The sequence below is a fragment of the Pseudophryne corroboree genome, chromosome 2, assembly GCF_028390025.1.
Source record: "Pseudophryne corroboree isolate aPseCor3 chromosome 2, aPseCor3.hap2, whole genome shotgun sequence".
Taxonomy (NCBI): domain Eukaryota; kingdom Metazoa; phylum Chordata; class Amphibia; order Anura; family Myobatrachidae; genus Pseudophryne; species Pseudophryne corroboree.
Genome location: NC_086445.1, coordinates 25669243 through 25741331, shown reverse-complemented (window position 1 = coordinate 25741331; position 72089 = coordinate 25669243).

Below are 72089 nucleotides of genomic sequence, written 5' to 3'. Positions count from 1 at the left end.
GCCCAAGGACAATTCCATCTTGCACCTCTTTTTTCTTTTCTTTTTCTTTGCATCATGTGCTGATTGGGGAGGGTTTTTTGGAAGGGACATCCTGCGTGACACTGCAGTGCCACTCCTAGATGGGCCCGGTGTTTGTGTCGGCCACTAGGGTCGCTAATCTTACTCACACAGTCAGCTACCTCATTGCGCCTCTTTTTTTCTTTGCGTCATGTGCTGTTTGGGGAGGGTTTTTTGGAAGGGACATCCTGCGTGACACTGCAGTGCCACTCCTAGATGGGCCCGGTGTTTGTGTCGGCCACTAGGGTCGCTAATCTTACTCACACAGCTACCTCATTGCGCCTCTTTTTTTCTTTGCGTCATGTGCTGTTTGGGGAGGGTTTTTTGGAAGGGACATCCTGCGTGACACTGCAGTGCCACTCCTAGATGGGCCCGGTGTTTGTGTCGGCCACTAGGGTCGCTAATCTTACTCACACAGCTACCTCATTGCGCCTCTTTTTTTCTTTGCGTCATGTGCTGTTTGGGGAGGGTTTTTTGGAAGGGCCATCCTGCGTGACACTGCAGTGCCACTCCTAGATGGGCCCGGTGTTTGTGTCGGCCACTAGGGTCGCTAATCTTACTCACACAGCTACCTCATTGCCCCTCTTTTTTTCTTTGCGTCATGTGCTGTTTGGGGAGGGTTTTTTGGAAGGGACATCCTGCGTGACACTGCAGTGCCACTCCTAGATGGGCCCGGTGTTTGTGTCGGCCACTAGGGTCGCTTATCTTACTCACACAGCGACCTCGGTGCAAATTTTAGGACTAAAAATAATATTGTGAGGTGTGAGGTATTCAGAATAGACTGAAAATGAGTGTAAATTATGGTTTTTGAGGTTAATAATACTTTGGGATCAAAATGACCCCCAAATTCCATGATTTAAGCTGTTTTTTAGTGTTTTTTGAAAAAAACACCCGAATCCAAAACACACCCGAATCCGACAAAAAAAATTCGGTGAGGTTTTGCCAAAACGCGTTCGAACCCAAAACACGGCCGCGGAACCGAACCCAAAACCAAAACACAAAACCCGAAAAATTTCAGGCGCTCATCTCTACTCCCAGTACCTTACCAGTCACACACACCACTCTCCCAGTACAGTACCAGTCACACACCCCTCTCCCAGCACAGTACCAGTTACACACACCCCTCTCCCAGTACAGTACCAGTCACACACACCCCTCTCCCAGTACAGTACCAGTCACACACACACACCCCTCTCCCAGTACAGTACCAGTCACACACACCCCTCTCCCAGTACAGTACCAGTCACACACACCTCTCCCAGTACAGTACCAGTCACACACACCCCTCTCCCAGTACAGTACCAGTCAAACACACCTCTCTCCCAGTACACACACCCCTCTCCCAGTACAGTACCAGTCACACACACCCCTCTCCCAGTACAGCATCAGTCACACATACACCCTCTCCCAGTACAGTACCAGTCACACACACACCTCTCCCAGTACAGTACCAGTCACACACACCCCTCTCCCAGTACAGTACCAGTCACACCCCCCTCTCCCAGTACAGTACCAGTCACACACACCCCTCTCCCAGTACAGTACCAGTCACACACTCCTCTCACAGTAGCAGTACCAGTCACACACACCCCTCTCCCAGTACAGTACCAGTCACACACACCCCTCTCCCAGTACAGTACCAGTCACACACACCCCTCTCCCAGTACAGTACCAGTCACACACCCCTCTCCCAGTACAGTACCAGTCACACCCCCCTCTCCCAGTACAGTACCAGTCACACACACCCCTCTCCCAGTACAGTACCAGTCACACACACCCCTCTCCCAGTACAGTACCAGTCACACTCACCCCTCTCCCAGTACAGTACCAGTCACACACCCCTCTCCCAGTACAGTACCAGTCACACACTCCTCTCCCAGTACAGTACCAGTCACACACCCCTCTCCCAGTACAGTACCAGTCACACACACACCTCTCCCAGTACAGTACCAGTCACACACACCCTCTCCCAGTACAGTACCAGTCACACACACCCTCTCCCAGCACAGTACCAGTCACACACACCCCTCTCCCAGTACAGTGCCAGTCACACACACCCCTCTCCCAGTACAGTACCAGTCACACACACCCCTCTCCCAGTACAGTACCAGTCACACTCACCCCTCTCCCAGTACAGTACCAGTCACACACCCCTCTCCCAGTACAGTACCAGTCACACACACCCCTCTCCCAGTACAGTACCAGTCACACACCCCTCTCCCAGTACAGTACCAGTCACACACCCCTCTCCCAGTATAGTACCAGTCACACACACCCCTCTCCCAGTACAGTACCAGTCACACACACCCCTCTCCCAGTACAGTACCAGTCACACACACCCCTCTCCCAGTACAGTACCAGTCACACACACCCCTCTCCCAGTACAGTACCAGTCACACACCCCTCTCCCAGTACAGTACCAGTCACACACACCCCTCTCCCAGTACAGTACCAGTCACACACCCCTCTCCCAGTACAGTACCAGTCACACACACCCTCTCCCAGTACAGTGCCAGTCACACACACCCCTCTCCCAGTACAGTACCAGTCACACACACCCCTCTCCCAGTACAGTACCAGTCACACACACCCCTCTCCCAGTACAGTACCAGTCACACACACCCCTCTCCCAGTACAGTACCAGTCACACACACCCCTCTCCCAGTACAGTACCAGTCACACACACCCCTCTCCCAGTACAGTACCAGTCACACACACCCCTCTCCCAGTACAGTACCAGTCACACACACCCCTCTCCCAGTACAGTACCAGTCACACACACCCCTCTCCCAGTACAGTACCAGTCACACACACCCCTCTCCCAGTATAGTACCAGTCACACACCCCTCTCCCAGTACAGTACCAGTCACACACCCCTCTCCCAGTACAGTACCAGTCACACACACCCCTCTCCCAGTACAGTAACAGTCACACACCCCTCTCCCAGTACAGTACCAGTCACACACACCCCTCTCCCAGTACAGTACCAGTCACACACACCCTCTCCCAGTACAGTACCAGTCACACACACCCCTCTCCCAGTACAGTACCAGTCACACACACTCCTCTCCCAGTACAGTACCAGTCACACACACCCCTCTCCCAGTACAGTACCAGTCACACACCCCTCTCCCAGTACAGTACCAGTCACACACACCCCTCTCCCAGTACATTACCAGTCACACACACCCCTCTCCCAGTACATTACCAGTCACACACACTCCTCTCCCAGTACAGTACCAGTCACACACACCCCTCTCCCAGCACAGTACCAGTCACACACACCCCTCTCCCAGTACAGTGCCAGTCACACACACCCCTCTCCCAGTACAGTAACAGTCACACACACCCCTCTCCCAGTACAGTACCAGTCACACACACCCCTCTCCCAGTACAGTACCAGTCACACACACCCCTCTCCCAGTACATTACCAGTCACACACCCCTCTCCCAGTACAGTACCAGTCACACACACCCCTCTCCCAGTACAGTACCAGTCACACACACCCCTCTCCCAGTACATTACCAGTCACACACACTCCTCTCCCAGTACAGTACCAGTCACACACACCCCTCTCCCAGTACAGTACCAGTCACACACCCCTCTCCCAGTACAGTACCAGTCACACACACCCCTCTCCCAGTACAGTACCAGTCACACAGACCCCTCTCCCAGTACAGTACCAGTCACACACACCCTCTCCCATTACAGTACCAGTCACACACCCCTCTCCCAGTACAGTACCATTCACACACACACCCCTCTCCCAGTACAGTACCAGTCACACACACATCCTCTCCCAGTAAAGTACCAGTCGCACACACCCCTCTCCCAGTACAGTACCAGTCACACACACCCCTCTCCCAGTACAGTACCAGTCACACACACATCCTCTCCCAGTAAAGTACCAGTCGCACACACCCTCTCCCAGTACAGTACCAGTCACACACACCCCTCTCCCAGTACAGTGCCAGTCACACACACATCCTCTCCCAGTAAAGTACCAGTCGCACACACCCTCTCCCAGTACAGTACCAGTCACACACACCCCTCTCCCAGTACAGTACCAGCCACACACACCCCTCTCCCAGTACAGTGCCAGTCACACACACCCTCTCCCAGTACTGTACCAGTCACACACACCCTCTCCCAGTACAGTACCAGTCACACACCCTCTCCCAGTACTGTACCAGTCACACACACCCCTCTCCCAGTACAGTACCAGTCACACACACCCCTCTCCCAGTACAGTACCAGTCACACACACCCCTCTCCCAGTACAGTACCAGTCACACACACCCCTCTCCCAGTACAGTACCAGTCACACACACCCTCTCCCAGTACAGTACCAGCCACACACCCCTCTCCCAGTACAGTGCCAGTCACACACACCCCTCTCCCAGTAAAGTACCAGTCGCACACACCCCTCTCCCAGTACAGTACCAGTCACACACACCCTCTCCCAGTAAAGTACCAGTCGCACACACCCCTCTCCCAGTACAGTACCAGTCACACACACCCTCTCCCAGTACAGTACCAGTCACACACACCCCTCTCCCAGTACAGTACCAGTCACACACACCCCTCTCCCAGTAAAGTACCAGTCGCACACACCCCTCTCCCAGTACAGTACCAGTCACACACACCCTCTCCCAGTACAGTACCAGTCACACACACCCTCTCCCAGTACAGTACCAGCCACACACCCCTCTCCCAGTACAGTGCCAGTCACACACACCCCTCTCCCAGTAAAGTACCAGTCGCACACACCCCTCTCCCAGTACAGTACCAGTCACACACACCCTCTCCCAGCACAGTACCAGTCACACACACCCCTCTCCCAGTACAGTACCAGTCACACACACCCTCTCCCAGTACAGTACCAGTCACACACCCCTCTCCCAGTACAGTACCAGTCACACACACCCCTCTCCCAGCACAGTGCCAGTCACACACACCCCTCTCCCAGTACAGTACCAGCCACACACACCCCTCTCCCAGTACAGTACCAGTCACACACACCCCTCTCCCAGTACAGTACCAGTCACACACACATCCTCTCCCAGTAAAGTACCAGTCGCACACACCCCTCTCCCAGTACAGTACCAGTCACACACACCCTCTCCCAGTACAGTGCCAGTCACACACACCCCTCTCCCAGTACAGTACCAGTCACACACACCCTCTCCCAGTACAGTACCAGTCACACACCCCTCTCCCAGTACAGTACCAGTCACACACACCCTCTCCCAGTACAGTACCAGTCACACACCCCTCTCCCAGTACAGTACCAGTCACACACCCCTCTCCCAGTACAGTACCAGTCACACACACCCCTCTCCCAGTACAGTACCAGTCACACACACCCTCTCCCAGTACAGTACCAGTCACACACACCCCTCTCCCAGTACAGTACCAGTCACACACACCCCTCTCCCAGTACAGTAACAGTCACACACACTCCTCTCACAGTACAGTACCAGTCACACACACCCTCTCCCAGTACAGTACCAGTCACACACCCCTCTCCCAGTACAGTACCAGTCACACACACCCCTCTCCCAGTACAGTACCAGTCACACACACCCCTCTCCCAGTACAGTACCAGTCACACTCACCCCTCTCCCAGTACAGTAACAGTCACACACACACCTCTCCCAGTAAAGTACCAGTCACACACACCCCTCTCCCAGTACAGTACCAGTCACACACACCCCTCTCCCAGTACAGTACCAGTCACACACACCCCTCTCCCAGTACAGTACCAGTCACACACACCCCTCTCCCAGTACAGTACCAGTCACACACACCCCTCTCCCAGTACATTACCAGTCACACACCCCTCTCCCAGTACAGTACCAGTCACACACACCCTCTCCCAGTACAGTACCAGTCACACACACCCCTCTCCCAGTACATTACCAGTCACACACACCCCTCTCCCAGTACAGTACCAGTCACACACACCCCTCTCCCAGTACATTACCAGTCACACACACTCCTCTCCCAGTACAGTACCAGTCACACACACCCCTCTCCCAGTACAGTACCAGTCACACACCCCTCTCCCAGTACAGTACCAGTCACACACACCCCTCTCCCAGTACAGTACCAGTCACACACACCTCTCCCAGTACAGTACCAGTCACACACACCCCTCTCCCAGTACAGTACCAGTCACACACACCCCTCTCCCAGTACAGTACCAGTCACACACACCCTCTCCCAGTACAGTACCAGTCACACACCCCTCTCCCAGTACAGTACCAGTCACACACACCCCTCTCCCAGTACAGTACCAGTCACACAGACCCCTCTCCCAGTACAGTACCAGTCACACACACCCTCTCCCATTACAGTACCAGTCACACACCCCTCTCCCAGTACAGTACCATTCACACACACACCCCTCTCCCAGTACAGTACCAGTCACACACACATCCTCTCCCAGTAAAGTACCAGTCGCACACACCCCTCTCCCAGTACAGTACCAGTCACACACACCCCTCTCCCAGTACAGTACCAGTCACACACACATCCTCTCCCAGTAAAGTACCAGTCGCACACACCCTCTCCCAGTACAGTACCAGTCACACACACCCCTCTCCCAGTACAGTGCCAGTCACACACACATCCTCTCCCAGTAAAGTACCAGTCGCACACACCCTCTCCCAGTACAGTACCAGTCACACACACCCCTCTCCCAGTACAGTACCAGCCACACACACCCCTCTCCCAGTACAGTGCCAGTCACACACACCCTCTCCCAGTACTGTACCAGTCACACACACCCTCTCCCAGTACTGTACCAGTCACACACCCTCTCCCAGTACTGTACCAGTCACACACACCCCTCTCCCAGTACAGTACCAGTCACACACACCCCTCTCCCAGTACAGTACCAGTCACACACACCCCTCTCCCAGTACAGTACCAGTCACACACACCCCTCTCCCAGTACAGTACCAGTCACACACACCCTCTCCCAGTACAGTACCAGCCACACACCCCTCTCCCAGTACAGTGCCAGTCACACACACCCCTCTCCCAGTAAAGTACCAGTCGCACACACCCCTCTCCCAGTACAGTACCAGTCACACACACCCTCTCCCAGTACAGTGCCAGTCACACACACCCCTCTCCCAGTACAGTACCAGTCACACACACCCTCTCCCAGTACAGTACCAGTCACACACACCCCTCTCCCAGCACAGTGCCAGTCACACACACCCCTCTCCCAGTACAGTACCAGCCACACACACCCCTCTCCCAGTACAGTACCAGTCACACACACACACCCCTCTCCCAGTACAGTACCAGTCACACACACATCCTCTCCCAGTAAAGTACCAGTCGCACACACCCCTCTCCCAGTACAGTACCAGTCACACACACCCTCTCCCAGTACAGTGCCAGTCACACACACCCCTCTCCCAGTACAGTACCAGTCACACACACCCTCTCCCAGTACAGTACCAGTCACACACCCCTCTCCCAGTACAGTACCAGTCACACACACCCCTCTCCCAGCACAGTACCAGTCACACACACCCCTCTCCCAGTACAGTACCAGTCACACACACCCCTCTCCCAGTACAGTACCAGTCACACACACCCTCTCCCAGTACAGTACCAGCCACAAACACACCCCTCTCCCAGTACAGTGCCAGTCACACACCCCTCTCCCAGTAGCAGTACCAGTCACACACACCCCTCTCCCAGTACAGTACCAGTCACACACACACCCCTCTCCCAGTACAGTGCCAGTCACACACACATCCTCTCCCAGTAAAGTACCAGTCGCACACACCCTCTCCCAGTACAGTACCAGTCACACACACACCCCTCTCCCAGTACAGTACCAATCACACACACCCCTCTCCCAGTACAGTACCAGTCACACACACCCCTCTCCCAGTACAGTGCCAATCACACACACCCCTCTCCCAGTACAGTGCCAGTCACACACCCCTCTCCCAGTACAGTACCAGTCACACACACCCCTCTCCCAGTACAGTGCCAGTCACACACACATCCTCTCCCAGTACAGTACCAGTCACACACACCCCTCTCCCAGTACAGTACCAGTCACACACACCCCTCTCCCAGTACAGTGCCAGTCACACACACCCCCCTCTCCCAGTACAGTACCAGTCACACACACCCCTCTCCCAGTACAGTGCCAGTCACACACACCCCCCTCTCCCAGTACAGTACCAGTCACACACCCCTCTCCCAGTACAGTGCCAGTCACACACACCACTCTCCCAGTACAGCACCAGTCACACACACCCCTCTCCCAGTACAGTAGCAGTCACACACCCCTCTCCCAGTACAGTACCAGTCACACACACCCTCTCCCAGCACAGTACCAGTCACACACACCCCTCTCCCAGTACTGTACCAGTCACACACACCCTCTCCCAGTACTGTACCAGTCACACACACCCTGTCCCAGTACTGTACCAGTCACACACACCCTGTCCCAGTACTGTACCAGTCACACACACCCTCTCCCAGTACTGTACCAGTCACACACACCCTCTCCCAGTACTGTACCAGTCACACACACCCTCTCCCAGTACTGTACCAGTCACACATACCCCTCTCCCAGTACAGCACCAGTCACACACACCCCTCTCCCAGTACAGTACCAGTCACACACACCCCTCTCCCAGTACAGTACCAGTCACACACACCCCTCTCCCAGTACAGTACCAGTCACACACACCCCTCTCCCAGTACAGTACCAGCCACACACACCCCTCTCCCAGTACAGTGCCAGTCACACACACATCCTCTCCCAGTAAAGTACCAGTCGCACACACCCTCTCCCAGTACAGTACCAGCCACACACACCCCTCTCCCAGTACAGTGCCAGTCACACACACCCCTCTCCCAGTACTGTACCAGTCACACACACCCTCTCCCAGTACTGTACCAGTCACACACCCTCTCCCAGTACTGTACCAGTCACACACACCCCTCTCCCAGTACAGTACCAGTCACACACACCCCTCTCCCAGTACAGTACCAGTCACACACACCCCTCTCCCAGTACAGTACCAGTCACACACACCCCTCTCCCAGTACAGTACCAGTCACACACACCCTCTCCCAGTACAGTAGCAGCCACACACACCCCTCTCCCAGTACAGTGCCAGTCACACACACATCCTCTCCCAGTAAAGTACCAGTCGCACACACCCTCTCCCAGTACAGTGCCAGTCACACACACCCCTCTCCCAGTACAGTACCAGTCACACACACCCCTCTCCCAGTACAGTACCAGTCACACACACCCCTCTCCCAGTACAGTACCAGTCACACACACCCCTCTCCCAGTACAGTACCAGTCACACACACCCCTCTCCCAGTACAGTACCAGTCACACACCCTCTCCCAGTACTGTACCAGTCACACACACCCCTCTCCCAGTACAGTGCCAGTCACACACACACACATCCTCTCCCAGTAAAGTACCAGTCACACACACCCCTCTCCCAGTACAGTGCCAGTCACACACACCCCTCTCCCAGTACAGTACCAGTCACACACACCCCTCCCCCAGTACAGTACCAGTCGCACACACCCCTCTCCCAGTACAGTGCCAGTCACACACACATCCTCTCCCAGTAAAGTACCAGTCGCACACATCCTCTCCCAGTACAGTACCAGTCACACACACCCCTCTCCCAGTACAGTACCAGTCACACACACCCCTCTCCCAGTACAGTACCAGTCACACACACATCCTCTCCCAGTAAAGTACCAGTCGCACACACCCCTCTCCCAGTACAGTACCAGTCACACACACCCTCTCCCAGTACAGTGCCAGTCACACACACCCCTCTCCCAGCACAGTACCAGTCACACACCCTCTCCCAGTACAGTACCAGTCACACACACACCTCTCCCAGCACAGTACCAGTCACACACACCCCTCTCCCAGTACAGTACCAGTCACACACACCCCTCTCCCAGTACAGTACCAGTCACACACACACACCCCTCTCCCAGTACAGTACCAGTCACACACACCCCTCTCCCAGTACAGTACCAGTCACACACACCTCTCCCAGTACAGTACCAGTCACACACACCCCTCTCCCAGTACAGTACCAGTCACACACACACCTCTCCCAGTACAGTACCAGTCACACACACCCCTCTCCCAGTACAGTACCAGTCACACACACCCCTCTCCCAGTACAGTACCAGTCACACACCCCTCTCCCAGTACAGTACCAGTCACACACACCCCTCTCCCAGTACAGTACCAGTCACACACACACCCTCTCCCAGTACAGTACCAGTCACACACACCCCTCTCCCAGTACAGTACCAGTCAAACACACCTCTCTCCCAGTACACACACCCCTCTCCCAGTACAGTACCAGTCACACACACACCCTCTCCCAGTACAGTACCAGTCACACACACCCCTCTCCCAGTACAGTACCAGTCACACACACCCCTCTCCCAGTACAGTACCAGTCACACACACACACCCCTCTCCCAGTACAGTACCAGTCACACACACCCCTCTCCCAGTACAGTACCAGTCACACACCCCTCTCCCAGTACAGTACCAGTCACACACACCCCTCTCCCTGTACATCACCAGTCACACAAACCCCTCTCCCAGTACAGTACCAGTCAAACACACCCCTCTCCCAGTACAGTACCAGTCACACACCCCTCTCCCAGTACAGTACCAGTCACACACATCCCTCTCCCTGTACATCACCAGTCACACAAACCCCTCTCCCAGTACAGTACCAGTCAAACACACCTCTCTCCCAGTACACACACCCCTCTCCCAGTACAGTACCAGTCACACACACACCCTCTCCCAGTACAGTACCAGTCACACACACCCTCTCCCAGTACAGTACCAGTCACACACACTCCTCTCCCAGTACAGTACCAGTCACACACACCCTCTCCCAGTACAGTACCAGTCACACACACCCCTCTCCCAGTACAGTACCAGTCACACACCCCTCTCCCAGTACAGTACCAGTCACACACCCCTCTCCCAGTACAGTACCAGTCACACCCCCCTCTCCCCGTAGCAGTACCAGTCACACACACCCCTCTCCCAGTACAGTACCAGTCACACACACACCCCTCTCCCAGTACAGTACCAGTCACACACACCCCTCTCCCAGTACAGTACCAGTCACACACCCCTCTCCCAGTACAGTACCAGTCACACACCCCTCTCCCAGTACAGTACCAGTCACACACACCCCTCTCCCAGTACAGTACCAGTCACACACACCCCTCTCCCAGTACAGTACCAGTCACACACACCCCTCTCCCAGTACAGTACCAGTCACACACACCCCTCTCCCAGTACAGTACCAGTCACACACACACCTCTCCCAGTACAGTACCAGTCACACACCCCTCTCCCAGTACAGTACCAGTCACACACTCCTCTCCCAGTACAGTACCAGTCACACACCCCTCTCCCAGTACAGTACCAGTCACACACACACCCCTCTCCCAGTACAGTACCAGTCACACACACACCTCTCCCAGTACAGTACCAGTCACACACCCCTCTCCCAGTACAGTACCAGTCACACACCCCTCTCCCAGTACAGTACCAGTCACACACCCCTCTCCCAGTACAGTACCAGTCACACACTCCTCTCCCAGTACAGTACCAGTCACACACCCCTCTCCCAGTACAGTACCAGTCACACACACCCCTCTCCCAGTACAGTACCAGTCACACACCCCTCTCCCAGTACAGTACCAGTCACACAAACCCCTCTCCCAGTACAGTACCAGTCAAACACACCCCTCTCCCAAAAAAAAGAGGGAACCACCGCAACTGCGCACTGCTGAGAATGATAGAATATCAAAAAAGTTTTTTAAACAATGTCTATTTGGATGATGAGGTGTCGTTCAATCTTCTCCTTTTTCTTCCTTTTCTATTTTCAATCGATTTCCTCCGATTTCACCAAATGTCCCTCAAAAACAGTGAAAAGAGCAATATTTTGTGGGGTGTCTTAAATTTCAGGGGATTCTAGGTTGTATAACTCATAAAGATGGTTCGTACCGTACTCACGTATAGTACGGAAAATTTCCCACGTATAAAGGTTTCTTTTATGGCCCCAAGATTTCACCCAGCTGGATGGTTTGTTCTGTGTGTTCTTTCAAACTCTCACCAAGTGGTGTCACAGCACGGGAGATACCGGGGGAAAGAATGTCCCAATTACTGAATATGCCACAATTGATTAATTGATTATATGGGTAACCAGTGGGAATAAACTGGCATACCGTACTCACACTCCAAAAATGTTAAATACACTCATAAAGGTATCTTTTACAGGTGATCCAAACTTCAGACAGATAAACAACGGGTATAGGGAAATGGAGGGTAGGCGTACCCTACTTACAGTCTTCAATGATGTTTTCAAGCACGTAGCGGTTTCTTTTTCCAATTTCTTCCCATGAAATAAACCTCTACTCCCAAGTGCCTCCAATCTCGGTATAATGAGATATATATCAGGAGTGGAAGTTTGATAAAAAGTATTTTATTTTAAGTGAACAATAAAATAGTAAAATGAAATAATAGCCATAGGGCACAAAAAACTCCTAACAAAACGACCAGAAGATGTTTATATCACTATCAAACAATGAGATGAAATGGATCCGGATTATCTCACCTCAGTCAATAATGGTCTGGATGGTTTGTAAGTAGTAAATGGCCCTCACACCAACGCGTTTCGACCGGGAGGTCTTTTTCAAGGTGTGTTATAAGGGCAACTGTACCTCTACTTATACCCCAAAACAGGAAATAGTCATAATGAGGGAGTGGTCAGTCACAATAAAATCAATATATTAAAAAAACATATTTCACGGGAGAAAACCTTCAGATTCTATAACTCCTTGGTATATGACAACATTGATGGATATTTTCAGTATTAATAAATTATAATACTTATTATATTCATGCATATCTAGGGCTTTGCGTTCCACCTGTCCGTGGTGGAACGCACCATTTCCGCCGGAAATAGGCAGGGAAACAGGAGAAGGTTCTCATTACATCCTGCTTATTGATGGTCCGCGTTACGTGCTGCCGGAAGTGACGTGCGTTCCACTCATCCGCAGTGGAACGCACTCACTGAAATGATGGTCCGCATCATGTGCCGCCGGAAGTGATGTGCGTTCCACTCGTTCACAGTGGAACGCACTCACTGAGGGATAGTCCGCGTCACATGTGGCTGGAAGTGACGTGTGTTCCCACTACAGGATGGTCCGCGGCTTATGTTGACCGGAAATACTGTGCGTTCCACCCGTATTTGATGGAACGCACTTCCTCCGGATGTGCCAGACTGCAATGAATGATGCGCATAGTAGTGTGCGTTTCAATCGTTCTTAGTGGAACACACAACCAGGAAGTAGCGGGTCCTTTCTATATTCATAGTAATGGTCCAGTTTTAAGATCTGACAAGGGGAAAATTAGTTTGTGAAAAATAAGACAAAAAATGATGAATAATAAAGGATAATATACTGGTAAAAAATTCATGATAAAATCTAGGAATTTTAGTGATACAGGAAAGGTTAGGTGAAGGGAAACCTTCTGTCAAGAGGGCCTCTTATTCCCAAGATCAATTCATGATGTACATACAAACTATGTTGGCTGGTATTAATAAATAAATAATTAATAGTATACTGGTAAAAAATTAATTCATAATAAAATATTACCATATAATCCTATATAAGAATTTTAATGATACAGGAAGGGTTAGGTGAAGAGAGACCCTCTATCAAGAGGGCCTCTTATTCCCAGGGTCAATTGATGGTGTACATACAATCTATATTGGCTGGTATTAGTTCGATGGTACCGGAGGGATTAGGAGAGGGAGATCTAATATAGGGAGGATTTCTTCTTTATTAGATTTCACAGGAACCATTTAATTTCGAAGTCCATATTCATTCCTTTCGGTTGTAGGGTTCCCAAATTAAAAATCGACCGCATCTCCGTCCTTGCTAATCTCTCCTCGATATCCGTACTTCTCCAATTTTTAGGGGCTAACTGTATCCCACAAAATAGGGCAATCTCTGAGGGTTTGCACATATGATCTTTCTTAAAGTGCATAGAGATTCCATGAGTCTCCACCCCTTTCTTAATATTTCTGAGGTGTTCACTCATTCTTTCTTTCAGTTTCCGTGTGGTCCTACCAACGTATTGCTTATTGCAAGTACATTGAACCAAGTACACCACATTTTTACTATCACAGGTGATGAAGTCCTTGATCTCGAAGTTTTTTTTATTCGATGTAGAGGTGTACTGGGTAATGGTAGAGTTTTTACTTTTGCAGTTTTTGCACATTTGGCACATACCGCATCTGTAAAATCCTTTTGAACGGATGGTTCTGAGATTTTTTGGTCCTTCTACTACACTGTTGACAACCTTTTTTCTAATATTGTCTGCTTTCCGGTAGACAAATTGCGGTTTTTCAGTAAGATGTTCTTTTATGATAGGGTCGTGAAGTAGAAGGTTCCAGTTCTTCTTAATAATTTGTTCCACCTCCTTATACTGACTGTTAAATTTGGTTATGAACATAATCTTATTCTCTTCTCTCTTCTTGTTATCCTTTTTTGCTGTTGGTTTCAACATCGTGTTTCTATCAATAGTTATATATTCCTGATATGGCTCCTCTAGTCGTGTCTTATTGTATCCTTTTCCTTCCAACTGTTTCATCAGACTATTTCCTTGTTCTTTATAGTCATCCAATTTAGAGCAGTTTTTCCGTAGTCGATGAAACTGGCTTTTTGGAACTGAGGTGAGCCAGTTAGGATGATGGTTACTGGAAGAAGGGATATAGGAGTTGCAGTCTGTAGGTTTGATATATGTACGTGTGTTCAGTTGATTGTCTTCAATGAATATTAGTAGGTCTAGGAAATGAACAGATTCTTGACTGATATCAAATGTTAACTGAATATTCTTACTGTTGTGGTTGAGATGTTCGCAGAAGGTACTCAGGCTCTCTGAATCCCCCTTCCAGATAAACAGAACGTCATCAATATACCTTTTCCATAGCACCAGGTTCGCCCCATATTCATGGCCACTGAGAACGGAATTTTCCTCCCAGTTTGCCATAAATAAATTGGCGTAACTTGGGGCGAACCTGGTGCCCATGGCTGTACCATGTTGTTGTAGATAGTAAGTCTCGTTAAACCAGAAAAAATTATTCGAGAGAATGAATCCTATACTCTCAATGATGAATGTTTTATAATCCCCTTCCATCTCCTCCTTTTCTAAAAACGATGTGACGGCATCTATACCGTGTTGGTGATCGATTATTGTGTATAAGGAGGTTACATCGGCATCTTGATAGAGGGTCTCTCTTCACCTAACCCTTCCTGTATCATTAAAATTCTTATATAGGATTATATGGTAATATTTTATTATGAATTAATTTTTTACCAGTATACTATTAATTATTTATTTATTAATACCAGCCAACATAGTTTGTATGTACATCATGAATTGATCTTGGGAATAAGAGGCCCTCTTGACAGAAGGTTTCCCTTCACCTAACCTTTCCTGTATCACTAAAATTCCTAGATTTTATCATGAATTTTTTACCAGTATATTATCCTTTATTATTCATCATTTTTTGTCTTATTTTTCACAAACTAATTTTCCCCTTGTCAGATCTTAAAACTGGACCATTACTATGAATATAGAAAGGACCCGCTACTTCCTGGTTGTGTGTTCCACTAAGAACGATTGAAACGCACACTACTATGCGCATCATTCATTGCAGTCTGGCACATCCGGAGGAAGTGCGTTCCATCAAATACGGGTGGAACGCACAGTATTTCCGGTCAACATAAGCCGCGGACCATCCTGTAGTGGGAACACACGTCACTTCCAGCCACATGTGACGCGGACTATCCCTCAGTGAGTGCGTTCCACTGTGAACGAGTGGAACGCACATCACTTCCGGCGGCACATGATGCGGACCATCATTTCAGTGAGTGCGTTCCACTGCGGATGAGTGGAACGCACGTCACTTCCGGCAGCACGTAACGCGGACCATCAATAAGCAGGATGTAATGAGAACCTTCTCCTGTTTCCCTGCCTATTTCCGGCGGAAATGGTGCGTTCCACCACGGACAGGTGGAACGCAAAGCCCTAGATATGCATGAATATAATAAGTATTATAATTTATTAATACTGAAAATATCCATCAATGTTGTCATATACCAAGGAGTTATAGAATCTGAAGGTTTTCTCCCGTGAAATATGTTTTTTTAATATATTGATTTTATTGTGACTGACCACTCCCTCATTATGACTATTTCCTGTTTTGGGGTATAAGTAGAGGTACAGTTGCCCTTATAACACACCTTGAAAAAGACCTCCCGGTCGAAACGCGTTGGTGTGAGGGCCATTTACTACTTACAAACCATCCAGACCATTATTGACTGAGGTGAGATAATCCGGATCCATTTCATCTCATTGTTTGATAGTGATATAAACATCTTCTGGTCGTTTTGTTAGGAGTTTTTTGTGCCCTATGGCTATTATTTCATTTTACTATTTTATTGTTCACTTAAAATAAAATACTTTTTATCAAACTTCCACTCCTGATATATATCTCATTATACCGAGATTGGAGGCACTTGGGAGTAGAGGTTTATTTCATGGGAAGAAATTGGAAAAAGAAACCGCTACGTGCTTGAAAACATCATTGAAGACTGTAAGTAGGGTACGCCTACCCTCCATTTCCCTATACCCGTTGTTTATCTGTCTGAAGTTTGGATCACCTGTAAAAGATACCTTTATGAGTGTATTTAACATTTTTGGAGTGTGAGTACGGTATGCCAGTTTATTCCCACTGGTTACCCATATAATCAATTAATCAATTGTGGCATATTCAGTAATTGGGACATTCTTTCCCCCGGTATCTCCCGTGCTGTGACACCACTTGGTGAGAGTTTGAAAGAACACACAGAACAAACCATCCAGCTGGGTGAAATCTTGGGGCCATAAAAGAAACCTTTATACGTGGGAAATTTTCCGTACTATACGTGAGTACGGTACGAACCATCTTTATGAGTTATACAACCTAGAATCCCCTGAAATTTAAGACACCCCACAAAATATTGCTCTTTTCACTGTTTTTGAGGGACATTTGGTGAAATCGGAGGAAATCGATTGAAAATAGAAAAGGAAGAAAAAGGAGAAGATTGAACGACACCTCATCATCCAAATAGACATTGTTTAAAAAACTTTTTTGATATTCTATCATTCTCAGCAGTGCGCAGTTGCGGTGGTTCCCTCTTTTTTTTGGGTAACGGTATATGGTGTAGAGTGACACCAGGGTTCCCTACAACTGCAGCCGCAGTGAGCGCAGTGGTTTACTATCCTTGTATTTCCTGTTCAATTTCGCTCTTCACTCATTTTAGTAGATCACAGCTGCCCTTATCAGTATGTTTGCACACAGAAATGTCCGTAAGGACAAATATGATGAGTTATTTAATAACCGACGAGAGTCGGTAGATCTAGCAGATGATGATTTGGAAGGTATTATGTCCAAATTAGAAACAGCTTTACTCAAGGAAGGTAGGATCTGGTGGGAGGTCATCTCATTAGAAAGATACCTAGCAGAGGACATTATTCCTAGAGGTCTAAGGATAGATAAAATGCCCACCTTCTCGAACAGATCTCAAACCTTTGAAGAAGAATGGTTGAGAATTATTGATACATGCTCAATGTCACTTATGAAACTTATCGTTCGGGAAAGAGGAAAAGACCTTAAAGAATTAGAGACTGAGATTGACTCATTAAAATTATCCGTAGAACATTTCCAGGACCTACAGGACTATAAAGAAATGGAAAGTGATATTGTCAAAAAAATTGCTGACAATGAAAAGGAACTCATGCAAAAAAAGAAAAAGAAATATATCAGGGATCTAAATGACTTCAAGGATGGAACTCAACATCGAATAACGAAAAAAGAAAGGAATTTCTTTATAGGAAAAGAACAGAATAAGAAAAACCAAGGGGTGAGATTCAATCAGACACAAATCCCCTCACAAAGAAGGGAACAGTATCACAGAGAGAGAAGATCACCATCCCATACAGACTGGAGAAAACCATCAATAAGAAACAAAGGTCGAAGAACATCCTATCGAGGTAGGAAGTATGAAGAAAGATCAGGGGAAGAAGACCATAGGAATACCGCCAGACTTGACTACAGAAGAGATTGGGAAGAAGAAAGAAGACCTTTTCGGGACAACAGACTAAGACACAGGGATTATAGAGAGGAGATGACCAATGATATGGAATGGAACAGACCATCAAGGAGTTATCAACCTTCGACCTATGGAAGAGACAACGAGAATTTTTTAGATCAGGTAGGATCAAGGAGATATCGAAGATAACTAGAAGAGGACATAGGGGGTTGAATTCCTCTAAAAAACATCAAAAACTACACAACAGAAATCGGAAGAAAAAGAAAAGGATAACGGCGATTACAAATATTGAGGAAAATCATGAAGAATTCACCAAAATCTACAATCTGAGTAGTCATGTCCTTACAAAGGAAGAAGAAGATGTTTTGAAAAAGGGCTTAAAATATGCCCCATCCAGTAACCTTGACAAATTTGAGGTATATATTGACCTTCAGCGGTTTATTAGGAAACTTACCCTAAAAAAATTCTTTCATGATCAAGAGCAAAGGGAAAGCGAACCTACCACTTCTACAACCACCTTCAAACCTAAGTCAATTTTCTACCCCACTTTCAAAAAGGGATGTTATATCGAAAGTTTTGAAAAAATGGTAAAGAAAGATTTGGAAAATATCGAATTTAAGAAGATAATTCATCACAATATGACCAAGAAAGAGAAAGAAGCCCTGAGAGGATTGGAGGAAAACAAACAGATCGTTATTAAACCGGCGGATAAAGGCGGAGCAGTGGTCATTCAAAATCTGGACGATTATAAAAACGAAATTGAAAGACAACTTGATGATAGTAACACCTATAAAAAACTAAGGAATAATCCATCAGAAAACATCAATAAAAAGATGTCAGACCATATTGACAAATATGTACGGAAAAATGTCATTACTGAAACAGAGAAAAAATTCCTCATCATTCCTCATCCATCTATCCCAGTCATCTATACTTTACCTAAGATCCATAAAAATCAGGATCAACCACCGGGGAGACCTATCGTCGCAGGAACTAACTCTATAACTTCAAATTTGTCTATGTATGTTGATCATGCACTACAACCACTAGTACAAAAAACACCATCCTACTTAAGGGATTCGACAGAGGTCATCCTGGCATTGAAATCTATTGAATGGCAACCAGATTATTTTCTAATAACTGCCGATGTAACCTCCTTATACACAATAATCGATCACCAACACGGTATAGATGCCGTCACATCGTTTTTAGAAAAGGAGGAGATGGAAGGGGATTATAAAACATTCATCATTGAGAGTATAGGATTCATTCTCTCGAATAATTTTTTCTGGTTTAACGAGACTTACTATCTACAACAACATGGTACAGCCATGGGCACCAGGTTCGCCCCAAGTTACGCCAATTTATTTATGGCAAACTGGGAGGAAAATTCCGTTCTCAGTGGCCATGAATATGGGGCGAACCTGGTGCTATGGAAAAGGTATATTGATGACGTTCTGTTTATCTGGAAGGGGGATTCAGAGAGCCTGAGTACCTTCTGCGAACATCTCAACCACAACAGTAAGAATATTCAGTTAACATTTGATATCAGTCAAGAATCTGTTCATTTCCTAGACCTACTAATATTCATTGAAGACAATCAACTGAACACACGTACATATATCAAACCTACAGACTGCAACTCCTATATCCCTTCTTCCAGTAACCATCATCCTAACTGGCTCACCTCAGTTCCAAAAAGCCAGTTTCATCGACTACGGAAAAACTGCTCTAAATTGGATGACTATAAAGAACAAGGAAATAGTCTGATGAAACAGTTGGAAGGAAAAGGATACAGTAAGACACGACTAGAGGAGCCATATCAGGAATATATAACTATTGATAGAAACACGATGTTGAAACCAACAGCAAAAAAGGATAACAAGAAGAGAGAAGAGAATAAGATTATGTTCATAACCAAATTTAACAGTCAGTATAAGGAGGTGGAACAAATTATTAAGAAGAACTGGAACCTTCTACTTCACGACCCTATCATAAAAGAACATCTTACTGAAAAACCGCAATTTGTCTACCGGAAAGCAGACAATATTAGAAAAAAGGTTGTCAACAGTGTAGTAGAAGGACCAAAAAATCTCAGAACCATCCGTTCAAAAGGATTTTACAGATGCGGTATGTGCCAAATGTGCAAAAACTGCAAAAGTAAAAACTCTACCATTACCCAGTACACCTCTACATCGAATAAAAAAAACTTCGAGATCAAGGACTTCATCACCTGTGATAGTAAAAATGTGGTGTACTTGGTTCAATGTACTTGCAATAAGCAATACGTTGGTAGGACCACACGGAAACTGAAAGAAAGAATGAGTGAACACCTCAGAAATATTAAGAAAGGGGTGGAGACTCATGGAATCTCTATGCACTTTAAGAAAGATCATATGTGCAAACCCTCAGAGATTGCCCTATTTTGTGGGATACAGTTAGCCCCTAAAAATTGGAGAAGTACGGATATCGAGGAGAGATTAGCAAGGACGGAGATGCGGTCGATTTTTAATTTGGGAACCCTACAACCGAAAGGAATGAATATGGACTTCGAAATTAAATGGTTCCTGTGAAATCTAATAAAGAAGAAATCCTCCCTATATTAGATCTCCCTCTCCTAATCCCTCCGGTACCATCGAACTAATACCAGCCAATATAGATTGTATGTACACCATCAATTGACCCTGGGAATAAGAGGCCCTCTTGATAGAGGGTCTCTCTTCACCTAACCCTTCCTGTATCATTAAAATTCTTATATAGGATTATATGGTAATATTTTATTATGAATTAATTTTTTACCAGTATACTATTAATTATTTATTTATTAATACCAGCCAACATAGTTTGTATGTACATCATGAATTGATCTTGGGAATAAGAGGCCCTCTTGACAGAAGGTTTCCCTTCACCTAACCTTTCCTGTATCACTAAAATTCCTAGATTTTATCATGAATTTTTTACCAGTATATTATCCTTTATTATTCATCATTTTTTGTCTTATTTTTCACAAACTAATTTTCCCCTTGTCAGATCTTAAAACTGGACCATTACTATGAATATAGAAAGGACCCGCTACTTCCTGGTTGTGTGTTCCACTAAGAACGATTGAAACGCACACTACTATGCGCATCATTCATTGCAGTCTGGCACATCCGGAGGAAGTGCGTTCCATCAAATACGGGTGGAACGCACAGTATTTCCGGTCAACATAAGCCGCGGACCATCCTGTAGTGGGAACACACGTCACTTCCAGCCACATGTGACGCGGACTATCCCTCAGTGAGTGCGTTCCACTGTGAACGAGTGGAACGCACATCACTTCCGGCGGCACATGATGCGGACCATCATTTCAGTGAGTGCGTTCCACTGCGGATGAGTGGAACGCACGTCACTTCCGGCAGCACGTAACGCGGACCATCAATAAGCAGGATGTAATGAGAACCTTCTCCTGTTTCCCTGCCTATTTCCGGCGGAAATGGTGCGTTCCACCACGGACAGGTGGAACGCAAAGCCCTAGATATGCATGAATATAATAAGTATTATAATTTATTAATACTGAAAATATCCATCAATGTTGTCATATACCAAGGAGTTATAGAATCTGAAGGTTTTCTCCCGTGAAATATGTTTTTTTAATATATTGATTTTATTGTGACTGACCACTCCCTCATTATGACTATTTCCTGTTTTGGGGTATAAGTAGAGGTACAGTTGCCCTTATAACACACCTTGAAAAAGACCTCCCGGTCGAAACGCGTTGGTGTGAGGGCCATTTACTACTTACAAACCATCCAGACCATTATTGACTGAGGTGAGATAATCCGGATCCATTTCATCTCATTGTTTGATAGTGATATAAACATCTTCTGGTCGTTTTGTTAGGAGTTTTTTGTGCCCTATGGCTATTATTTCATTTTACTATTTTATTGTTCACTTAAAATAAAATACTTTTTATCAAACTTCCACTCCTGATATATATCTCATTATACCGAGATTGGAGGCACTTGGGAGTAGAGGTTTATTTCATGGGAAGAAATTGGAAAAAGAAACCGCTACGTGCTTGAAAACATCATTGAAGACTGTAAGTAGGGTACGCCTACCCTCCATTTCCCTATACCCGTTGTTTATCTGTCTGAAGTTTGGATCACCTGTAAAAGATACCTTTATGAGTGTATTTAACATTTTTGGAGTGTGAGTACGGTATGCCAGTTTATTCCCACTGGTTACCCATATAATCAATTAATCAATTGTGGCATATTCAGTAATTGGGACATTCTTTCCCCCGGTATCTCCCGTGCTGTGACACCACTTGGTGAGAGTTTGAAAGAACACACAGAACAAACCATCCAGCTGGGTGAAATCTTGGGGCCATAAAAGAAACCTTTATACGTGGGAAATTTTCCGTACTATACGTGAGTACGGTACGAACCATCTTTATGAGTTATACAACCTAGAATCCCCTGAAATTTAAGACACCCCACAAAATATTGCTCTTTTCACTGTTTTTGAGGGACATTTGGTGAAATCGGAGGAAATCGATTGAAAATAGAAAAGGAAGAAAAAGGAGAAGATTGAACGACACCTCATCATCCAAATAGACATTGTTTAAAAAACTTTTTTGATATTCTATCATTCTCAGCAGTGCGCAGTTGCGGTGGTTCCCTCTTTTTTTTGGGTAACGGTATATGGTGTAGAGTGACACCAGGGTTCCCTACAACTGCAGCCGCAGTGAGCGCAGTGGTTTACTATCCTTGTATTTACTGTTCAATTACACCCCTCTCCCAGTACAGTACCAGTCACACACACCCCTCTCCCAGTACAGCATCAGTCACACACACACCCTCTCCCAGTACAGTACCAGTCACACACACACCTCTCCCAGTACAGTACCAGTCACACACACCCCTCTCCCAGTACAGTGCCAGTCACACACACCCCTCTCCCAGTACTGTACCAGTCACACACACCCCTCTCCCAGTACAGTACCAGTCACACACACTCCTCTCCCAGTACAGTACCAGTCACACACCCCTCTCCCAGTACAGTACCAGTCACACACCCCTCTCCCAGTACAGTACCAGTCACACACTCCTCTCCCAGTACAGTACCAGTCACACACCCCTCTCCCAGTACAGTACCAGTCACACACCCCTCTCCCAGTACAGTACCAGTCACACACACTCCTCTCCCAGTACAGTACCAGTCACACACACCCCTCTCCCAGTACAGTACCAGTCACACACCCCTCTCCCAGCACAGTACCAGTCACACACACCCCTCTCCCAGTACAGTACCAGTCACACACACCCCTCTCCCAGTACAGTACCAGTCACACACACCCCTCTCCCAGTACAGTACCAGTCACACACACCCCTCTCCCAGTACAGTACCAGTCACACACACCCTCTCCCAGTACAGTACCAGCCACACACACCCCTCTCCCAGTACAGTGCCAGTCACACACACATCCTCTCCCAGTAAAGTACCAGTCGCACACACCCTCTCCCAGTACAGTACCAGTCACACACACCCCTCTCCCAGTACAGTACCAGCCACACACACCCCTCTCCCAGTACAGTGCCAGTCACACACACCCTCTCCCAGTACTGTACCAGTCACACACACCCTCTCCCAGTACTGTACCAGTCACACACCCTCTCCCAGTACTGTACCAGTCACACACACCCCTCTCCCAGTACAGTACCAGTCACACACACCCCTCTCCCAGTACAGTACCAGTCACACACACCCCTCTCCCAGTACAGTACCAGTCACACACACCCCTCTCCCAGTACAGTACCAGTCACACACACCCTCTCCCAGTACAGTACCAGCCACACACCCCTCTCCCAGTACAGTGCCAGTCACACACACATCCTCTCCCAGTAAAGTACCAGTCGCACACACCCTCTCCCAGTACAGTGCCAGTCACACACACCCCTCTCCCAGTACAGTACCAGTCACACACACCCCTCTCCCAGTACAGTACCAGTCACACACACCCCTCTCCCAGTACAGTACCAGTCACACACACCCCTCTCCCAGTACAGTACCAGCCACACACACCCCTCTCCCAGTACAGTACCAGTCACACACACCCTCTCCCAGTACAGTACCAGCCACACACACCCCTCTCCCAGTACAGTGCCAGTCACACACACCCCTCTCCCAGTACAGTGCCAGTCACACACACATCCTCTCCCAGTAAAGTACCAGTCGCACACACCCTCTCCCAGTACAGTGCCAGTCACACACACCCCTCTCCCAGTACAGTACCAGCCACACACACCCCTCTCCCAGTACAGTACCAGTCACACACACACACCCCTCTCCCAGTACAGTACCAGTCACACACACATCCTCTCCCAGTAAAGTACCAGTCGCACACACCCCTCTCCCAGTACAGTACCAGTCACACACACCCCTCTCCCAGTACAGTACCAGTCACACACACCCCTCTCCCAGTACAGTACCAGTCACACACACCCCTCTCCCAGTACAGTACCAGTCACACACACCCCTCTCCCAGTACAGTACCAGTCACACACACCCTCTCCCAGTACAGTACCAGTCACACACACCCCTCTCCCAGCACAGTACCAGTCACACACACCCCTCTCCCAGTACAGTACCAGTCACACACACACCTCTCCCAGTACAGTGCCAGTCACACACACCCCTCTCCCAGTACAGTACCAGTCACACACACCCCTCTCCCAGTACAGTACCAGTCACACGCACCCCTCTCCCAGTACAGTACCAGTCACACACACCCCTCTCCCAGTACAGTACCAGTCACACACACCCCTCTCCCAGTACAGTACCAGTCACACACACCCCTCTCCCAGTACAGTACCAGTCACACACACCCCTCTCCCAGTACAGTACCAGTCACACACACCCTCTCCCAGTACAGTACCAGTCACACACACCCCTCTCCCAGCACAGTACCAGTCACACACCCTCTCCCAGTACAGTACCAGTCACACACACCCCTCTCCCAGCACAGTACCAGTCACACACCCCTCTCCCAGTACAGTGCCAGTCACACACACCCCTCTCCCAGCACAGTACCAGTCACACACCCTCTCCCAGTACAGTACCAGTCACACACACCCCTCTCCCAGTACAGTACCAGTCACACACCCCTCTCCCAGTACAGTGCCAGTCACACACACCCCTCTCCCAGTACAGTACCAGTCACACACACCCCTCTCCCAGTACAGTACCAGTCACACACCCCTCTCCCAGTACAGTGCCAGTCACACACACCCCTCTCCCAGTACAGTACCAGTCACACACACCCCTCTCCCAGTACAGTACCAGTCACACACACACCTCTCCCAGTACAGTGCCAGTCACACACACCCCTCTCCCAGTAAAGTACCAGTCACACACACCCCTCTCCCAGTACAGTACCAGTCACACATACCCCTCTCCCAGTACAGTACCAGTCACACACACCCCTCTCCCAGTACAGTACCAGTCACACACACCCCTCTCCCAGTACAGTACCAGTCACACACACCCTCTCCCAGTACAGTACCAGTCACACACACCTCTCTCCCAGCACAGTACCAGTCACACACACCTCTCTCCCAGCACAGTACCAGTCACACACACCCTCTCCCAGTACAGTACCAGTCACACACACACCCTCTCCCAGTACAGTACCAGTCACACACACCCTCTCCCAGTACAGTACCAGTCACACACACCTCTCTCCCAGCACAGTACCAGTCACACACACCTCTCTCCCAGCACAGTACCAGTCACACACACCCTCTCCCAGTACAGTACCAGTCACACACACTCCTCTCACAGTACAGTACCAGTCACACACCCCTCTCCCAGTACAGTACCAGTCACACACACCCCTCTCCCAGTACAGTAACAGTCACACACCCCTCTCCCAGTACAGTACCAGTCACACACACCCCTCTCCCAGCACAGTACCAGTCACACACACCCCTCTCCCAGTACAGTACCAGTCACACACACCCCTCTCCCAGTACAGTACCAGTCACACACACCCCTCTCCCAGTACAGTACCAGTCACACACACACACCCCTCTCCCAGTACAGTACCAGTCACACACACCCCTCTCCCAGTACAGTACCAGTCACACACACCTCTCCCAGTACAGTACCAGTCACACACACCCCTCTCCCAGTACAGTACCAGTCACACACACCCCTCTCCCAGTACAGTACCAGTCACACACCCCTCTCCCAGTACAGTACCAGTCACACACACCCCTCTCCCAGTACAGTACCAGTCACACACACCCCTCTCCCTGTACATCACCAGTCACACAAACCCCTCTCCCAGTACAGTACCAGTCAAACACACCTCTCTCCCAGTACACACACCCCTCTCCCAGTACAGTACCAGTCACACACACCCCTCTCCCAGTACAGCATCAGTCACACACACACCCTCTCCCAGTACAGTACCAGTGACACACACACCTCTCCCAGTACAGTACCAGTCACACACACCCCTCTCCCAGTACAGTACCAGTCACACACACCCCTCTCCCAGTACAGTACCAGTCACACACACCCCTCTCCCAGTACAGTACCAGTCACACACACCCCTCTCCCAGTACAGTACCAGTCACAAACACCCCTCTCCCAGTACAGTACCAGTCACACACACACCTCTCCCTGTACAGTGTCAGTCACACACACCCCTCTCCCAGTACTGTACCAGTCACACACACCCCTCTCCCAGTACAGTACCAGTCACACACACCCCTCTCCCAGCACAGTACCAGTCACACACACCCCTCTCCCAGTACAGTACCAGTCACACACCCCTCTCCCAGTACAGTACCAGTCACACACACCCCTCTCCCTGTACATCACCAGTCACACAAACCCCTCTCCCAGTACAGTACCAGTCAAACACACCTCTCTCCCAGTACACACACCCCTCTCCCAGTACAGTACCAGTCACACACACACCCTCTCCCAGTACAGTACCAGTCACACACCCCTCTCCCAGTACAGCATCAGTCACACACACACCCTCTCCCAGTACAGTACCAGTCACACACACACCTCTCCCAGTACAGTACCAGTCACACACCCCTCTCCCAGTACAGTACCAGTCACACACACCTCTCCCTGTACAGTGTCAGTCACACACACCCCTCTCCCAGTACTGTACCAGTCACACACACCCCTCTCCCAGTACAGTACCAGTCACACACCCCTCTCCCAGTACAGTACCAGTCACACACACCTCTCCCTGTACAGTGTCAGTCACACACACCCCTCTCCCAGTACTGTACCAGTCACACACACCCCTCTCCCAGTACAGTACCAGTCACACACACCCCTCTCCCAGTACAGTACCAGTCACACACACCCCTCTCCCAGTACAGTACCAGTCACACACACCTCTCCCTGTACAGTGTCAGTCACACACACCCCTCTCCCAGTACAGTACCAGTCACACACACACCTCTCCCAGTACAGTACCAGTCACACACCCCTCTCCCAGTACAGTACCAGTCACACACACCTCTCCCTGTACAGTGTCAGTCACACACACACCTCTCCCAGTACAGTACCAGTCACACACCCCTCTCCCAGTACAGTACCAGTCACACACACCTCTCCCTGTACAGTGTCAGTCACACACACACCCTCTCCCAGTACAGTACCAGTCACACACACACCTCTCCCAGTACAGTACCAGTCACACACCCCTCTCCCAGTACAGTACCAGTCACACACACCTCTCCCTGTACAGTGTCAGTCACACACACCCCTCTCCCAGTACTGTACCAGTCACACACACCCCTCTCCCAGTACAGTACCAGTCACACACACCCCTCTCCCAGTACAGTACCAGTCACACACACCCCTCTCCCAGTACAGTACCAGTCACACACACACCCCTCTCCCAGTACAGTACCAGTCACACACACCCCTCTCCCAGTACAGCACCAGTCACACACACTCCTCTCCCAGTACAGTACCAGTCACACACACTCCTCTCCCAGTACAGTACCAGTCACACACACCCCTCTCCCAGTACAGTACCAGTCACACACACCCCTCTCCCAGTACAGTACCAGTCACACACACACCCCTCTCCCAGTACAGTACCAGTCACACTCACCCCTCTCCCAGTACAGTACCAGTCACACACCCCTCTCCCAGTACAGTACCAGTCACACACTCCTCTCCCAGTACATTACCAGTCACACACCCCTCTCCCAGTACAGTACCAGTCACACTCACCCCTCTCCCAGTACAGTACCAGTCACACACACCTCTCCCAGTACAGTACCAGTCACACACACACCCTCTCCCAGTACAGTACCAGTCACACACTCCTCTCCCAGTACAGTACCAGTCACACACCCCTCTCCCAGTACAGTACAAGTCACACACACACCTCTCCCAGTACAGTACCAGTCACACACCCCTCTCCCAGTACAGTACAAGTCACACACACACCTCTCCCAGTACAGTACCAGCCACACACCCCTCTCCCAGTACAGTACCAGTCACACACACCCTCTCCCAGTACAGTACCAGTCACACACACCCTCTCCCAGCACAGTACCAGTCACACACACCCCTCTCCCAGTACAGTACCAGTCACACACCCCTCTCCCAGTACAGTACCAGTCACACACACCCCTCTCCCAGTACAGTACCAGTCACACACACCCTCTCCCAGCACAGTACCAGTCACACACACCCCTCTCCCAGTACAGTACCAGTCACACACTCCTCTCCCAGTACAGTACCAGTCACACACCCCTCTCCCAGTACAGTACCAGTCACACACACCCCTCTCCCAGTACAGTACCAGACACACACACCCCTCTCCCAGTACAGTACAAGTCACACACACACCTCTCCCAGTACAGTACCAGCCACACACACCCCTCTCCCAGTACAGTACCAGTCACACACACCTCTCCCAGTACAGTACCAGTCACACACCCCTCTCCCAGTACAGTACCAGTCACACACACCTCTCCCAGTACAGTACCAGACACACACACCCCTCTCCCAGTACAGTACAAGTCACACACACACCTCTCCCAGTACAGTACCAGCCACACGCACCCCTCTCCCAGCACAGTACCAGTCACACACCCCTCTCCCAGTACAGTACCAGTCACACACCCCTCTCCCAGTACAGTACCATTCACACACAACCCCTCTCCCAGTACAGTACCAGTCACACACCCCTCTCCCAGTACTGTACCAGTCACACACACTCCTCTCCCAGTACTGTACCAGTCACACACAACCCCTCTCCCTGTACAGTACCAGTCACACACACTCCTCTCCCAGTACAGTACCAGTCACACACACCCCTCTCCCAGTACAGTACCAGTCACACACACCCCTCTCCCAGTACAGTACCAGTCACACACACCCCTCTTCCAGTACAGTACCAGTCACACACACCCCTCTTCCAGTACAGTACCAGTCACACACCCCTCTCACAGTACAGTACCAGTCACACACACCCCTCTCCCAGTACAGTACCAGTCACACACCCCTCTCCCAGTACAGTGCCAGTCACACACACCCCTCTCCCAGTACAATGCCAGTCACACACACCCTCTCCCAGTACAGTACCAGTCACACACCCCTCTCCCAGTACAGTACCAGTCACACACACCCCTCTCCCAGTACAGTACCAGTCACACACACCCCTCTCCCAGTACAGTACCAGTCACACACACCCCTCTTCCAGTACAGTACCAGTCACACACCCCTCTCCCAGTACAGTGCCAGTCACACACACCCCTCTCCCAGTACAGTACCAGTCACACACACCCCTCTCCCAGTACAGTGCCAGTCACACACACCCCTCTCCCAGTACAGTACCAGTCACACACCCCTCTCCCAGTACAGTACCAGTCACACACACCCCTCTCCCAGTACAGTGCCAGTCACAGACACCCCTCTCCCAGTACAGTACCAGTCACACACACCCCTCTCCCAGTACAGTACCAGTCACACACACCCCTCTCCCAGTACAGTACCAGTCACACACACCCCTCTCCCAGTACAGTGCCAGTCACACACACCCCTCTCCCAGTACAGTGCCAGTCACACACACCCCTCTCCCAGTACAGTACCAGTCACACACACCCCTCTCCCAGTACAGTACCAGTCACACACACCCCTCTCCCAGTACAGTACCAGTCACACACACCCCTCTCCCAGTACAGTACCAGTCACACACCCCTCTCCCAGTACAGTACCAGTCACACACACCCCTCTCCCAGTACAGTACCAGTCACACACACCTCTCCCAGTACAGTACCAGTCACACACCCCTCTCCCAGTACAGTACCAGTCACACACACCCCTCTCCCTGTACAGTGTCAGTCACACACCCCTCTCCCAGTACAGTACCAGTCACACACACCCCTCTCCCTGTACAGTGTCAGTCACACACCCCTCTCCCAGTACAGTACCAGTCACACACACCCCTCTCCCAGTACAGTACCAGTCACACACACCCCTCTCCCAGTACTGTACCAGTCACACACACCCCTCTCCCAGTACAGTACCAGTCACACACACCCCTCTCCCAGTACAGTACCAGTCACACACACCCCTCTCCCAGTACAGTAACAGTCACACACCCCTCTCCCAGTACTGTACCAGTCACACACACCCCTCTCCCAGCACAGTACCAGTCACACACACCCCTCTCCCAGTACAGTACCAGTCACACACACCCCTCTCCCAGTACAGTACCAGTCACACACCCCTCTCCCAGTACAGTACCAGTCACACACACACCTCTCCCAGTACAGTACCAGACACACACACCCCTCTCCCAGTACAGTACCAGTAACACACACCCCTCTCCCAGTACAGTACCAGACACACACACCCCTCTCCCAGTACAGTACCAGTAACACACACCCCTCTCCCAGTACAGTACCAGTCACACACACCCCTCTCCCAGCACAGTACCAGTAACACACACCCCTCTCCCAGTACAGTACCAGTCACACACACCCCTCTCCCAGTACAGTACCAGTCACACACACCCCTCTCCCAGTACAGTACCAGTCACACACACCCCTCTCCCAGTACAGTACCAGTCACACACACCCTCTCCCAGTACAGTACCAGTCACACACCCCTCTCCCAGTACAGTACCAGTCACACACCCCTCTCCCAGTACAGTACCAGTCACACTCACCCCTCTCCCAGTACAGTGCCAGTCACACACACCCCTCTCCCAGTACAGTACCAGTCACACACACCCCTCTCCCAGTACAGTAACAGTCACACACCCCTCTCCCAGTACAGTGCCAGTCACACACACCCCTCTCCCAGTACAGTACCAGTCACACACACCCCTCTCCCAGTAGCAGTACCAGTCACACACCCTCTCCCAGTACAGTACCAGTCACACTCACCCCTCTCCCAGTACAGTACCAGTCACACACACCCCTCTCCCAGTACAGTACCAGTCACACACACCCTCTCCCAGCACAGTACCAGTCACACACACCCCTCTCCCAGTACAGTACCAGTCACACACACCCCTCTCCCAGTACAGTACCAGTCACACACACCCCTCTCCCAGTACAGTACCAGTCACACACCCCTCTCCCAGTACAGTACCAGTCACACACACCCCTCTCCCAGTACAGTACCAGTCACACAAACACCCTCTCCCAGTACAGTACCAGTCACACACCCCTCTCCCAGTACAGTACCAGTCACACACACCCTCTCCCAGTACAGTACCAGTCACACACACCCTCTCCCAGTACAGTACCAGTCACACACACCCTCTCCCAGTACAGTACCAGCCACACACACCCCTCTCCCAGTACAGTACCAGTCACACACACCCCTCTCCCAGTACAGTGCCAGTCACACACACATCCTCTCCCAGTAAAGTACCAGTCACACACACCCCTCTCCCAGTACAGTACCAGTCACACACACCCCTCTCCCAGTACAGTACCAGTCACACACACCCCTCTCCCAGTACAGTACCAGTCACACACACCCCTCTCCCAGTACAGTACCAGTCACACACACCCCTCTCCCAGTACAGTACCAGTCACACACACCCCTCTCCCAGTACAGTACCAGTCACACACACCCCTCTCCCAGTACAGTACCAGTCACACACACCCCTCTCCCAGTACAGTACCAGTCACACACACACCCTCTCCCAGTACATTACCAGTCACACACACACCCCTCTCCCAGTACAGTGCCAGTCACACACACATCCTCTCCCAGTAAAGTACCAGTCACACACACCCCTCTCCCAGTACAGTACCAGTCACACACACCCCTCTCCCAGTACAGTACCAGTCACACACACCCCTCTCCCAGTACAGTACCAGTCACACACACCCCTCTCCCAGTACAGTACCAGTCACACACACCCCTCTCCCAGTACAGTACCAGTCACACACACACCCTCTCCCAGTACATTACCAGTCACACACACACCCCTCTCCCAGTACAGTGCCAGTCACACACACCCTCTCCCAGTACATTACCAGTCACACACACCCCTCTCCCAGTACAGTACCAGTCACACACCCCTCTCCCAGTACAGTACCAGTCACACACACCCCTCTCCCAGTACAGTACCAGTCACACACACCCCTCTCCCAGTACAGTACCAGTCACACACACCCCTCTCCCAGTACAGTACCAGTCACACACACCCCTCTCCCAGTACAGTACCAGTCACACACCCCTCTCCCAGCACAGTACCAGTCACACACACCCCTCTCCCAGTACAGTACCAGTCACACACCCCTCTCCCAGTACAGTACCAGTCACACACACCCCTCTCCCAGTACAGTACCAGTCACACACCCCTCTCCCAGCACAGTACCAGTCACACACCCCTCTCCCAGTACAGTGCCAGTCACACACACCCTCTCCCAGTACATTACCAGTCACACACACCCCTCTCCCAGTACAGTACCAGTCACACACCCCTCTCCCAGTACAGTACCAGTCACACACACCCCTCTCCCAGTACAGTACCAGTCACACACACCCCTCTCCCAGTACAGTACCAGTCACACACACCCCTCTCCCAGTACAGTACCAGTCACACACACCCCTCTCCCAGTACAGTACCAGTCACACACACCCCTCTCCCAGTACAGTACCAGTCACACACACACACCTCTCCCAGTACAGTACCAGTCACACACACCCCTCTCCCAGTACAGTACCAGTCACACACACCCCTCTCCCAGTACATTACCAGTCACACACCCCTCTCCCAGTACAGTAACAGTCACACACACCCCTCTCCCAGTACAGTACCAGTCACACACACACCTCTCCCAGTACAGTACCAGTCACACACACACCCTCTCCCAGTACAGTACCAGTCACACACACCCCTCTCCCAGTACAGTAACAGTCACACACACCCCTCTCCCAGTACAGTACCAGTCACACACACCCCTCTCCCAGTACATTACCAGTCACACACCCCTCTCCCAGTACAGTAACAGTCACACACACCCCTCTCCCAGTACAGTACCAGTCACACACACCCCTCTCCCAGTACAGTACCAGTCACACACACACCCTCTCCCAGTACAGTACCAGTCACACACACCCCTCTCCCAGTACAGTAACAGTCACACACACCCCTCTCCCAGTACAGTACCAGTCACACACACCCCTCTCCCAGTACATTACCAGTCACACACCCCTCTCCCAGTACAGTACCAGTCACACACACCCCTCTCCCAGCACAGTACCAGTCACACACCCCTCTCCCAGTACAGTGCCAGTCACACACACCCCTCTCCCAGTACAGTACCAGTCACACACACATCCTCTCCCAGTACAGTACCAGTCACACACCCCTCTCCCAGCACAGTACCAGTCACACACCCCTCTCCCAGTACAGTGCCAGTCACACACACCCCTCTCCCAGTACAGTACCAGTCACACACCCCTCTCCCAGTACAGTACCAGTCACACACACCCCTCTCCCAGTACAGTACCAGTCACACACACACCTCTCCCAGTACTGTACCAGTCACACACACCCTGTCCCAGTACTGTACCAGTCACACACACCCTCTCCCAGTACAGTACCAGTCACACACACCCTCTCCCAGTACTGTACCAGTCACACATACCCCTCTCCCAGTACAGCACCAGTCACACACACCCTGTCCCAGTACTGTACCAGTCACACACACCCTGTCCCAGTACTGTACCAGTCACACACACCCTCTCCCAGTACAGTACCAGTCACACACACCCTCTCCCAGTACTGTACCAGTCACACATACCCCTCTCCCAGTACAGCACCAGTCACACACACCCCTCTCCCAGTACAGTACCAGTCACACACACCCCTCTCCCAGTACAGTGCCAGTCACACACACCCCTCTCCCAGTACAGTACCAGTCACACACACTCCTCTCCCAGTACAGTACCAGTCACACACACCCCTCTCCCAGTACAGTACCAGGAACACACACCCTCTCCCAGTACATTACCAGTCACACACACACCCCTCTCCCAGTACAGTGCCAGTCACACACCCCTCTCCCAGTAGCAGTACCAGTCACACACACCCCTCTCCCAGCACAGTACCAGTCACACACACACCCCTCTCCCAGTACAGTACCAATCACACACACCCCTCTCCCAGTACAGTGCAATGCACACACACCCCCTCTCCCAATACAGTACCAGTCACACACACCCCTCTCCCAGCACAGTACCAGTCACACACCCCTCTCCCAGTACAGTGCCAGTCACACACACCCCTCTCCCAGTACAGTGCCAGTCACACACACCCCCCTCTCCCAGTACAGTACCAGTCACACACCCCTCTCCCAGCACAGTACCAGTCACACACCCCTCTCCCAGTACAGTGCCAGTCACACACACCCCTCTCCCAGTACAGCACCAGTCACACACACCCCTCTCCCAGTACAGTACCAGTCACACACACCCCTCTCCCAGCACAGCACCAGTCACACACACACCTCTCCCAGTACAGTACCAGTCACACACACCCCTCTCCCTGTACATCACCAGTCACACACACCCTCTCCCAGTACAGTGCCAGTCACACACACACCTCTCCCAGTACAGTACCAGTCACACACACCCCTCTCCCAGCACAGCACCAGTCACACACACACCTCTCCCAGTACAGTACCAGTCACACACCCCCCTCTCCCAGTACAGTAGCAGTCACACACCCCTCTCCCAGTACAGTACCAGTCACACACACCCTCTCCCAGCACAGTACCAGTCACACACACACCTCTCCCAGTACAGTACCAGTCACACACACCCCTCTCCCAGTACTGTACCAGTCACACACACCCTCTCCCAGTACTGTACCAGTCACACACACCCTGTCCCAGTACTGTACCAGTCACACACACCCTGTCCCAGTACTGTACCAGTCACACACACCCTCTCCCAGTACTGTACCAGTCACACACACCCTCTCCCAGTAGTGTACCAGTCACACACACCCTCTCCCAGTACTGTACCAGTCACACATACCCCTCTCCCAGTACAGCACCAGTCACACACACCCCTCTCCCAGTACAGTACCAGTCACACACACCCCTCTCCCAGTACAGTACCAGTCACACACACCCCTCTTCCAGTACAGTACCAGTCACACACCCCTCTCCCAGTACAGTACCAGTCACACACACCCCTCTTCCAGTACAGTACCAGTCACACACCCCTCTCCCAGTACAGTACCAGTCACACACACCCCTCTCCCAGTACAGTACCAGTCACACACACCCCTCTCCCAGTACAGTGCCAGTCACACACACCCCTCTCCCAGTACAGTGCCAGTCACACACACCCCTCTCCCAGTACAATGCCAGTCACACACACCCTCTCCCAGTACAGTACCAGTCACACACACTCCTCTCCCTGTACAGTGCCAGTCACACACACCCCTCTCCCAGTACAGTGCCAGTCACACACACCCCTCTCCCAGTACAGTGCCAGTCACACACACTCCTCTCCCAGTACAGTACCAGTCACACGCACCCCTCTCCCAGCACAGTACCAGTCACACTCCCCTCTCCCAGTACAGTACCAGTCACACACCCCTCTCCCAGTACAGTACCATTCACACACAACCCCTCTCCCAGTACAGTACCATTCACACACAACCCCTCTCCCTGTACAGTACCAGTCACACACACTCCTCTCCCAGTACAGTACCAGTCACACACACCCCTCTTCCAGTACAGTGCCAGTCACACACACCCCTCTCCCAGTACAGTACCAGTCACACACACCCCTCTTCCAGTACAGTGCCAGTCACACACACTCCTCTCCCAGTACAGTACCAGTCACACACACCCTCACCCAGTACAGTACCAGTCACACACACTCCTCTCCCAGTACAGTACCAGTCACACACACCCCTCTTCCAGTACAGTGCCAGTCACACACACTCCTCTCCCAGTACAGTACCAGTAACACACACCCTCACCCAGTACAGTACCAGTCACACACACTCCTCTCCGAGTACAGTACCAGTCACACGCACCCCTCTCCCAGTACAGTACCAGTCACACACCCCTCTCCCAGTACAGTACCAGTCACACACCCCCTCCCAGTACAGTACCATTCACACACAACCCCTCTCCCAGTACAGTACCAGTCACACACACACCTCTCCCAGTACAGTACCAGTCACACACCCCCTCCCAGTACAGTACCATTCACACACAACCCCTCTCCCTGTACAGTACCAGTCACACACACTCCTCTCCCAGTACAGTACCAGTCACACACACCCCTCTCCCAGTACAGTACCAGTCACACACACCCTCTCCCAGAACAGTACCAGTCACACACACATCCTCTCCAAGTACAGTACCAGTCACACACACCCCTCTCCCAGTACAGTACCAGTCACACACACCCCTCTCCCAGTACCAGTCACACACACCCCTCTCCCAGTACAGTACCAGTCACACACGCCCCTCTCCCAGTACAGTGCCAGTAACACACACCCCTCTCCCAGTACAGTACCAGTCACACATGCCCCTCTCCCAGTACCAGTCACACACACCCCTCTCCCAGTACAGTACCAGTCACACACACCCCTTGTCACAACTGAGGGCTGGAGACCGTGACTGGGAGCCTCAGTTGTAGGGGCTGACGGGTATTTGAACTTAGGAGGAGCTATGTGACTCCTGGACATGCGTAATGACAGTAGCAATGAATGCCCGAGGGCGTGACCACGACAACTGGAAATGCCTTAAGTGCTTTTATTAAATAAAAAGTCAAATAACGTGCAAACGAATAAAAGAAAGTCACAAGTGATAATTAGGTGCACAATTGGTAAAGACCAGTAACCTGGAATATGGAGGAAAGTTCTGTAAATAATAAATGAAGCTGGGGTTCGCTGGAAGATGAGTAATGAAGCTGGGGTTCGTTGGAAGATGTGAAAAGAAGCTGGAGTGCGCTGGGACTGAGGAATGAAGGATGATTACTGAAAAGCAAAAGTTCAAACACAGGAATCCAAAGTAGACTGTAGAGGGTTAATCACTGGAGAGTTGGGTTACACTGCAGAGTGTAATCACCAGGGAAGTCAGGCTGAACTGCAGAATGGAATTGCAGGAGAAAGTCTGTAGTGAAGCTTGTAGGCTGGAGTCACAGATGACAATGAAAGCACTGACAATCTTTTGGGAGCTGGGACAGGATATTTATACCTGCTGCATAGCAGGGATTGGTCAGGCAATTATGACAAGGCTCCAGCACCGTGGATAGGAGGAATAATGTCATGTGATTGGAGTCTAACATGGCTGCGCCCATGAACAAACAAAGAAGGGGAATTAAGTACTATAGGAAAGGTGTAACAATGGCGATGTAGGCTGCAGTAGCAGAATAACATGCACCCAGAGGAGCGCGGCGGTCAGCGAGACAGGAGTGGCAGCAGAGGCCCATGGAGGACGTACATCCAGAAGGGAAATGGTGTCTCAGTATCCGGATTGTGACAGTACCCCCCCTTTTAGGAGTGGCCCCAGGACACTTCTTAAGTTTACCTGGCCATCTGGAATGGAACTTCTGGATGAAGACTTGTGCCAACTTGGAAGTGGGGAATCCATGACAGAATCCATCGAGGGATGAGCCCACGGACGATGAGGAACAGACAAGGAAACCAGTTGCCTAGTGGGTGACTGGCGGGATACTTTGTGCTGGACACATTTTGGGCAGGAGGCCACAAATTCAGCAATGTCCTTTTTTAGGGTCGGCCACCAATTTGACCTGGAAACGAATTTTAAGGTCTTGCGTATGCCCGCGTGTCCGGCAAAGCGAGAGGAATGTTCCCGATGCAAGAGCTTCCTCCTGAAAGCCGGCTTCACGAAATTTTTCCCTGGCGGGGGCATAGAGTCCATCCTCACTGCGAAGAACGCCACTGGATCAACAATACAATGCTTGACAGTAGACTCAGACTCATTTTCTTGCTCCCAGGAGCGGGAAAGGGCATCAGCCTTGTGATTCGGTGACCCTGGACAAAACTGTAGTTTGGAGTCTTGGCACGGAGGAGACGGGACATCAGAAGACTTGTAGGAGGATATGCGAACTGGAAGCTCTTTTTGGAGACAGGTCTCTGAGCAGGAAGGACCCCATGCCAGGATACGGGTCGACTTCCAATCAACTTGAGGATTATGCAGACGTAGCCATGGGAGGCCTAGGACCACAGGATGGGTGGCCCTGGGGATAACCTGGAAAGAAATCAACTCTGTATGCTGGTCCCCTACCTTCAGACGGGTAGGTAGGGTCTTGGAGGTAATCTCCGCATCAGGAATCCTACTGCCGTCCACGGCAGTTAGAGATATTGGTGATGACAGTCTCTCAGTGGGTAGAGACCACTGCTTAATGAACCTCTCTGTAATAAAGTTTCCGGCTGCTCCAGAATCCAATAAGGCAGTGAGATTCTTAGTACGCTGAGCCACCTGCAGAGAAACGGAGAGGTTGCAATTACTTGGAAATGGAGAGAAATTCGTCACTCCTAGCTGGTCTTCTCCTTGGTGGGCTAGGACCTGGGGTTGTCCCTTACGGTTGGGACAGGACTTGATAACATGAGAAGACTCGGCACAATACAAACAGAGACGCTCAGCAAGACGTCTACTACGCTCTGTCTGAGATAAACGAGAGCGACCTATCTGCATAGGTTCCTCCCTAGACGGAGATGGCTGACGAGGAATGGAAACAGTAGGAATCTTGGGAAATGTGGATCTTCCTCGTTCAACAGCCCTTTCACGGAACCGTAAATCGACCTTAGTGCAGAGGGAAATGAGCTCGTTTAACGTTAAAGCTAAGTCTCTAGCAGCGAGCTCATCTTTGATACGCTCGGATAGCCCTCCCCAGAAGGCTGCATAAAGAGCGTCATCATTCCAGGAGACTTCAGATGCCAAGGTCTGGAATTGCACCAAATACTGACCGACAGTTCGCATCCCTGACGCAGCCGAAGGATCTCTGAAGAAGCTGATGTCACTCGACCTGGCTCATCGAAAATTCGTCTGAACGTTGCCACGAAGTTAGCATAGGATGACAACAGAGTATCAGACCTTTCCCATATAGGTGAGGCCCAGTCTAGAGCGGCACCAGTGAGTAGAGAAATAAGGTATGCCACCTTAATGCGGTCAGTAGGGAAACTGCTGGGTTGCAATTCAAATTGGATCTAGCACTGGTTTAGGAAACCCCTGCAGGCTTTAGGGGAACCATCATATTTAGCAGGAGTCGGCAAGTGAAGATAGGGAGCAGGAACAGGTATGGTGGGTGGAGACACCACCGGAGGCGCTGGAGTCGGCACACTGGACGCCCCTGATCCACGGAGAGCCGCTTGAATTTCATCTAGCCGGGAGGAGAGGTCTTGGGGACAACGGATAACATGGCCTAGTGCAGCCTCCAGCTGTTCAAGGCGGGCTGCTGGTTCTTGCCCCGGCCTGTTCGCTTGGGCCTGGTCTCCGGCCGGATCCATTTGGTCAGTGCTTACTGTCACAACTGAGGGCTGGAGACCGTGACTGGGAGCCTCAGTTGTTGGGGCTGATGGGTATTTGAACTTAGGAGGAGCTATGTGACTCCTGGACATGCGTAATGACAGTAGCAATGAATGCCCGAGGGCGTGACCACGACAACTGGAAATGCCTTAAGTACTTTTATTAAATAAAAAGTCAAATAACGTGCAAACGAATAAAAGAAAGTCACAAGTGATAATTAGGTGCACAATTGGTAAAGACCAGTAACCTGGAATATGGAGGAAAGTTCTGTAAATAATAAATGAAGCTGGGGTTCGCTCGAAGATGAGTAATGAAGCTGGGGTTCGTTGGAAGATGTGAAAAGAAGCTGGAGTGCGCTGGAACTGAGGAATGAAGGATGATTACTGAAAAGCAAAAGTTCAAACACAGGAATCCAAAGTAGACTGTAGAGGGTTAATCACTGGAGAGTCGGGTTACACTGCAGAGTGTAATCACCAGGGAAGTCAGGCTGAACTGCAGAATGGAATTGCAGGAGAAAGTCTGTAGTGAAGCTTGTAGGCTGGAATCACAGATGACAATGAAAGCACTGACAATCTTTTGGGAGCTGGGACAGGATATTTATACCTGCTGCATAGCAGGGATTGGTCAGGCAATTATGACAAGGCTCCAGCACCGTGGATAGGAGGAATAATGTCATGTGACTGGAGTCTAACATGGCTGCGCCCATGAACAAACAAAGAAGGGGAATTAAGTACTATAGGAAAGGTGTAACAATGGCGATGTAGGCCGGAGTAGCAGAATAACATGCGCCCAGCGGCGCGCGGCGGTCAGCGAGACAGGAATGGCAGCAGAGGCCCATGGAGGACGTACAGCCAGAAGGGAAATGGTGTCTCAGTATCCGGATCGTGACACCCCTCTCCCAGTACAGTGCCAGTCACACACACCCCTCTCCCAGTACAGTACCAGTCACACACACCCCTCTCCCAGGACAGTACCAGTCACACACACCCCTCTCCCAGTACAGTGCCAGTCACACACACCCCTCTCCCAGTACAGTACCAGTCACACACACCCCTCTCCCAGTACAGTACCAGTCACACACACCCCTCTCCCAGTACAGTACCAGTCACACACACCCCTCTCCCAGTACAGTACCAGTCACACACCCCTCTCCCAGTACAGTGCCAGTCACACACACCCCTCTCCCAGTACAGTACCAGTCACACACACCCCTCTCCCAGTACAGTACCAGTCACAAACACCCCTCTCCCAGTACAGTGCCAGTCACACACACCCCTCTCCCAGTACAGTACCAGTCACACACACCCCTCTCCCAGTAAAGTACCAGTCACACACACCCCTCTCCCAGTACAGTACCAGTCACACATACCCCTCTCCCAGTACAGTACCAGTCACACACACCCCTCTCCCAGTACAGTACCAGTCACACACACCCCTCTCCCAGTACAGTACCAGTCACACACCCCCCTCTCCCAGTACAGTACCAGTCACACCCCCCTCTCCCAGTACAGTACCAGTCACACCCCCCTCTCCCAGTAGCAGTCAGGCAGGGGAAGGATATAACTCACTGCAGCAGAGGAGCCGGTTACTGGCAGCGATCACCGGGGGGATGAGAGAGCTCAGACAGAGACAGGGCAAATGGCTGGATACGAGGTTTGGAACACAGGAAGTGCCAGTCACGTGCGGGGAGGGATCAGCGCAGGAACGAGGATTAGATGCCGGAGGTTCCCAGCGCCTGGGTCGTCATCATTAGTCATGGGCAAAGTGATTCTGTCTCGGCACAGTGTCATGACTCTTTTGTATTGGAAAGTATTGCAGAGACAGTGCACATGATAAGTGAGTTGCCAGAGAGACTCAGTGCTGGCAGACCAGTGCTGGTGACTCATGGAGGGAGACAGGGAGTGACTCAGTCCTATGGGAGTTGGCTCAGCTAGTTATTCAGCTGCAGTGATTGTGCAGTGCATCTGGGGGAGGCAGCTGCTTATGCACTGATTGTTAATAATATATTAACATAGATTCAGTGTGTCAAAGTCAGAAAAATATCTCTATGCACACTACCATATTTGCACCTCACACAGGTCCGTGCTGCGCATGCGTACGCTCTCCCGTACGTGCGCATACTCACAGTCGCGGGCACCCGCAGGCGCACGGTATGCGTATTTACGGTAGAGTTTATGTGATCGTAGCGTGCGACTCAATCGTTACATATTTTCACTATATAATGTATTTTGTAGATCATGGTCCCTTTGATAGATTCTGAAAGTTTGGTTAATATAGAATGTTCGTGAACAGAGAAATCCCTCTTTGTTTGATACGAAGGGTCAGACAGGAGTAATACAGTGGTGTTTAGTACCCATCGGAAGAGTATTTAATTAGCAATATTCCGGTGTTGGTTTGAAGCGGATTAATCGCTCGTGCGAATAGTTATGGACATAAGAAGTTTATGAACATTTACTGTATTTGCACTTACTTATCCATGCGGCGGGAAACCCAGTTTCCCTCCCACCTGAGCTGTTGGAAATAGTCACGGCCCACCTGTATAAATCAACCTATGACCTTTTGTTGTAATGCGAGGAGGAATTCCTGTGTCCAATGAACAATGAGATTGTAGGGACCATTGAATTGCATTGTGTGTGGGGCATAAATAGACAGGCCGACCACATCCAGCTCTCACTCTTCAACGGTTATCATTGCTGAAAATCGGGAGCTGGATGTCCAGAGGCGCATGCGATCGTTTCCCCTTGTGCGTAAGTGTTTCTCCGCAACTATATTGATCTTCTTGTTATTGTGGGCCAATCTCTCTCTCTCTCTCTCTCTCTCTTCTCCTCTTTCTCTCTTATTTTCCTTTAAATAGTAATTGTATTATATTTCCTGTGTAGTTATCTGGTTAGGTAGTCTATGTTATATTGTAGTGTATGATTTGTATTTGTATTAATTCTTTTGCAAGTATATCATTCATAATATATATATATTAGGCGTTGGACCCTAAGCCCAGGTATCTGTGTATTTCTTATAGTGTTAAGTACTCTCAGAGCGTCGGTGACGCTCAAACAGCTTTTGAGTTAATAAGGTTACACTGTGTTGCATCTACACCCTATCTCTACACTAAGGTTTTACAGCATATTACATTGTTTAAGGTTTAGATTCAAAGGTTTAACATTGTGAGCGTCAGCGCCGCTGGTGATCTCCTCGTGGTCCCGAGCGTCCGCTACGCTATAGCGAATCATTACGTTAGTCGGCAGCCAATAGCGTGCCTGCCTGTGATCTCTTGGCCGTGAGCGAACGGGACGCTTGAGCGTCTCGACCACGGCTAAGCGATTGTTACGCAACGAGCGTACCCTTACGGTACTTCATACGTAAATAGCGTACAGTGTTCTTAGACCTCATAAAGGGTTTTATATATGATAAATATTCTGCTTTATCAATTGGCGGCTCGCCCGTCCTTCACATATCTGCACTAGGTAATTTCAGCAGACATTATCCAGCAGCAAAGGGCGGGAGATCATATTCCTCGTAGTGCTGTTTGGATAAGCGTCTGCTTCGCTTAGTAAAGGGTGCTGAAGGAATCCGGGACCGGAGGTAAGAACAAAACGATAGTGTCCTTTTAAAACTGTTTATTTCTGTCTTGCGTACACACGCACGCATATCTGCATTTCTTTTCATTCGTGTATTTTCATATATCACTCTCCTGTTTGCCATTGTATAATTGATAAACGTACTAAGAGAGATTTGTCGCTATTTCATAGTTAAAGTGTAAAAGTAAAGGTAATACAGTTAAAGTATAGAAATACACGCAACTCTACCTAAAGGTATAAGGAGAGATTGGTGTGGTGCTTGGTAGATGATCGAGGATCATCTACATTGATAAAACGTGTTAGTTGTGTTACGGTAGACAAAGACTGGTGTACACGTGTCTCTAACAAAGGGAGAGACTCGCGTACGCAAAGGCCGACGCACGCAGCGTAAATTACGCAACGGAGCGTCTGGGTACGCCCACGTAACTCAAGTCACACGATAGTGTTGATTTTTAAGTAGCGCAACAAGCGATAAGTAGCGCATCAGGCGATAAATAGCGAAAATTTATTTTAACATTCAAAATTTAAATTAATAGATCCTTCTCCTAATTTGTAACACATCTGGTCTAAAGAGAAATTTCTGCGCAGAAATAGAAATAGAAACAAAAGTGTACATGTGGTGAGTGAGTGTTTTTACATACAATTTTCCAGGTTGAACCACAAGAAGTCGAGTTCTCGCAGAGGTACATACGTGTAAGTGACATGCACGGTGGCTAGGGAGGCATCCTTGGTTAAACATAAAATTTGAGCATTAGAGTATAGCAGACCAGGAGGTCATACTGTAACAGACCAGGAGGTCATAGCAGACCAGCAGGTTCAGGTACAGCAGACAAGGAAGTCCGCTATACAGTCCACAGGCACAACACCTAAAAGGGTTGGTGCAACACCCATATAGGCCATACAAGCTCTTGCTGAAGGAATTCGCAGCCGCAATTTTCGATTCCACTGGTCGCTCCGTACATAAGATTAGTTGCTTATGTGCTGAACGATTGTACCGCACGTAATTGTGTGCATTAGTAAACCTGACCGGTACTATTTGTGTACGAAGGTCATAAACGCTATTTGTACATTCTGACGTGATTTGTGTAATTTTTTATTTTTACAAAGGGAAGTTCGCTGGTCACTCAGGAATTATCCAACAACCTCACCTTTACTGGAAAGAGTAAGTGTTCTGCGGATATCCCTCGCATGTTCCAGTAAACAAAGGTTAAATAGGTGCCCTGGGTCGAGTACGCCAGCACCATATCGGTGTGATCAGGTCGTATTGGTCGGCGTGGGCAGAGTGAGTAAGGTGCTCGGTAAACCTTACCGTCAACCTATCGTGAATATCTTGGTTTTTTGTAAAGGTCCGTAACACCTGCAAATTATGGGGGCCAGTTGTTCAGGAAGGGGGCGATCAACCTCGGTTCGGGTTGATTCCATAAACCGTCCAGTCGGGTCGGCAAGGTACGTAATGTGTGAAAAGTACGGAAGTCACACAGAAGCTTTATGTGATGAATGGGAGAGAATGACAGTACATGACGGGGAGAAATTCCCAAGAGTAGGTAGCTTCAGCACAGAAGTGTTAACGAATTTAAGGAGAAGGATATGTCTCATTAAATCAGCAAAGAGACGAATCAAGCATTATGATTATTTGCAGTTGTGGCAACAGGAGGGTGACATACAGAGAGGATTGGCTCAGGCGGCGGGATCTGGCTCGATCAGAAAACTGATAGCCACGGCCCCACCGCCACCATACATATCAGGAGAGAAATTGGTTGCGGAGAATGACGCACTAAGGTGTAACACACAAACACTTAGCAACTGTATTAATGTTAAAGATAATGTTAACCAATTAACCAATGCAAGTATTAACCCGTGCAAGTTGTACCCTGTTTTGAACTTTCCTCAGGAGTGTGATCAAGAGGACGAATCGGCAACAATTTCAGCGCTCTCTCTAGCAGCCACCATAGCAGAGACCACAGTAGGCACAGCTCCACCCCCGAGATTAGTAACAAAGGCCCCTAGCGGAGGGATAGGTGAGGTCGTATCAACGGGTAAGTACGGCACCATACACTATGCTGAAACTATTTCACCACAGCCTGTAGAATCTACACAGAATGAGGTTGTTAGAGTTAATCCTGTTAAGGTAATAGTAGTTCCAAATGGGAAAACAGACACTTCAGGAGTCACTCCTGTTAGGAACATTGCCATGTATAGCCCATTTTCCCGAATGGAATTAAGGACCATAGTGTCTGAATTCCCTGACCCTAGAAAAGACTTAGTTGCCAGCCAAAAATACATCAGAGACCTAGGTAACACGGTAGAGCCCAACAACAAAGACTGGCAGATATTGCTGAGAGCATGTTTACCCTCCAATGTTGACGCAACTCAATTTTTAGCTGACTGTGGATTAGATCAGGATGTACCTCTTACAGATGTGTACAACAAAGACAATGTAAAAAGAATAAGCTTACAGTTAAAAGAGTATTTCCCAGCGGTAGTTAAATGGAACAAGATTTTCTCCATTAGACAGAAAGAGTCAGAAACTGCTGCAGAATATTTTCACAGGGCATTATTAGAAATGGCAAAATACACAGGCATAGAGGACATTAAAACAAACATAAACCATCGAGAAGTAGCAGTATCGGTACTGATGGATGGTTTAAAAGAATCATTAAAGACTAGGGTACAGACCACACAACCATGTTGGCGAGGTCTGTCTGTGGCTACTTTGAGAGAGGCTGCTATTGATCACGACCGGAATATCACCAGACACAGGGAACAACAAGGTGATAAGTTAATGGCAGTAAGTATACAGGCCTTGACCACAAAACAGCCTGTGTTAATATCACCAAACCCTGTGGGTAAGTCAAATGTGGTAACATGTTATTCTTGTCACAAACAGGGACACTTTGCACGAGACTGTAGATCGAGAAATATACAAAAATCTTATCAACCCCCTAGACAACGACACGACACACGACATTGGGATCAGGGTCCGCAGAAACGGAGTTATGAGCCACATGCAGGGGAAACAAAAAGATATCCCCCGAACAGAGACTGGCAAGCCTCTGGTAGCTCCCAATTAACTCCATCACAAGTAGTTGCTGCCAGCGGGATTCAGGGAGGTCACCATACCCAATAGGGGTGTGGCCATACCTGTAATCTGCAGCCAGTAAAATTGATTGCAAACCTTGGAAGTGAACCAGAAATTGCAATCAATGTAGCTGGTAAATCATTAAACTTTCTTGTAGACACAGGGGCGGCCAAATCAGTGATAAATTCGACAGTGGGCATGAGAACCACTGGTAAGACAATTCCAGCCATAGGGGTAACGGGAGTAGTCCAGCACTACCCTGTTAGCAAACCAGCCGAGATTACAGTAGGGCCTTTACATACCAAGCATTCCTTTTTGCTGGCTGCATCGGCACCGACTAATCTCCTGGGAAGAGACTTACTGTGTAAAATGGGGTGCGTCATCTATTGTACTCCTGAAGGTGTATTCTTGGACAAACCTGAGAATCACGCTCAGGAAGTGCGAGACATGTTAGACTCCCCATCAAAATTAATGTCACATACCATTATGACAAATAGGACTCCCTCCCAAGTAGAAGAAATGACATCTCAGATACCAGAGTCACTTTGGACTAAAGATGGACAGGACACTGGATTAATGGCAAACGTAGCTCCGGTAGTTGTACAAGTAAAAGATGGTAGGATAGCTCCAAAAATCCCACAGTACCCTCTGAAGCCAGAGGTGGAGTTAGGAGTGTACCCAGTAATAGAGCGCTTGCTACAACAGGGCATTCTGGTAAGAACGTCCAGCACTGCCAATAGTCCCATCTTCCCTGTTAAAAAGAGTGGGGGAAGGGGTTACCAGCTAGTGCAGGATCTAAGGGGGATTAACAAAATAGTTGAGAGTCAGTTCCCCGTAGTGCCAAATCCAGCTGTCATCCTAATGCAAATCCCTCCCACTGCGAAATTTTTCACTGTTATTGACCTCTGCTCCGCTTTCTTTTCGGTACCTCTGCACCCTGACAGTCAATATTTGTTTGCATTCACATACAGAGGAGTCCAATACACGTGGACTCGATTACCACAAGGATTCATAGATAGCCCAAGTATATTTTCCCAGGCTTTGCATGATTGTTTACAGTCTTTCCAACCAGTGAGTGGATCAGTATTAATACAGTACGTGGATGATCTACTACTGTGTTCTGATTCATTGGAAGCATCCCTGAAGGATACGAAACAGCTCCTGTTTCATCTTTCAGACACAGGACACAAGGTTTCCAAAGACAAGTTGCAATTATGCCAAACTAAGGTAAAATATTTGGGACACTGTCTAACACAAGGACTGAGACACCTGACCGCTGATAGAATTCAAGCAATTAGAGACATGACTCTGCCACAAACCCAGCAACAGATCAGAACATTTTTAGGAATGTGTGGGTATTGCCGTAACTGGATCCCAGGGTTTTCCATTCTAGCGTTACCCTTGCAGGAGATGGTCTCCTCAAACAAACCTGATCGGATTTCGCATACAGACGAGTCTGAGACAGCATTTGAGAGACTTAAACAGTGCCTAACGCAGGCACCAGCATTAGGTATGCCAGACTATGGGAAACCCTTTGAACTATACGGAACAGAAAGTGCTGGTTGCGCGGCAGGCGTACTAACCCAAAAGCACGGTGATGCCAGCAGGCCAGTAGCATATTACAGCGCTCAGCTAGATACGGTAGCGCGATCCCTCCCCACATGCTTGCGAAGCGTTGCTGCGATAGCATTGCTAGTAACGAAAAGCGAAGACGTCGTGCTAGGTCACAACCTCACAATTCACACACCACATGCAGTGTCAGCCTTGTTAAATTCTGCCCAAACCAGACACGTCTCATCAGCGCGGTTTACAAGATGGGAATTGGCACTAATGGCCCCCGTAAACATCACCATAAGGAGATGCAGTGCATTAAATCCTGCAACATATCTCCCAGGTGTGCCTGGACAGGCACAAAGGGTGGAGGATGAGAGTGGTGGGGAAGGAGAATTTAATACAAAGGAAGACACACATGATTGTATGGAATATTTGACCCAAAATTTTACCGCAAGGCCTGACATCAGTGACAACCCACTGGAAGATGTAGAACTTACGTTCTACACGGACGGTAGTTGTCATAGACAGTCAAAATCGGGAGACTTGTGTACTGGATACGCAGTCGTAGATGACCAAGGCACCATAGAAGCGGAACCGCTAGGCCCACCTCACTCAGCCCAGGTTGCTGAACTGGTCGCCCTAACCAGAGCATGTGAATTGGCTAAGGGCAAATCAGCCAATATCTACACCGATTCTAGATACGCATTCGGGGAAGTCCATGATTTCGGAGCCCTATGGCGCCTCAGAAATTTCATGACGGCAGCTGGTACACCGGTAGCGCATGCAGCTCACATAAAAAGGCTTCTAACAGCGATACAGGAACCCGACAGAGTGGCTGTTATCAAATGTAAAGCACACACATATAGCCAAGACCCAGTATCACTTGGTAACAGCCGAGCAGACGAAGCTGCTAAATTAGCAGCTGCTACCCCCAGACAGACAGACACCACACAACTGATGGTATTTAATACCATCAACACACAGAAGTTGTGTGAGATGCAAAATTTGTGTTCCACACAGGAAAAGGCAGTCTGGAAGGCAAAAGGATATGGCCAGGAGTCCTCAGGACTCTGGACGGATGGACACGGTAAACCAGTGGCCCCCAGAGCATACCTTCCATGTTTAGCTGAGGCAGCTCACGGGCTGACTCATCTGGGCAAGGAAGGGATGTGCAAGTTGGTAAGAGCATATTGGTGTGCCCCAGGATTTTCATCTCATGCGAGTAAAAGAGCAATGTCATGCCTTACCTGTCGGAGAAAGAACATCGGAAAGGCAATACCTACAGAACCATCTCATATCCCACCTGCCGGCGGCCCTTTCCAGGTAATACAGATTGACTTTATTCAATTACCCCCTTGTCGAAATTTGAAATATGTACTTGTTTGTATAGATGTTTTTTCAAATTGGGTCGAAGCATTTCCTGCGGCCACAAATACCGCTATGTTTACTGCTAAGAAAATTGTGCAGGAATTTGTATGTAGATATGGTATCCCTAGAATTATCGAAAGTGATAGGGGTACCCATTTTACAGGTGATGTCTTTCAAGGAATGTGTAAATTGATGGGAATTGATAGCAAGCTGCACACTCCATACCGTCCACAGGCGAGTGCAAAAGTGGAAAGAGTGAACAGCACTATTAAAAATAAACTGAGTAAAGTGATGGCAGAGACAGGATTGACATGGCCAGAAGCTTTACCGATTGTACTGTACAGCATCAGAACCACTCCCAGGTCCCCTCTTAATCTGTCTCCCTTTGAAATCTTGTTTGGTCGACAACCGCATGTTATGATTAACCCTCAGGATGATTTGAAGTGTAACAATGAAGTGACTGTAAAATACTTGATTAACATGAGTAAACAGTTAAGGAATCAAAATGATAATCTGAAGTTAGTGATTCCTGATTTACCAGATAGTAATTGTCATGACATTGAACCTGGGGATTATGTAATGATACGGAATTTTCTACGCTCAGGTTGACTTATTGACAGATGGGAAGGACCATACCAGGTCTTATTGACTAGCACTACAGCATTGAAGGTTGCTGAGAGAGAAACTTGGGTTCATTCGTCCCACTGTAAAAAGGTTGCCGATCCAGAAAGGCCCCGTGATAAGGAACAGACGGTAGAGGTTGTATCACTGGAGTGTCTGTTCCAGGAGGATTGAGGCGGCGCCTGAGCATTGAAAATCACAAGACCAAAAGCAGTTGTCGATCCCCTGTTCCCTTTTATTGTTTTTTGCCAACTTCCCATCCCCTCTCTCTCAAATTATTTTCTCCCCCTTCTCATTCTTCTCCGTTTCCTCCTACAAGATGGACTTGCCCCAAGAGACTGTGATCCGGATTTTCCTGTTGACCATGATGTTGACCAGAGCAGTCTGTTCCGGCGAGAGTACCATGGAGGTCGAGAGAGGTTCTGGAATGGGTTCTGATGACAGAGATGGAGGCGTAGTTTTCCAAGAACAACTTAACCAACAAGTAAAGGCGAGTATCAGAAAACGATCCGATAGCATTGACCATAGAAGGAATTGTGAAGGATTGTTAGCTGAAGAAAACTGTATCTGTCGGCTTTGTAACAATGTCATTGAGGATGGGTGCATAAAGAAATGCCAATCCAGTTTTAATATCCATATGGACCGGCATCCATTGAGTGACTATCACTCCTTAGTGGGTAGTGTGTTAAATAAAACAGATTGTTGGGTATGCTCTCAAGTACCTCAAGGTCATAGCAAATCAGGGCTAGTACCATTTCCTTTAACGTTAGGGGAGGTACTTGAGTTAAGTGGTGGGAGACCGGTGGACAGGAGATTTAATATCTCCAGCCCTCCTAGTTTGAAGCTCCACCAATACCATGTGGATAGGTCCCTATTATGTTTTAACATCTCCAATCCCCGAAAGCCGGGAAATTGGGAAGTGTCATGGAGTAATCAAACCATGACCTTTTCGCATAGAGCAGATAGAATGCCTACAGATACAGAGCTTATACGCCACATAGCCAGTAGAGGAAAATCTTTCCGGTATAGGTATACCTTAGGAAATAGGATTACGAGAGTTGGAGAGGTATCACCAGGATACTGTGCACATATCGTACAACCTGATACGTGTACTAAGCAGATGGAAGAATTAGGGTTAGGAGATTTCACATGGAAGGTGTGTAATATGGTTATGTCCTACTCCGTCCCATATGTTCTCCCCGATGATGCATATTTCATATGCGGGAGAAAGGCGTATAAGTGGCTTGCCCCAAACTCTGAAGGATTGTGTTATATTGGAAAAGTACTGCCTGAAGTAATGACTGTATCACATGACAAAATGAAAGACATACACCGTGTTGCCCAAACTCCTTATACTCACACCCATTACGAGCACGTAGTTAAACGGCACCTGATAGAAAGAACAGAGCATCCGGCCTCTGACATGATCCATGAATCCACCGGGATTCAGTTTCTAATCGCGTTAGACATCACTCGCACCGCCAGAGGAGTGTTGAATTATAAATACATATCTGCGCTTGCAAATTTGTTAGATAATATCACTGAAATGTATGATGACACGTTTAGGTATACTGGAAGGGAACTTCAAGCTTATAAAACAGAACTGGTACAGCATAGAATGGTTCTTAATTACCTCACAGCAGTGACAGGCGGATATTGTGTCACACTGGCAACACAATACGGCGTGAAATGTTGCACATATATTACGAATAGCACAGAGGACCCGGTCGAGGTCATAGACCAAAAGATGGACGATATTCTCCAACTGAAGTGGGAATTTCGCAGGAGACACAATCTCACTCTTGCTGCTGTAGGTAAAGAGCTGACTGGTTGGGTGTCATGGTTGAACCCGCGAAATTGGTTCTCTGGTTTAGGAGACTGGGCTCAAGGAGTCATAATGGATGTTGGGAAGTTTCTCCTATGTATCTTAGGTGTTATCATAACGATTGGCTTGATATTTAGATGCGGTCAGGCTTTAATGAAGTGCAATCGTCGTACTAGGGTAATGAGTTTAAGGAGTGAGGAAACTGTAATTCCAATGGACTTGATTTATGACCCAAATGTAGAAACAATGATGTGATGAAAATGCGATTTCTACGGTCCGTTTCTTTCACCTGTTTTTCCGTTTTCTCCAAGGTAAAAAGACCCACTTGGACGAGGAATTTGATGAGCCGATATACAGACAACAGATGGATTAAAGAAGAAGTTTTGACAACCTGATACACAGATTTTTGATGAACTATGCCATGGATCCCCAGTTTCCCTAGAAATTTTAAAATTACGCTAGCCCAACACTTTTGTAAATCTATGGACATTGACAGCTTTTGCTCGCACCTTATGGGCAAAAGCACAAAGAAGACTGCATTCAACAGACACCAAACAAGACCTCAATCGACGAATGTACATTTACCTGACATAGAATACCACCACATTTACCGTAATTATGTCTTTTCTTCATTTCTACAACCCTCAGGTAATGACACACATAGTCGATAGGGAATACAGGCACAGATATCAGCAATCACATATCTCCCCCATTCATGTATCATCAACTAAAATGTGCTCCCCCATTTTGTTACAACCAAAGCCGAAAAGAGCTCGGTAAAGTTTGACAGCCCATCCACAGACCCGTACCACGGGATAAGAAGGAATTCAAATGTATACTTCGCAATACCTCGAAGCTTGATTTAAAACACGTACGGCACGATGATACATGACCACCAAGCACGGATTCATACACACATGCTTCTGCTATCTCACTAGGTCATACCCTTTTCCTACCTTCTCCTCTCCTCCCCTACCCAACCATGTAAATGTATTAACCCCTGACATATATTTTTCTCTTTTTGAAATGTTTTAGAAGGTGGCAGTTATCGTTGACTGCCAAAGGGTGGACTGTCAAAGTCAGAAAAATATCTCTATGCACACTACCATATTTGCACCTCACACAGGTCCGTGCTGCGCATGCGTACGCTCTCCCGTACGTGCGCATACTCACAGTCGCGGGCACCCGCAGGCGCACGGTATGCGTATTTACGGTAGAGTTTATGTGATCGTAGCGTGCGACTCAATCGTTACATATTTTCACTATATAATGTATTTTGTAGATCATGGTCCCTTTGATAGATTCTGAAAGTTTGGTTAATATAGAATGTTCGTGAACAGAGAAATCCCTCTTTGTTTGATACGAAGGGTCAGACAGGAGTAATACAGTGGTGTTTAGTACCCATCGGAAGAGTATTTAATTAGCAATATTCCGGTGTTGGTTTGAAGCGGATTAATCGCTCGTGCGAATAGTTATGGACATAAGAAGTTTATGAACATTTACTGTATTTGCACTTACTTATCCATGCGGCGGGAAACCCAGTTTCCCTCCCACCTGAGCTGTTGGAAATAGTCACGGCCCACCTGTATGAATCAACCTATGACCTTTTGTTGTAATGCGAGGAGGAATTCCTGTGTCCAATGAACAATGAGATTGTAGGGACCATTGAATTGCATTGTGTGTGGGGCATAAATAGACAGGCCGACCACATCCAGCTCTCACTCTTCAACGGTTATCATTGCTGAAAATCGGGAGCTGGATGTCCAGAGGCGCATGCGATCGTTTCCCCTTGTGCGTAAGTGTTTCTCCGCAACTATATTGATCTTCTTGTTATTGTGGGCCAATCTCTCTCTCTCTCTCTCTTCTCCTCTTTCTCTCTTATTTTCCTTTAAATAGTAATTGTATTATATTTCCTGTGTAGTTATCTGGTTAGGTAGTCTATGTTATATTGTAGTGTATGATTTGTATTTGTATTAATTCTTTTGCAAGTATATCATTCATAATATATATATATTAGGCGTTGGACCCTAAGCCCAGGTATCTGTGTATTTCTTATAGTGTTAAGTACTCTCAGAGCGTCGGTGACGCTCAAACAGCTTTTGAGTTAATAAGGTTACACTGTGTTGCATCTACACCCTATCTCTACACTAAGGTTTTACAGCATATTACATTGTTTAAGGTTTAGATTCAAAGGTTTAACATTGTGAGCGTCAGCGCCGCTGGTGATCTCCTCGTGGTCCCGAGCGTCCGCTACGCTATAGCGAATCATTACGTTAGTCGGCAGCCAATAGCGTGCCTGCCTGTGATCTCTTGGCCGTGAGCGAACGTGACGCTTGAGCGTCTCGACCACGGCTAAGCGATTGTTACGCAACGAGCGTACCCTTACGGTACTTCATACGTAAATAGCGTACAGTGTTCTTAGACCTCATAAAGGGTTTTATATATGATAAATATTCTGCTTTATCAAGTGTTATGTTGATATATTATTAATAACCAATTAGTGCATACTAGTTACTGAATATGCACATTACTTCTGGCTGAGGAGAGAAAGCTTAACAGCCATGAAACGTATATCATTCAGTCACAATCACATTGAGCAGGAACAGTGAGCACTGAGAGCCCTGTACCCCAGGGGCTCCACCTCCTGCAGGCTAACGCTGCATGAATCAGATCCGTCCACTGAGTCATTGAGTCTACACAGTGTACAACTGTCTCCACTCACAGGCAGACTCAGGAACCATGATGAATGATTCAGGCACAGCAGCACTGCACTCACTGACTGGTGAGTCGTGACTGCTCCCTCCCCCCTCCCATGTGTACCCCTTTTCCACTAAAGCATGTGCTACAGGCCCTTTTGAACAGCGCTCACCAATCCGGCATATTGCCGGGTTGATGACACTACTACTGATGTGGCAGGGGCGGCGCTGGGAGATCACATGATCTCCCAGCGCCGCCCTCCCTATACACTGTGAACGGGAGCCGTGACGCCTCGACGCAGCTTGCGTTCACACTAGACAGCTAGCCGGGTTGAACACGTGTTCAACCCGGCTAGCTACCCGGGTAGGATTCCCGGATCACTTGATCCGGAATTTGCCGGGGAACCCTTTTCCACTAGGGCAAAACACGGGTAAATGTGCGCCCCCGTGCATTTACCTGTGTTTCTAAGAGCTAGTGGATAAGGGGTATGGGTGTCACCTGGTATTGCTACACTCTGCAGTTTGAATCTGCTCAGAATATACATGCAGCAGTGATATTGTGATTATACTAGGTAATCTACACTCATTAGCAGTTGCTCAGAATATACATGCAGCAGTGATATTGTGATTATACTAGGTAATCTACACTCATTTGCAGTTTGGATCTGCTCAGAATATACATGCAGCAGTGATATTGTGATTATACTAGGTAATCTACACTCATTTGCAGTTTGGATCTGCTCAGAATATACATGCAGCAGTGACATTGTGATTATACTAGGTAATCTACACTCATTTGCAGTTTGGATCTGCTCAGAATATACATGCAGCCGTGATATTGCATACCTCCCAACATGACCCTCTCCAGGAGGGACACAATGCTCTGCTCCTGGACTTCCCTCTTAATGTATGATTGCCATCACCTGTGCTGAAACACCTCCTTATCCATTAACCTGTTCAACACAGGTGCCGGCAATCATACATTAAGAGAAAAGTGCAGTAGCACAGCATTGTGTCCCTCCTGGAGAGGGTCACGTTGGGAGGTATGCAATATCACTGCTGCATGTATATTCTGAGCAGATCCAAACAGCAAATGAGTGTAGATTACCTAGTATAATCACAATATCACTGCTGCATGTATATTCTGAGCAGATCCAAACTGCAAATGAGTGTAGATTACCTAGTATAATCACAATATCATACCTCCCAACATGACCCTCTCCAGGAGGGACAGAAAGCTCTGCTTCTGGACTTTTCTCTTAATGTATGATTGCCATCACCTGTGTTGAACAGGTTAATGGATAAGGAGGTGTTTCAGCACAGGTGATGGCAATCATACATTAAGAGGGAAGTCCAGGAGCAGAGCATTCTGTCCCTCCTGGAGAGGGTCATGTTGGGAGGTATGATATTGTGATTATACTAGGTAATCTACACTCATTTGCAGTTTGGATCTGCTCAGAATATACATGCAGCAGTGATATTGCATACCTCCCAACATGACCCTCTCCAGGAGGGACAGAATGCTCTGCTCCTGGACTTCCCTCTTAATGTATGATTGCCATCACCTGTGCTGAAACACCTCCTTATCCATTAACCTGTTCAACACAGGTGATGGCAATCATACATTAAGAGAAAAGTGCAGAAGCAGAGCATTCTGTCCCTCCTGGAGAGGGTCATGTTGGGAAGTATGATATTGTGATTATACTAGGTAATCTACACTCATTTGCAGTTTGGATCTGCTCAGAATATACATGCAGCAGTGATATTGTGATTATACTAGGTAATCTACACTCATTTGCAGTTTGGATCTGCTCAGAATATACATGCAGCAGTGATATTGTGATTATACTAGGTAATCTACACTCATTTGCAGTTGCTCAGAATATACATGCAGCAGTGATATTGTGATTATACTAGGTAATCTACACTCATTTGCAGTTTGGATCTGCTCAGAATATACATGCAGCAGTGATATTGTTATTATACTAGGTAATCTACACTCATTTGCAGTTTGGATCTGCTCAGAATATACATGCAGCAGTGATATTGTGATTATACTAGGTAATCTACACTCATTTGCAGTTTGGATCTGCTCAGAATATATATGCAGCAGTGATATTGTGATTAAACTAGGTAATCTACACTCATTTGCAGTTTGGATCTGCTCAGAATATACATGCAGCAGTGATATTGTGATTATACTAGGTAATCTACACTCATTTGCAGTTTGGATCTGCTCAGAATATACATGCAGCAGTGATATTGTGATTATACTAGGTAATCTACACTGTCAATTTGTATATTATAAGCTATATTGTATTCTAGGATGAAACTTTATTGCAGCTTTGAAATAGTTGGTAACTGCTATCTTAGTGTTTGTTTTAGTTGAGTTTTATGGCATGCTCTGTAACTGGGGGTGGGATGTTAGGCCCTGATTGCAATTATTAGACACACATGGATACTTACCATTCATAAGGATAGATGCTAGGCAGAACAAGGCTTTATTAGAAGGGCTGTTTAAAAGGGTTAAGAAAATATTACAATATAGACTTACCCAGGACGAAAACAGACGGAAACATCCCACCGACTATACAGAAAAACATCCGCCCTTCCTTTCATTCCCAATCATCTGTGCATTTCAGCGTATGTATATATTTTACCAACTACAATCCTCATGACCTCTAAGAACAAGATGCAACCAATTTTGTATAAAACCAGTTACATTGTGATTTACATGTGATTGTACATACCTGTTTGTCACTTTGCTCTATCATGCACAGTTAACATAAAGCAGAACGGGTCTGGGACTCCAGGTCAACACACCTTAGGTCGATGCCAATTGGCAGGGTCCTCTTTCCTCTTGTTATCTAAGCCCTCATCTCGACACAATTCACTCGCAGCTCTCCCCTACTCAACGACCATCTTTATCCTGCTAGTAAAGACTCATCTCTATCTATGGCCATCAGCCTCTAGTAGTACAATGAGCACTCCATCAATACTTACATCCAGTGTCGGACTGAGGCATGAAGGGCCCACCGGGGGAATGCTGCTATAGGGGCCCATGCTTAAAGGTGTAGCCTGGTTCCAGTGGGGGCGTGGCCAGCCACCACAGAGGTTTGGCTAACCATTACATGTTCTGTGCCCCTTGGTAAATATATAATAAACCAAATTATTGTGAAGTATAATGTAACATATGTATAATGCATAAATCCAGTGCACTAGGATAGTCTGGAACTTGATCCCTAGAGGAGGAGGAGGGCCCACAGGTAGTAGGGCCCACTGGTGGTTTCCCCTGTGGGCCAGTCCAACCCTGCTTACATCTTAGCTGTATTATGTATGAGAATGTGTGCTGCTCTGTTACCTGTACTCTATTTCTGTTATTTATTTACTGTAATGCAATGTTTTGTCTCCCTGTACTGTCCTTTGTACGGCGCTGCGCCTTACAAATAAAATGTAATAATAATAATAACACACCTTAGGTCGACATGGGCAAAATGTCGACATGGGCAAAAGGTCGACAGGAACAAGGTCGACGTGGAAAAAGGTTGACATGAGTTTTTTATGTTTTTTGGTGTCGTTTTCTTCGTACAGTGACCGGGAACCCCAATTAGTGCACCGCATCCCCTCGCATGGCTCGCTTCACTCGCCATGCTTCGGGCATGGTGCCTTCGCTTCGCTCGGCACAGATTACCGTTCCAATCGTAGTCCACATGGATCGTTAAGTATGAAAAGGTTCCAAAAAAGAAAAAAATTGTGAAAAACTCATGTCGACCTTTTGTCCATGTCGACCTTTTGTCCATGTCGACATTTGTACATGTCGACCTAATGTGTGTCATCCTAAGGTGTGTCGACCTAAGGTGTGTCGACCAATTGACGTCGACCTAAGGTGTGTCAACCTTTTTGTTGTCGACCTGGAGTCCAGATACCAAGCAGAACAACACCAGTAAATAGGCACCTGAACTTTTAACTTGAACAAGTGAAACCTTACACTCTCAGCCTAGATAACTCTGGTTTCATCTCAAACTATGTTCCACAAAATGATTTTCTGCATTGCTCTTCATGGAGTATTCATAAAGACCATTGCATCATTCAGTCTCCCAGCAACTCCGCCCTCTGTACATGTTGCACCCTCAATTCTACACTCCCCTCTTATTAGCACTGATGAGCTTTTCACTTCCCTATACTCACTGACAATAACCTCTACAACCTCTCACCATAAAAAACTTTCACAAACCTCTGACACCCACATTTATCTCTCTCACTTCTGCTTCTGACCCAGCTACTTACATCGCTCACATTCACCTGATTCACAGCAACATAGAAATCCAGCTAACCTCATAAACATCACATGTCTTCCATCACCCTCCAGATCACTAAAATGTGCCTTATGGAATGCACGCTCTGTTTGTAACAAATTAACATCCATCCATGACCTCTTCATATCCAACAACATCAATCTGCTGGCTATAACAGAAACCTGGCTCACACAATCTGACACAGCCTCCCCTGCAGCACTGGCACATGATGGTCTACACTTTACACACACATCCAGGCCCAGTAACCATAAAGGAGGAGGAGTTGGACTTTTACTTTCCCAATCTTTTGCATACACTGTTCCATCACTCACATTTACATCATTTGAAGTGCATTCCATTAGGGTTTACTCTCCTTTATCTCTGCATGTTGCAGCTATCTACTGCCCACCTGGGCATCCTAAACAATTTTTGGAAGATTTTTCTGCCTGGCTCCCTCACTTCCTATCCTCTGACATCTCCACCATTATCATGGGTGATTTCAATATTGCTATTGATTGTCCATAATCTGCTGCTCACGCCTCCAAACTACTCTCTCTAAACTCCTCTCTTGGCCTCTCCCAATGGACTGACTCCTCTACTCATCAGGAGAGCCACTGCCTTGATTTAGTATTCACCAGACTATGCTCCGTCTCTGAACTCACTAACACTCTTTTCCCCCTCTCAAATCACAACCTTATCACCTGCATGCTCTCCTCCATTAATTCAAACCCTGTGTTGCTGAAGTCCTCCAATCTTCCTCAAACCCGCAGAAATATTAACACAATTAATCTTCAAGAACTGTCCACTTCACTCCAACAACTGCTTTCACCTATTTCTGCATTCACCTCTCCTGAGATGGCTGTATCACATCTGAATGAGACTCTAGAACTAGCCCTGTTGAAAACTCGGCTATCTACCCTACCCCACAAGCTCGCTGGCTAGGTGTCATCCTTGACTCTGATCTGTCCTTTGTTCCCCACATTCAATCTGTCTCAAGATCATGTTACATGCATCAAAAAAACATATCCAAAATACGACCATACCGTACACAAGACACTGCTAAAACTGTAATCCACGCTCTCATTATCTCCCACATTGATTATTGCAATAGTCTCCTAACTGGTCTTCCCAAAACGAGACTCTCACCACTACAATCCATTCTGAATGCAGCGGCGAGGCTTATCTTCCTCGCTAGACGTTCATCGTCTGCAGATCCACTCTGTCAGTCCCTCCATTGGTTACCTGTACTCTACCGCATTCAATATAAAATACTTTTACTCACACACAGGGCCATTAACCAAATTACACCAACATACATCACTTCGCTTATCACAAAATATCTCCCAACCCGACCCCTTCGCTCTTCACAAGAGCTGCGTCTCTCATCCACACTCATTACTCGCTGCCACTCACGCTTGCAGGACTTTCATCGGGCTGCACCCACTCTGTGGAATGCCCTACCATGCATAATAAGACTCTCCTCTAGTCTCCAAACCTTCAAGCGTTCCCTGAAAACCCACCTCTTTAGGCAAGCATATCAAATTCCAGAACTGCCCACATAACTTTCATAAACCTTCTTATCAAATTGCATCCAGTCTGCACAGTCCGTATGAAAAATTAGGTAAGGGCTTTTATAGGATAAAGCCGCCAATTCTGATACACGCCTGGCTGAAGCCAGGGCTAACAGCATTACCACTTTCCATGTGAGATATTTTAAGTCCACAGTGGTGAGTGGTTCAAACCAATGTGATTTTAGGAATCCCAAAACTACATTGAGATCCCAAGGTGCCACTGGAGGCACAAAAGGAGGCTGTATATGCAGTACCCCCTTGACAAACGTCTGAACTTCAGGAACTGAAGCTAGTTCTTTTTGGAAGAATATTGACAGGGCCGAAATTTGAACCTTAATGGACCCTAATTTGAGGCCCATAGACAGTCCTGTTTGCAGGAAATGCAGGAATCGACCCAGTTGAAATTCCTCTGTAGGGGCCTTCCTGGCCTCACACCACGCAACATATTTACGCCAAATACGGTGATAATGTTGCACAGTTACATCCTTCCTGGCTTTGATCAGGGTAGGGATGACTTCATCTGGAATGCCTTTTTCCTTCAGAATCCGGCGTTCAACCGCCATGCCGTCAAACGCAGCCGCGGTAAGTCTTGGAACAGACATGGTCCCTGCTGGAGCAGGTCCTTTCTTAGAGGTAGAGGCCACGGGTCTTCCGTGAGCATCTCTTGAATTTCCGGGTACCAAGTCCTTCTTGGCCAATCCGGAGCCACGAGTATAGTCTTTACACCTCTCCTGACTGGTACACCCACGGTGTTACCAGAGCGTCCACAGCTATTGCCTGAGGGTCCCTTGACCTGGCGCAATATCTGTCCAGTTTCTTGTTGAGGCGGGACGCCATCATGTCCACCTTTGGTTTTTCCCAACGGTTCACAATCATGTGGAAGACTTCTGGGTGAAGTCCCCACTCCCCCGGGTGACGATCGTGTCTGCTGAGGAAGTCTGCTTCCCAGTTGTCCACTCCCGGAATGAACACTGCTGACAGTGCTATCACATGATTTTCCGCCCAGCGAAGAATCCTTGCAACTTCCGTCATTGCCCTCCTGCTTCTTGTGCCGCCCTGTCTGTTTACGTGGGCGACTGCCGTGATGTTGTCCGACTGGATCAACACCGGCTGACCCTGAAGCAGAGGCCTTGCCTGACTTAGGGCATTGTAAATGGCCCTTAGTTCCAGGATATTTATGTGAAGTGACGTTTCCATGCTTGACCACAAGCCCTGGAAATTTTTTCCCTGTGTGACTGCTCCCCAGCCTCTCAGGCTGGCATCCGTGGTCACCAGGACCCAATCCTGAATGCCGAATCTGCGGCCCTCTAGGAGATGAGCACTCTGTAACCATCACAGGAGAGACACCCTTGTCCTTGGAGACAGGGTTATCCGCTGATGCATTTGAAGATGCGATCCGGACCATTTGTCCAGCAGATCCCACTGAAAAGTTCTTGCGTGGAATCTGCCGAATGGAATCGCTTCGTAAGAAGCCACCATCTTTCCCAGGACCCTTGTGCATTGATGCACTGACACTTGGCCTGGTCTTAGGAGGTTCCTGACTAGGTCGGATAACTCCCTGGCTTTCTCCTCCGGGAGAAACACCTTTTTCTGTACTGTGTCCAGAATCATCCCTAGGAACAGCAGACGTGTCGTCGGAATCAGCTGCGATTTTGGAATATTTAGAATCCATCCGTGCTGTCGTAGTACTACTTGAGATAGTGCTACTCCGACCTCTAACTGTTCTCTGGACCTTGCCCTTATCAGGAGATCGTCCAAGTAAGGGATAATTAAGACGCCTTTTCTTCGAAGAAGAATCATCATTTCGGCCATTACCTTGGTAAAGACCTGGGGTGCCGTGGACAATCCAAACGGCAGCGTCTGAAACTGATAGTGACAGTTCTGTACCACAAACCTGAGGTACCCTTGGTGAGAAGGGCAAATTGGGACATGGAGGTAAGCATCCTTGATGTCCAGAGACACCATATAGTCCCCTTCTTCCAGGTTCGCTATCACTGCTCTGAGTGACTCCATCTTGAACTTGAACCTCTGTATGTAAGTGTTCAAGGATTTCAGATTTAAAATGGGTCTCACCGAGCCGTCCGGCTTCGGTACCACAAACAGCGTGGAATAATACCCCTTTCCCTGTTGTAGGAGGGGTACTTTGATTATCACCTGCTGGGAATACAGCTTGTGAATGGCTTCCAATACCGCCTCCCTGTCGGGGGGAGACGTTGGTAAAGCAGACTTCAGGAACCGGCGAGGGGGAGACGTCTCGAATTCCAATTTGTACCCCTGAGATACTACCTGCAGGATCCAGGGGTCCACTTGCGAGTGAGCCCACTGCGCGCTGAAATTCTTGAGACGGGCCCCCACCGTGCCTGAGTCCGCTTGTAAGGCCCCAGCGTCATGCTGAGGACTTGGCAGAAGCGGGGGAGGGCTTCTGTTCGTGGGAAGAGGCTGTCTGCTGCAGTCTTTTTCCCCTTCCTCTGCCCCGGGGCAGATATGAGTGGCCTTTTGCCCGCTTGCCCTTATGGGGACGAAAGGACTGAGCCTGAAAAGACGGTATCTTTTTCTGCTGAGAGGTGACCTGGGGTAAAAAGGTGGATTTCCCAGCCGTTGCCGTGGCCACCAGGTCCGATAGACCGACCCCAAATAACTCCTCCCCTTTATACGGCAATACTTCCATATGCCGTTTGGAATCCGCATCACCTGACCACTGTCGCGTCCATAACCCTCTTCTGGCAGAAATGGACATCGCACTTACTCTTGATGCCAGAGTGCAAATATCCCTCTGTGCATCTCGCATATATAGAAATGCATCCTTTAAATGCTCTATAGTCAATAATATATTGTCCCTGTCCAGGGTATCAATATTTTCAGTCAGGGAATCCGACCAAGCCACCCCAGCACTGCACATCCAGGCTGAGGCGATTGCTGGTCGCAGTATAATACCAGTATGTGTGTATATACTTTTTAGGATATTTTCCAGCTTCCTATCAGCTGGTTCCTTGAGGGCGGCCGTATCAGGAGACGGTAACGCCACTTGTTTTGATAAGCGTGTGAGCGCCTTATCTACCCTAGGGGGTGTTTCCCAACGTGCCCTAACCTCTGGCGGGAAAGGTTATAATGCCAATAATTTTTTAGAAATTAGCAGTTTTTTATCGGGGTTAACCCACGCTTCATCACACACCTCATTTAATTCATCTGATTCAGGAAAAACTACGGGTAGTTTTTTCACACCACACATAATACCCTTTTTTGTGGTACTTGTAGTATCAGAAATGTTCAAAACCTCCTTCATTGCCGTGATCATGTAACGTGTGGCCCTACTGGAAAATACGTTTGTTTCCTCACCGTCGACACTGTCAGTGTCCGTGTCAGTGTCTGTATCGACCTGAGGTAACGGGCGTTTTATAGCCCCTGACGGTGTTTGAGACGCCTGTACAGGTATTAACTGATTTGCCGGCTGTCTCATGTCGTCAACGGTCTTTTGTAAAGTGCTGACACTATCACGTAATTCTTTCCATAAGACCATCCAGTCAGGTGTCGACTCCCTAGGGGGTGACATCACTAACACAGGCAATTGCTCCGCCTCCACACCATTTTCCTCCTCATACATGTCGACACAACGTACCGACACACCGCACACACACAGGGAATGCTCTGATAGAGGACAGGACCCCACTAGCCCTTTGGGGAGACAGAGGGAGAGTTTGCCAGCACACACCAGAGCGCTATATATATATATATAGGGATAACCTTATATAAGTGTTTTTCCCTGATATAGCTGCTGTATATATTTATCTGCCAAATTAGTGCCCCCCCTCTCTTGTTTTACCCTGTTTCTGTAGTGCAGGACTGCAGGGGAGAGTTAGGGAGCCTTCCTCCAATGGAGCTGTGAGGAAAAAATGGCGCCAGTGTGCTGAGGAGATAGGCTCCGCCCCCTTCTCGGCGGCCTTTCTCCCGCTTTTTTATGGAAAAATTGGCAGGGGTTAAATGCATCCATATAGCCCAGGAGCTATATGTGATGTATTTTTTGCCAAAAAAGGTCTTTTTATTGCGTCTCAGGGCGCCCCCCCCCCAGCGCCCTGCACCCTCAGTGACCGGAGTGTGAAGTGTGCTGAGAGCAATGGCGCACAGCTGCGGTGCTGTGCGCTACCTTATTGAAGACAGGACGTCTTCTGCCGCCGATTTTCCGGACCTCTTCAGTCTTCTGGCTCTGTAAGGGGGCCGGCGGCGCGGCTCTGGGACCCATCCATGGCTGGGCCTGTGATCGTCCCTCTGGAGCTAATGTCCAGTAGCCTAAGAAGCCCAATCCACTCTGCACGCAGGTGAGTTCGCTTCTTCTCCCCTTAGTCCCTCGGTGCAGTGAGCCTGTTGCCAGCAGGTCTCACTGAAAATAAAAAACCTACTTTAAACTTTTACTCTAAGCAGCTCAGGAGAGCCCCTTAGTATGCACCCTTCTCGTTCGGGCACAAAAATCTAACTGAGGCTTGGAGGAGGGTCATAGGGGGAGGAGCCAGTGCACACCAGGTAGTCCTAAAGCTTTTTACTTTTGTGCCCAGTCTCCTGCGGAGCCGCTATTCCCCCCAGTCTCCTGCGGAGCCGCTATTCCCCATGGTCCTTACGGAGTCCCCAGCATCCACTTAGGACGTTAGAGAAAATACTTTTACTCCCACACAAGGCCATTAACCAAACTACACCAACGTACATCACTTCGCTTATCTCAAAATATCTCCCAACCCGACCTCTTCGCTCTTCACAAGACCTGCGTCTCTCATCCACACTCATTACTCGCTGCCACTCACGCTTGCAGGACTTTCATCGGGCTGCACCCACTCTGTGGAATGCCCTACCACGCACAATAAGACTCTCCTCTAGTCTCCAAACCTTCAAGCGTTCCCTGAAAACCCACCTCTTTAGGCAAGCCTATCAAATTCCAGAACCACCCACATAACTTTCATAAACCTTCTTATCAAATTGCATCCAGTCTGCACAGTCCACACATATCCTCACATGTCTTCTCATTCTTCAATTTCCCTCCTCTCGACCCTGGTTCATCATTGCTGTGTGACCATATCATACAGCCCACCAAGAACCTTTGCAATCTGGCGGACAACTATGCAACTAGCACCTTTCCTTGTGTACACATGCCTATTTCCCTATAGATTGTAAGCTTGCGAGCACAGCCCTCCTACCTCTATGACTGTTTGTTATCACCCAGTTTGTTATTGTTATTTGACATTGTAAAGCGAAACGGAATTTGCTGCGCTATATAAGAAACTGTTAATAAATAAATAAATATTGCCACTGGCCAAACACAACGACACACTGAGGTTCCTCCCTCTGGCTGAGAGAGGTTACTGCTGCAGCTGTCTCAACTCACTAAACTGTGAGTGACTCGAATCATTCATACTTCCTGATGATTCCAGTCACTGTGTTGAGACAGAGTCAGTAGCCATCTCTAGTCGTCATAGAAACGAGGCTTAGATGCCAGAAGTGTCGAGGACCTTTCAGTCGCCATAGTAACAAGGCCTGTAGTCACACTGGTAGACGGAGGAGTTGATGTGAGAGAGAGGAGGGTGAGATGGGTGTATAGCTACAGGGAGAGAGAGAGAGGAGGGTGAGATGGGTGTATATAGCTATAGGGAGAGAGAGTAGGGTGAGACGGGTGTATATAGCTATAGGGAGAGAGAGAGAGGAGGGTGAGATGGGTGTATAGCTATAGGGAGAGAGAGTAGGGTGAGATGGGTGTATATAGCTATAGGGAGAAAGAGAGGAGGGTGAGATGGGTGTATAGCTATAGGGAGAGAGAGGAGGGTGAGATGTGTGTATATAGCTATAGGGAGAGAGGAGGGTGAGATGGGTGTATAGCTATAGGGAGAGAGAGAAGGGTGAGATGGGTGTATATAGCTATAGGGAGAGAGAGATGAGGGTGAGATGGGTGTATAGCTATAGGGAGAAAGGAGGGTGAGATGGGTGTATAGCTATAGGGAGAGAGAGGAGGATAGATGGGTGTATATAGCTATAGGGAGAGAGAGGAGGGTGACATGGGTGTATAGCTATAGGGAGAGAGAGGAGGGTGAGATGGGTATATAGCTATAGGGAAAGGAGGGTGAGATGGGTGTATAGCTATAGGGAGAGAGAGGAGGGTGAGATGGGTGTATAGCTATAGGGAGAGAGAGGAGGGTGAGATGGGTGTATATAGCTATAGGGAGAGAGAGGAGGGTGCGATGGGTGTATACCTATAGGGAGGGAGGAGGGTGAGATGGGTGTGTAGCTATAGGGAGAGAGAGTAGGGTGAGATGGGTGTATAGCTATAGGGAGAGAGAGGAGGATGAGATAGGTGTACAGTTATAGAGAGAGAGGAGGGTGAGACGGGTGTATAGCTATAGGGAGAGAGGAGGGTGAGATGGGTGTATAGCTATAGGGAGAGAGAGGAGGGTGAGATGGGTGTATAGCTATAGGGAGAGAGAGGAGGGTGAGATGGGTATATAGCTATAGGGAGAGAGAGGAGGATGAGATGGGTGTATATAGCTATAGGGAGAGAGAGAGAGGAGGGTGAGATGGGTGCAAAGCTATAGGGAGAGAGGAGGGTGAGATGGATGTATATATCTATAGGGAGAGAGAGAGGAGGGTGAGATGGGTGTATATAGCTATAGGGAGAGAGAGAGAGGAGGGTGAGATGTGTGTATATAGCTATAGGGAGAGAGGAGGGTGAGATGGGTGTATAGCTATAGGGAGAGAGAGTAGGGTGAGATGGGTGTATATAGCTATAGGGAGAGAGAGATGAGGGTGAGATGGGTGTATAGCTATAGGGAGAAAGGAGGGTGAGATGGGTGTATAGCTATAGGTAGAGAGGAGGATGAGATAGGTGTATATAGCTATAGGGAGAGAGAGGAGGGTGACATGGGTGTATAGCTATAGGGAGAGAGAGGAGGGTGAGATGGGTATATAGCTATAGGGAGAGAGAGGAGGATGAGATGGGTGTATATAGCTATAGGGAGAGAGAGGAGGGTGACATGGGTGTATAGCTATAGGGAGAGAGAGGAGGGTGAGATGGGTATATAGCTATAGGGAAAGGAGGGTGAGATGGGTATATAGCTATAGGGAGAGAGAGGAGGGTGAGATGGGTGTATAGCTATAGGGAGAGAGAGGAGGGTGAGATGGGTGTATATAGCTATAGGGAGAGAGAGGAGGGTGAGATGGGTGTATATAGCTATAGGGAGAGAGAGGAGGGTGAGATGGGTGTATAGTTACAGAGAGAGAGGAGGGTGAGATGGGTGTATAGCTATAGGGAGAGAGGAGGGCGAGATGGGTGTATAGCTATAGGGAGAGAGAGGAGGGTGAGATGGGTGTATAGCTATAGGGAGAGAGAGGAGGGTGAGATGGGTGTACAGCTATAAGGAGAGACAAGAGGGTGAGATGGGTGTGTATAGCTTTAGGGAGAGAGAGAGGAGGGTGAGATGGGTGTAAAGCTATAGGGAGAGAGGAGGGTGAGATGGATGTATATATCTATAGGGAGAGAGAGAGGAGGGTGAGATGGGTGTATATAGCTATAGGGAGAGAGAGAGAGGAGGGTGAGATGGGTGTATAGCTATAGGGAGAGAGAGGAGGGTGAGATGGGTGTATAGCTATAGGGAGAGAGAGGAGGGTGAGATGTGTATATAGCTATAGGGAGAGAGAGAAGGGTGAGATGGGTGTATAGCTATAGGGAGAGAGAGAGGAGGGTGAGATGGGTGTATATAGCTATAGGGAGAGAGAGGAGGGTGAGATGGGTGTATAGCTATAGGGAGACAGAGAAGGGTGAGATCGGTGTATATAGCTATAGGGAGAGAGAGAGGAGGGTGAGATGGGTGTATAGCTATAGGGAGAGAGGAGGGTGAGATATGTGTGTAGCTATAGGGCGAGAGAGGAGGGTGAGATGGGTGTATAGCTATATGGAGAGAGGAGGGTGAGATATGTGTGTAGCTATAGGGAGAGAGAGGAGGGTGAGATGGGTGGGTGTGTGCTGCTGCTGCATCATCAGGCCGGACAGTAGCTGCTGAGAGGGGGCATGTAGCCTGGTGCTGCCCGCTGCTGCTTTGCCCTGACTGCTGCCTTACCCCAGCCTGGCTCTCCTCATGTTCTACATGTACAGTAATGTGTGTATAGCTGTAGGGAGAGAGGAGGGTGAGATGGGTGTATATAGCTATAGGGAGAGAGAGGAGGGTGAGATGGGTGTATTGCTATAGGTAGAGAGAGGAGGGTGAGATGGGTGTATAGCTATAGGGAGAGAGAGGAGGGTGAGATGGGTGTATAGCTATAGGGAGAGAGAGGAGGGTGAGATGGGTGTATGTAGCTATAGGGAGAGAGAGGAGGGTGAGATGGGTGTATAAAGATGAGCCCATGCAACTTGGCCGTTCCCGTTTAACTCCTGCTGAGCGCCGAAGACGTCTCTCCGAGTTTCTCTGTCTTTACTGTGCAGCTCCGTCTCACTCTATATTAAAGAGAACCTAGCAAAGGGGTTCATTCGACCTTCTTCTTCTCCAGCCGGCGCAGGCTTCTTTTTTGTAAAAACGAAAGATGGTGGTCTGCGGCCGTGCATCGACTACAGAGGTTTGAACGACATTACCATCAAGAACCGTTATCCTTTACCCCTGATTACTGAGCTCTTTGACAGAGTAAGCGGAGCTACCATCTTTACAAAGCTGGACTTGCGAGGTGCATACAATCTCATCCGGATCCGTGAGGGTGACGAGTGGAAGACCGCCTTTAACACCCGTGACGGACATTATGAGTACCTCGTCATGCCCTTCGGATTGAGCAATGCTCCAGCTGTCTTCCAGCATTTTGTCAATGAGATCTTCAGAGACATTCTATACCGTCATGTCGTGGTCTATCTAGACGATATCCTCATTTTTGCCAACGATTTAGAGGAACATCGTTTTTGGGTTAAAGAGGTTCTGTCCCGTCTCCGTGTCAATCATCTCTATTGCAAATTAGAAAAATGCGTCTTTGAAGTCAAGTCCATTCCGTTTCTAGGGTACATTGTGTCCGGTTCCGGACTAGAGATGGATCCTGAGAAACTACAAGCAATCCAAAATTGGCCCGTACCCTTAACCCTCAAAGGGGTCCAGAGGTTCTTAGGGTTCGCCAACTATTACCGAAAGTTTATACGAGACTTTTCCACCATTGTGGCGCCTATTTCTGCTTTCACTAAGAAGGGTGCTAACCCGTCCAAGTGGTCTGAAGAAGCCATGCAAGCATTTCATCTTTTAAAACAAAGGTTCATCTCTGCGCCTGTTCTGAAACAGCCTGACATCGACTCTCCTTTCATCTTAGAGGTGGATGCCTCCTCCGTTGGAGTAGGAGCGGTGTTATCTCAGAGGGCTAAAGATGGCCATTTACACCCTTGCAGTTTCTTCTCCCGGAAGTTCTCCCCAGCTGAGCGCAACTATGCCATTGGCGACCAGGAGTTGCTAGCCATCAAGCTCGCTCTAGAAGAGTGGAGGTATCTGTTGGAGGGAGCTTCTCATTCAATCACCATACTTACAGACCACAAGAACCTTTTATACCTGAAGGGCGCACAATGTCTCAACCCTCGTCAGGCCAGATGGGCACTTTTCTTTTCCAGGTTCGACTTTAAACTCCAGTTCTGTCCGGGCTCTCAGAATCGCAAGGCCGATGCCCTTTCCCGCTCATGGGAGCAAGAAAATGAGTCAGAGTCTTCAGACAAGCATCCTATTATAAATCCGTTGGCATTCTCCACGGTAGGGATGGACTCTACGCCCCCATCAGGGAAAAGTTTTGTGAAGCCGATGCTAAGGAAGAAGCTCATGCATTGGGCCCATGCTTCCCGTTTTGCCGGACATACAGGTATCCAAAAAACCCTGGAGTTTATCTCTAGGTCCTATTGGTGGCCAACTCTGAAAAAGGACGTCTTGGAGTTTATTGCATCTTGCCCAAAGTGTGCCCAACATAAAGTATCCCGCCAGTCGCCTGCGGGGCAACTGGTTCCACTATCCGTTCCCCGTCGACCATGGACCCACTTGTCGATGGATTTCATTACAGACTTACCCATGTGCAACAAGTTCAATACCATCTGGGTGGTAGTTGACCGGTTCACCAAGATGGCACACTTCATTCCTCTCACCGGTCTTCCGTCAGCTTCCAAGTTGGCTCAAGTATTCATACAAGAGATCTTCCGACTCCACGGTCTTCCTGAAGAAATTATCTCAGATCGAGGAGTTCAATTCACAGCCAAATTCTGGCGAAGTTTATGTCAAGTCCTCCAAGTCAAGCTAAAGTTTTCCACGGCTTACCATCCTCAGACCAATGGTCAAACCGAGAGGGTGAATCAGGACTTGGAGGCCTTCCTCCGCATCTATGTGTCCTCCTCTCAAGATGACTGGGTTCAATTACTTCCCTGGGCCGAGTTCTGTCATAACAACCAGTATCATTCTTCATCTGCTTCAACACCATTCTTCACTAACTTTGGATTCCACCCTAAAGTCCCTGAGTTCCAACCGCTTCCAGCAACTTCTGTTCCCGCAGTGGATATCACCTTGCATCAGTTTGCCAATATCTGGAAGAGCGTACGATCAGCTCTGCTCAAGGCATCGTTCAGGTACAAGAAGTTTGCGGATAAGAAGCGTCGAGCAGTTCCTGCTCTCAAGGTGGGTGATCGGGTATGGTTATCCACGAAGAATTTGAGGTTAAGAGTTCCCAGTATGAAGTTTGCACCTCGCTATATCGGTCCTTTCAAGATTGAACAAGTCATCAATCCTGTTGCTTACAGACTCCAGTTGCCTCCCTTCTTAAAAATACCCAGGACATTCCATGTTTCCCTGTTGAAACCGCTGATCTTGAATCGGTTTCATTCCTCACTTCCTCCAACTCCGAAAGTCCAAACTCAACGAGGCGTTGAGTATGAAGTGGCCAAGATCCTGGACTCACGTCACCGTTACGGTCAACTACAATATCTTATTGACTGGAAGGGTTATGGTCCTGAGGAACGTTCATGGACCAATGCTTCTGATGTCCATGCTCCTGCCTTGGTCCGGAGATTCCATTCCAAGTTTCCTCAAAAGCCAAAGAAGTGTCCTGGGGCCACTCCTAAAGGGGGGGGTGCTGTCACGATCCGGGTATCTGGACGCCATTTCTTACCCATCAGATGCCTCCTAAGGCTGGCTCAGCGCTCCAGGACCGGATCCCATCTGTT